Source organism: Solea senegalensis, linkage group LG13 (genome assembly GCF_019176455.1).
Source record: "Solea senegalensis isolate Sse05_10M linkage group LG13, IFAPA_SoseM_1, whole genome shotgun sequence".
Classification (NCBI taxonomy): domain Eukaryota; kingdom Metazoa; phylum Chordata; class Actinopteri; order Pleuronectiformes; family Soleidae; genus Solea; species Solea senegalensis.
Window position 1 is genome coordinate 6,573,599 of NC_058033.1, and position 72,089 is coordinate 6,645,687.

The following is a 72,089-nucleotide window of genomic DNA, read 5'->3' on the forward strand; positions in this document are numbered from 1 at the left end:
TTTGTCAATATTTTCAAACAACACTTTTTCAGAAGCAAAAACAATATTGATTAAATCATTCAAAAATATACTATTTTATTGTTTGAAAACACATTTGTTCTTTGTGCTCCCTGAAGTTTTCTTCTTTTTTTTTGAGTTTTAAACTATCTTTTTTGCAAAAAAGGTTACAGTACAGAAGTGATCAAAGAAACAGTGCATTAGTAAACAAACAGGAGAAAAATAACTTTGTAGTTATTAAAAAGAGAAAGAAAAGCAGGACCAAACACTGACGGTCTTAATTGTCTTTTTGTTGTTAGAGCCAGAAATCAAAGAGACATAGTGCACAACTTCATGGGTAAAAGGGACAAAACATTGCGCTCCCTGAAGTGTTCTTTGCACCGTGGATTTTTGTTTGCTTGGGAAGCTGTCTTCTGATTGGCTACTGAGTTTTGGAGCAACAGCAGCTCAATTCGCCGGAAGTCGTCACGGGCTTGGAGTCGCTGTCCGTCTGGAACTCGTTCCCCAGGTTTTCTCCGTCGACATCATGGATGTAAATAATTGTAAGTATTCAACGTTTGTCAGATTATCTTTAACAAACGTTACATCATGGATGTAAATAATTGTAAGTATTCAACGTTTGTCAGATTATCTTTAACAAACGTTAGATACTTACAACTTACAATAATTGTAAGTATTTAACGTTTGTCAGATTATCTTTAACAAACGTTAGATACTTACAACTATTTACATCCATGATGTCGACGGAGAAACTTGGGGAACGAGTTCCAGACGGACAGCGTCAAGCCCGTGACTACTTCCGGGGCATTGAGCTGTCGCTCCAAAACTCAGTAGCCAATCAGCAGACAGCTTCCCAAGCAAACAAAAATCCACGGCGCAAAGAACAAGTTAGGAATCGCAAACAACAAGTTAGGGAGCTCAAACAACAAATGCATTTTCAAACAATAAAATAGTATATTTTTGAATGATTAAATCAATAATTTTTTTGCTTCTGAAAAAGTGTTGCTTGTTTCGTGAAAAGTGTTGTTTGAAAATATTGACACAAATCTAATTCCATACAAAATCACTTAAAACGTCATAGTATAGTATGTCGTCCAAAATCACTTAAAAAAGTCATTGTATCGTATGTCGTCCAAAATCACTTAAAAACGTCATAGTATATAGTGTGTTGTCCAAAATCACTTAAAAATATCTTAGTATAGTGTGTCGTCCAAATTTATGGAATTAGATTTGTCAATATTTTCAAACAACACTTTTTCAGAAGCAAAAACAATATTGATTAAATCATTCAAAAATATACTATTTTATTGTTTGAAAACACATTTGTTCTTTGTGCTCCCTGAAGTTTTCTTCTTTTTTTTTGAGTTTTAAACTATCTTTTTTGCAAAAAAGGTTACAGTACAGAAGTGATCAAAGAAACAGTGCATTAGTAAACAAACAGGAGAAAAATAACTTTGTAGTTATTAAAAAGAGAAAGAAAAGCAGGACCAAACACTGACGGTCTTAATTGTCTTTTTGTTGTTAGAGCCAGAAATCAAAGAGACATAGTGCACAACTTCATGGGTAAAAGGGACAAAACATTGCGCTCCCTGAAGTGTTCTTTGCACCGTGGATTTTTGTTTGCTTGGGAAGCTGTCTTCTGATTGGCTACTGAGTTTTGGAGCAACAGCAGCTCAATTCGCCGGAAGTCGTCACGGGCTTGGAGTCGCTGTCCGTCTGGAACTCGTTCCCCAAGTTTTCTCCGTCGACATCATGGATGTAAATAATTGTAAGTATTTAACGTTTGTCAGATTGTCTTTAACAAACGTTAGATACTTACAACTATTTACATCCATGATGTCGACGGAGAAACTTGGGGAACGAGTTCCAGACGGACAGCGTCAAGCCCGTGACTACTTCCGGGGCATTGAGCTGTCGCTCCAAAACTCAGTAGCCAATCAGCAGACAGCTTCCCAAGCAAACAAAAATCCACGGCGCAAAGAACAAGTTAGGAATCGCAAACAACAAGTTAGGGAGCTCAAAGAACAAATGCATTTTCAAACAATAAAATAGTATATTTTTGAATGATTAAATCAATAATTTTTTTTGCTTCTGAAAAAGTGTTGCTTGTTTCGTGAAAAGTGTTGTTTGAAAATATTGACACAAATCTAATTCCATACAAAATCACTTAAAACGTCATAGTATAGTATGTCGTCCAAAATCACTTAAAAACGTCATAGTATATAGTGTGTCGTCCAAAACCTTCCTGTTCCTGTTGGTGGCCATTTTGTGTCAAGGTAAACGTCCAGGTGTCGCTTAAAACTTGAAGTAGAGTCGTTACATGTTGATTTAAAAGATTAAAAATCCGGGGTTCTCTCGTGTAATAACCTTAAAAGGGTAATAAATAAAATTAGAAAAAAACAACAAAGTGCAAGGCAACACATTTTTATTTCAAAGGCCTAACTGGCTTTAGTTTAAGGTACAGCGTTATTAAATACCGTTAGTCCAGAGAGAGTCATCGCAGAGTAACATACTGTTCTTTCCTTTACGAGATACATTCAGGCCGACTTTAAATGACTTATTTTACATTAATATTTGTGTGACGCTAACATTAAAAATTTAAAATAAAACAAAAAACAGTTGATTTAGTGTGTGTGTGTGTGGTTTTTAACAGTTTTTCCTGTCGTGTTGCGATTAAGACACTTCATTTGAGTCTGATTTCACCTGTAGTTACGCGTGTGTTAGTGTGGTGGCGCTGTAGAGGAGAATAATGTCTTTTACATCCCTGCACGTTACTGTTTATATTTCAATAAATATAATAAATAAAAAGTACAAATATCTGAATATTATAGAACCAGATTAAAAGACTTGTTTTTTTTTACCTTGTCAGTTAATACATCGCGGATTTAAAAAGAAAAAAAAAGAAAAAAGAAACACGACTCAGTGGGTGGAGACTTCGTAAACGCGAGGGCAGTAAAATCTTTAGCTGTAGTCGTCTTTTTTTCCTTCTTTCTTTTTCTAACGTTGCGATCCACATACATTCTGCTGCTCCTTTACGACGAAGACGGCAAAGTTCGCAGAGGTCAAAACCTTCAAGGAGTTTCAGTCCGAAGAGTTTTAGCGCTCCAACATAAGTGTTAGTGTTTTTCAACGCGTGGAAGAGTTCGCGAGTCAGTTTTTCCAAAGAGCTTCTTCTTCCTCTTCCTTTATTCCATCAGTAATTGACTTTTCCGGGAACCTGCATGTTGACGCCGCTGTAGTCGACCATGTACATGGGCCACTGCTGCAGGCGAGCAAACACACACAGAGAGAGAGAGAGAGAGAGAGAGAGAGAGAGAGAGAGAGAGAGAGTGAAAAGTCGTAAAGGTGGAAGAAAAAAAACAACAAACTGTAAAATATCTGCAAAATTCTCTTTGACTTTCCACGATTGTAACCTCTTCACAATTTCTTTTACGATTAAAAAACATTGTAAAATTCTGCAACATTCACTGCTCTGCGATGTTGGGGGGCGTGTCCACTCGGGGAGCCAAACACACACTTCCTGGTTTTTACGCTTTTGTGAAGACTAAAGTTCACAAAACTTCACTGTTTGTCAGTGTTTGATACGAGAAAAAAAACAGAAAAAATTAAATACATAAAAAAAATATGGCAAAAGTGTTATAATATCTCCACTCAAAATATTGCAACATTTCACCAGTTAACTAAAATTTTGTTTACCACAATATTTGATGAATAACAAATTAGCTTAGTTTACACTGTGTTTTAGTGAATTTCTACAAATGTACCATGACTGGAATCTGATTGGTTGAAATCCCGAGGTCAGAAGAGGCGGGGACTCGACTGCTTTCATGGACTCTCTTGCGTTTCCGCCGGTTGATGGAGACGTCTGTTACTGCTGAAGACGAAAAAACGACAGAAACACAACGTCACTTCACTTCTGGAATCAACCGCGAGAAAAACATTGTAAATTTGTAGTGCATAAGAATAAAGTCGTAATATTATGAGAAAAAGGCATAATATCATAAGAAAAAAGTCAATATTACAAGATGAAAGTGAACACATCACTGACTCACCTGTGTTACACGCCTGACTACAGAGTTCTGCAAAAGGCCTGTGAGTCAGAGGGAGAAAACGCTGAGTCATTTCTGGTGACAAAGCACTTTTTTTTTTTGACTGAACATCAAAACAAACCACGACTAAGCAGCAGCATTTAAAGATCAAATATTCCAGTGAAAGTAATGCGGGGTTCAGCTCACGAGATGCATTCAAGGAGCCTGGGAAATGTTCTGGATATAGATTACAGACAAATATCTGAACTCTCTCACTGGACTGTAAATGTGACGTTACGGAGCAGAAACTCACTGTAGCTGACTCTTGATGGTGAACGTGACCTGATCCGCCGCCTGAAGGATCTGCTCCAAGGCCACGATGTCGTAGGTGTTCGGGTTTCTGAAGGGGACGTCGTCGGGGAGACCGTCGACGTCCACCGACTCTGGACTCCCGCGGATCAGCTTGTACGGCACCACGACGGAGTGATCCAAGCCCAGAGCTTCACCTGAACGCAGCAGCAGAGAAAGAGAGAAATAAATCATTAAAAAAGTAGATTTTTAAAGTAGGTATAAATTATCTCTGACGACTTTTCTTGGTTCTAAAGGCTGTTGCATCTGTGAAATACACATTAAATATTAAATCTGATATATTTCGATAAAAAAAATACATGGAATTTAAACATTTGTGTTTTAAATTCGAGTACTGGATTATTAATCGATTAATCGCTTTTTTAAAAGAATTTAACCAAGTTTCTCTTACTTTTCAGATTCGTAAATGTGAATTTTTGTGAATAGTCGTTTCTTTGCTCCATGTGACACTGAGAAAATCATTAAAACTGAATTGTTGCTGGTTTGTGAACAAAAACCTGTCGTCATTTCCAGGTTTTTAGAATCACTGATCAACATATTATGGACCAAACGATCACTTGAGAAAATAATCGACAGATCAATCGATGAATAAAATAAAATGACTCTTTCTAGCACACAGAAATATCCTAATAAAGCCAGTATAATCTAAAATGAATCGGTAATAAGATATTTTTTTAGACTGTGTATCGTCAGAGTCCAGAGAAACAACCGGTGTGCAGCTTTATATCCATGAAAATCGAAAGCCATATCGTGATATATGTATCAATATCGAAGGAAATAAAAATTGGGGCTGAACGATTGAGAGTAAAGATCTAATTGCAATGACTTTGACAAGAAGTGCGATTGAATTGCGATGACTCACGATATCAGAGCTCATTTTTACATGTTTATTCTCATTTTCATTAAAAAAACAGAAATAAAAACACATTTAAAATGATAACTGTGTGATATTTGTGCAGATCTGTGAGAAACAAACATCCTCCTTCATCCTCTCACCGTATTTCTTGTTAAAAAGCTCCTTCACTTGTTCTCGCAGAACCACTTTCTCTCCCATGCGGCTCATGTCGTCGTCGTCGCCGCTGATGGAGGCGTAGGCCTTCTTCAGCAAAGTGACTCTTCGTGGCGCTGGCGGACACGAACAAGAGGGTGGAGTCAACGTCACGTGACGCTAATTATCGCTCTCTCTGCGACGTGTTATTCATTAGACTCTAGTCTTACCTGGTTTTGGAATGAGTCCTTGAAAAGGTCTGAGGATGGAAAAAACAGGAAATTCATTTTCAGTCAATTTAATCTCAGCTGTTTTTTTTTTTTATAAGCGGGACGTATGAAAACACCAACTAGACACTTTTCAATTTAATCATCCAGGAAATTTGACTTTTCTAATAAGAGGAAAACGTCCTCGTCTGTAAAAGACATTTGTATCAAGTAAATTATGACAAGAGCTCATTTATGCACAGGGTGACGACTCATTTACAGCCAAAATATCATTTTCTGCACGTTATTTTAAACATATACACACAATTCTTCAGTAAATTCTGCAAATTTATTTGGGGACCCTGAAAAACTCTCCAGCGACTCATCTGTGGGTCCCGACTCAGTGTGTGGTTTGTGTTTTTATTGATTTTAAACATTTTACAGGATTTTTATGAAGCTAAATTCTATTCATTGTCACAAATCTCATTCACCGGGGGGCAAAACTGGATTTTTCTCCCACATTTTCTATATTTCGACACTGAAAAAAACACATAAACGCGTGAAAACACACAAATAATTTAACAATATAACCGGCATAAAACTTCAGTACTACAATCAGGAGTTCCCACACGTTTTTGCAATATATAATACATAATGTAACAATAGAATGATATGATATAGTTGTGGTTATTTTTTAATTTTATTATAGAAGTATCTGGTGCTTTTTTTAGTTTTTCTGAAACAGTTTTCACAAACAAATCAATAAAAAAAACAAGTTTGAGTTTTTAAGTGTCATAAATCATTAAAAACCCTGCGTTTTCATGTAAACAGTCTGAGGACTTGTTAAGTCTGAACTCCTCAGTGATTATTTACGTCATATAAAATGTGTTTTTTTCTCACCTGGTGATGGTGAAGTTGATTTTGTCGGCGACCGCCAGGATCCTCTCGAGGTTCTGGGAGCCGAACGTGCAGGGTTTCCTGAAAGGAATTCCAGGGGGCAGACCCTCGATGATGACCGAGTCCGGGTTGTTCTTGATCCTCTTGTAAGGCACTTGCACCGGGTACTTGATGCCCAGCGCCTCCCCGTACTTTCTGTTGAACAGGTCCTGGACCTGCTCCCGCAGCGTGTTGGCCAGGTCGATCCTGGACAACTTGGACTCCAGACACTCTGGAGACACAGGACACGGGACAGATGACAGGAGACGGGAGACAGGACAGAGGACATAAGACAGAAGACACAGGACATTAACGTGGATTACATTTTAACACTTTTAAAGCAAAAGTCAAATTATTTGATGAAAGGAAATTCCAAAACCTGACGAGTGTCCATAGATAAGTTCAATTTCTTGAAATTTCCCCATAAATTTAAGTTTCCCATTTTGAAAATGTGTCAGCATTAATGAAAAAAACTGCTCAAATCAGCTTTTATTAAATATTTTTAAATAGAAATCATCAATTTAAGTTGCAGTCAGTAAAATACTTGTGTAATATTCCATGTTCAGTGTCTGAGGCTCTGACAGTAAAACGCAGTAGTTACTTTTCCAGTCTCCCATTAAATCAGGATTTCAAATCATTTCTGCCTCAGCAACTAAATTAAAGTATTAAAATTAAGACTTCAGTGTTTTTCACTCTTAAAAACTCATATTCACTTTTGTCGTTACACATAAATCACATTTCTTTCACAGAAAGATTTCTACATTAGTGATAGACAAAGTGTTTCCTACACTATTTAAATCTACAGAAAAGCATGTTTTTTATTGAAGGTAATGGACCACTTCCTTCTTATTAGTCGGTATTTTAATGACATCATCATGTTTTTCATCAGGTTTGCCCTTAAAAAATCCCCTTAAATAATAAACTTTTACACACTCTGAAAGCTCCTCTGTTCTCAGGACACTGCTGCTGGTATTATTTCACAATAAAAGCCTCGTGGAAACAGGGAAGAAAAACACCAAAACTTAAGGATGGAGCAGTCACTTCATCAGCAAACGCGTAGAAACTTATGATCTCACGCTGTTTGTGTTTTGATTGGTTTAGAGAGAGAGAGAGAGAGAGGGAGAGGGAGAGGGAGAGGGAGACCCCTAGTGGCAGAAATTTCACAAAAGGTGAAAAGGACAACGTTAAATCTTCAAGAACTAACCTGAGAACCCGGGTCTTTTGGATAAAGTGTCCTCTGTTAACGCTGCTGCTGCTGCGTCCTTGTCCAGATCTTCGGGACAAAAAAAACATTTCAAGGTTAAAGTTTTGTTTTTTTTTCTGTGCGCCCATCACTTCTCAAGATTTACTCAACACAACAAGCGCCGAGAGCTCCACCAGCTTTGTCACCAATAATAATAAAATAAAAAATAAAGGCAGAGACGCTGTACCTGCAGGAGGAACCCTGCGAGGACCTTTTCTTTTTTGGGAAAAATGGTTAAAAATACACCTTGAACTGCATTTGACCTCATAAACTTTCAGCAAACAGAGGAAAGTTGGATCGTCTGCTGACGTAGGACTTTATTTTCAGAGATTCAGCAAATACACGTTTTTAAAACTGTGCGGTAATGTTATTTTTGTGGTTTGTTTACCATCAGGAGAAGCAGTTTACAGAACACAGAGCATTTGTAAACTGCTCACAGTCTCAATCTTCCATGACCCAAATTAGAAACAACGAACGTTGGCTGAATAATGAGACGGGAGAAGATGAATAAATATTTACATATTCATGACCACAACCTCATTTATTTCAGGGCAATGAAGTAAATACTCCAGTTTTACGGCGCAGGAGGAGAGAGAATAATCATTCTGATGTTTTGTTGTTTTGGTTTAATCTTCACCAGCGAAGAAAAAACTAAACCCTGAATATTAGCAACGTCTAACAAAACCCTTTGTATCTTGTTTTTGAGGCTAAATGTAATAAAATGTGCTGTTGTTGACACAAACGTACCTGAGTCACAGACGGGGATCGAAGGCATTTCTTGTTTTACTTGCTCAGTTAACAGCTCAGGCCTGAAAACGAACAAAAGAATAAAAACATTACATTACATTACATTACATTACATTACATTACATTACATTACATTACATTACATTACATTACATGTCATTTAGCAGACGCTTTTATCCAAAGCGACTTACAATGGAATTGAGTACAATCAGCGAGGGGTGGAATCGAACTTGCGACCATGATGTTTTTCGCACTTAGGGTACCGGTCTTAACCACTGAGCCACTCCACCCCATCAAAACATCAAAACTTTTTACTTGCATTGTCGTTGATAAGCAAAGGATTTATCCATTAAAGTGGAGCTGAGGAATTCTGACCAGTGTGTGGAAAATGAAACAAATAAAATAACGTCTGATGAACTCTCACCTCTGGATAACAAACTGGATCTGACCGCCCGCAGCTAAGATCTTGCGCAGTTTGGCCGCTCCAAAACAGTTGGGTCTCCGGAGCGAGATTCCCTCCGGCAGCCCGTTGACGTACAGATCCTCCGGGTACATCTGGAACTTGGAGTAAGGAACCTTGGCTGGTTCGGGCAGACCCAGAGCTTCAGCTGAGAGACAGAGGCAGAGACAGAGGACACTTTACGTCACAAGTGCCCCCAGTTCAAACCTGCAGGACAGGACGCGAGACACTAAAAATAGCATGTGTCCAAAATTTTAAACCTGGGTGAAGCTCTAATGACAATTTTCCAGAAAACAGTTCCAGCACGACTCGGCACGGCTTGACTCTACTGGTTTTTGTTGCTTTTCCATCAGTGATAGAATCTGGTATCTGGTAATTTTTTTTAGTTCCTGCTCTGACGAGGTTCCAAGCGAGCTGAGACGATACTAAAAACGTCAAACAGACTGTTGGCCACTGATCGGTCAGGGAGTGTCAAAAATTCTGAGATTTTAAGTCAGAATTTTGAGATTAAAGTCGTCACTGGAAGAGTCATGAGCACGACGTCCGACACAAGAATAAAAACCAACAATGCCGAACTGTAGATCAGTTAAAAAAGACTTAAAATTCCCTGAAAACATTGAGCGTTAATCTACAACACTTAGCAAAAGACATTTCTGCAATATCAATATTTAACAGAGGAGTCTGGTGGATTTAATCTGTGCTCCGCTCATGCAGGAAGTTCTGAACGACTCTGTGAACAAATCTTTTTTTAATCCACTGATTCTAATGATTCAGTTACTCCGAAAAACAACTGCTTTACAAGTCACTAGTTAGTGTGTTTGTGTCGCGTCTGAAACCACGCAACGTCAGTTTCACGCTGCTGTTACTATAACGACTCCCACGCCCACGTTGAGGAGGTTCTATAGTAATAGAAAATGATACCAAACCGAGTCGAGTCGTGCAGGAACTGTATCGTGGAAAAGATCGTGGAAAAGACGGAGAAACCAAGATATTTACAAACGTTTCCACAGATTCTTCATCCAGTGAAGCTGTATTAGTTTCAGCTCGTGCTCTAACACTCGCTCTCGCACATGAGCGGCAATAAATCTCCAGCGGCGCCAGGCGTTCACTCACCGTACTTGATGCTGAACAGACTCTCCACCTGTCGCCGCAGCTGCAGAATCATTTCACTGATGTCCTCCACCAGACTCCCAGCTGGAATAAAGACAAGAAAACCAGGAAACAGAGGCATTATTATTATTATTATTATTATTATTGTTGTTAGCGGCTCAGTTAGCGAGTGTCTTCTCACCTGGAAACACTTCTACCTTTCCCTCCCTTTTCTTTATTTTATATTGAGATAAATACTCCCTGTCCTCTCTGACCTGGCAAAGACAAAGTGGCTGCACGCTGTATTAATCACCCAAGACCAGAGAGAAGAAACGGGACCAAACAAAAGCACAAACAACAGTAGTGAAAAATAAAGAATGAGGCGGAAAAACAGTGGGAGACGCAGCTTAAAGCCACAAATCATCTTTACGGCACCTGGGGTAAAATAAAAACACCAAATTTTTATCTCGCCGACGAGTTGTAAAATTATCATAAATTCAAGGTGATCTTGTGGTGAATTATCTGCGGGTTTCTGTTGCCGAGTACGTGGCAGATAATGGGAGACGATAAATAAATAATCTCTTTTTGTTTTTATACGTCGCACATAAAATAAAATAAAAAGGTTGTGTTCACGGAGCCGAGGCCATGGCTGAGAGCGTCTTTCGGCATCAGACCTTTTACAGACACTTTATTTTTTTTACTCCAAACGCATGTGTTATTTTAGTCCATATAAATATGATTAACTATTCATTTACCTTCAGAGGATCTTCTGATGTTCTGCGAGGACGCGCTCGGTGAAACCGCTTCAGCTGCAGAACAAGAGAAGAGAAATCATGAGAGCAAAATAAAAGTTAGATCTGATCAATCCATACAACACATATGCACCACTTCCTGCGTCTTCTGCACAAACCTCGTGAGACTACTGTGTGTTCCATTTGTAGTCGGAACTCTGAATTTCTTATTCTTATTCTTATTCCAAACTCGGATTTCCAAGTCAGAAACTAATGGCACATCTGTCATATTTGTTTCATAGTAAATCAGTCGAACTAAACATCTTTTTATGCCATTTAAGTGTGTAACTGGCACTGCTAACAATGGCTAGAATGAGAACCATTTGTATTTCCGCCTCCTGAACTGGAACGTGGTGAACTCGGGAGCGCCGAGTCCCACGTTGTGATGTAAATGAAGCACAGCATTGTCAGTGCTCTGTTCTGCGCATGTGTGTGCGCGCGTACGATCGAAACACAATCGGAGCGCGTTTCACGACACTGCACCATCTGTATCGCACATGTGCGAGACTTACGTCACACACAGCGAGACTGGGAAAAGTGTGGCTTAATAAACACGGACATTTCCGTCAAATGACGGCTGTCAAACCTAAAAATCATTAATATAGATTCACTAATTCACTGCGTCGTTTGATGAATAATTTACTTGATTTTATGATATTTCATCTATTAGCTTTCATTAAAAATAGAAAAGTGAGTAAAACTTTAGATTAATGTACTCAACTTGGCCCATTTGTACGTTTTTCTATTGTTTTTTCCCCTGAAGAAACTAGATTGTATTGTTGAATTTCTGGGTCATTTAGCCGTCAAGTGTTGGGTTCACGCATAACGCGTAGTCATGTGGTGGCTGACAGATTTCATGACCTAGAGCGGGTTTTCAATATTGAAAAATATCAACAAACTTATATATAAACAGAGTTGCAATTAAGAATTTTATTTTCTGATTGTCCAAAGTCAGATCTGTGCAATTCCCAACATTATTGTGATGATTGTAAAACTATGGTTTGAGCTCTTAAAATGGATATAAAACATTATGGTAAGAATCTACTCATCTAATATGATGATAAATATATTTAATGATTAATTTAAAGTAAAAATACAACAACAATGAGATAAAAATCAGAATATATAACTGGAAAGATGCAGGCTCCCCCTTGTGGCACTTTCAAATAAATCAACAGGACTGTATGTAGAGCATTTTCAGAGTAAAAAAATGTGACATTTGCTGCACTCACCTTTAACATCTTTCCTTTAGTGGTGATTTGTGAAAGAAAAGAAAACTTGAACAAGGAACAATTAAAATAAAAAAGAAAAAATGAATCTAACCTCTTTAAGCTAAAGCCGAGACCACATTGAGTAGACTCGTCATTCTCTGCAGCTTTGTCACAGAAAAATAGGGTGAAATATAAGTTTGAAATGAAATAAATGAAGCTTTTATGGCTGAATTTAAATGAAGCAGGTGACGTGTTGTGACGTGAGAGAGCTCAGTCTACTCAAAGGTTCTCGGTGACCTCGGTTTAAACGTATATGTGAGTCGTGTGTGTGAGATGAAGGAGGGAATAAACAGGAGCATTTTCCTTTTTCTATCTCAATATCTATCTAAATTAGAGTGGGGTCAAGAAATAGGGGAAAATAAATAACTCACAGTCTGTAAACGTGCACCGTGTGTCAGGGACGGGGAGCTGAAAACACCACACATGGCTCATGATAGCGAGGATTCTGATAAAACCAGACTTTTCTGCTTCTTAAATGTGAATATTTTGCCTCATATGAGAAATAAATGATTAAAACTGAATCACTTTGGTTTGTGGACAAAATAGGACATTTAAAAACACCATTATTACACTGTATATATCACATTTAAAAACCTAAAAATCTATGGAAATAAAAACACTGAAACTGATAGCTGGGGATTTATTAAACCATAGATTAATAATCGATCAATTATAGATTATTCATCAACTTCTTCGTCAGCCGTTTGACTTCCCAACATAACTGTGATTAGCGCCACCACGTGGCGGTAGTAACGCTGATGAGTGACATTGTGTTGCTTTCAACTTAAAATACTGAGATTTGGTGCAAGATAAAGTAGATAATCACATCAGTTTACATCAATTTATATTTTTTGAATACCTTTGATTGATGAGGATCGCAACAGTTAATTTTTTTGACAATTAGAAATCAAAAATAGAAAAGAAACCAACTATTTTTTACCCCTTTGAGGGTTTTAAATTCTTTGATTTCAGTTTTATGTGTTCCTCAATCACAGTCATTTGAAAATATTTGGTTTTTGGACAAAACTGGATGCTTGAGAACGTTGGTATTTTACATTTTTATCAACATCTTTTGGTCTAAACAACTATGATTAATTATTATTGATAATAAACATAATCTTTAGCTGCAGCTTTTGTTTAAAACCCAGTTTTCCTTCAATTTAAATTGCAGTGCCAAACATATACAAATATCAAATATCTCACCAGTCGAGGAAGACTATATACTAGGGTGGCAACTAACTATTTTTTTTTAGAATTGACTCATTTGTTGGTTGTTTTCTTAGATTAATCAGGTTTCTGGACAATAAATTGTCAGAAAATGTCAAATTACAGACTCTGAGTCTTCGTTTTAATGATTTCTTTCTTAAATGGAGCAAAGAAACCAGAAAATACACACATTTACGAAGCTAAAAAAGCCTTAAAGACTTGTTTTATTTGTTTAAAAATAATACTTTTGTCAAAATAGTACTAATACTAAGGTTAAACTAATGTCAGATGGATAAATGACACACGTTGCTTTTCACAGATCAGAGTTTTAAAGAACTGCGCAGGATAGAAAAGGAGGAGGAGCTACAGTGGGGTCAGAGTTGGAGAGGTGGGATTTTAACGGTTGTGAGGGTGGGACTATTTTTAAAGGCCGAGGGGAGGTGTGGTCGCGTGGAGAGTGGGATTATGGGGGATAAAAGTATCTGAGAAAAGTGTTTTCATACGTGCTGCTGCTTATTTAGCATCCTAGCTGTCAGTCCGGGAGCTGCGGGACAAACGGACGGCGGCTGACAACGTTACCTGTGTGATTCTCCAGCGGGTGGTGAGGAGTGGCGGGGGCGGGGGCCGCGGTGGAAGCAGCGGGCGACGGCGTGGCTGGACACGCCCCGGGCTCAACGACACAATCGCCAGCCTCCTCCGCACTCTGACCTCCAGGCTCTGGGGGAGAGACAAGTTTTATTTTCACAAGTTCTGCTGAATTGTAACGTAAACAACGAGAGAGCGACAGGAAACGTCTGGCTGCACATATTTCCTGTTTGGGTTGTGATGTTTTCGAGTGATAGCTTGGAAACATGTCGAGACCACAGGAGGAAACAAAGAGAAGAGAATAATCCTGAAAACAAGTGAAACACTCAGATTTATTCCCTTGAAAAATTTACAGAATAATCCAGAATAATCAGTAAATCCCAGACAAAGAAAAATAGCGCTGAAGCAGAAAAGACAACACTGCTCCATGTCTCTGAAATAATCTCTGACTTCTCTTTGTTTTTTGTGTGATTTCAGACAACAGAGAATTTTCACCACTGTTTCAAACTCCCTGTGTGAGACGGAAACATTTGTGCAAAAAAAAAACAAAGACAAGAAATTAGTAACGGATTAAAAGACACAGGTTGTGAACTTTGAAGAACTAAGAGTCTGTGAAATCACCAGACTCTCTTGACTAAGGTAAGAATAACGTTTTAAGTGAGGTTACAACTTAATATAAAAATAAAATATATTTGTTTTTCTGTCTAAATGCTAAGAAACACAGTGGCAGCAGGTGATTTGCCTCCCATTGGCTACAGGGGCAATATAACATTAAGTCATATCACTCAGCCTAATATTGATTTGATTTATAATGTGATGCAAACGTTGCAAGCTGTGGCTGTGTATGGGCTGTGGCCTTTTTTCCTTTTCTGTTATTTTAACAAATGTGAAAGATGAAAATAAAACGTGATTTTGTTTAAAATGTCATGCCTTTTGGAAAAAAAAAAAGGCACTACCACTCGCGTAATTGTTCACATGATTCTTCCGTCCATTTGTCGCGTTTACAACAGTTACAGTGTGTTTCAGTGCAAGAAACACTGCGACTCCAGCTGTCCAGCCATGCGGAAGCGAGCAGACGCGAGACGCAAGCGCAACCGGCGGAGCTGTACAGCGTATTTTGGGGGTCAGTCATCTACACAGAAACAACTAAATGTTCACAAAGGTTCTATGTGGATAAAAAAAAAGTAAGACACCGCCAGAAAGTCTTTTCAGCAGCAACAGCCTCTATCGTGTGAACGATGGTGATATTACAGTGCAAAGTATTCACTTAGTGAAGTCTGCGAAATTCAATTACACAAATTTAGACGGCGTATTAGTGTAAAAGCCACACGATAACGCGCAGAAGTCACACATTCACAGACACTGTGTCCATGAAACCTTTGATATGCGAGTGAAAAGTCATCTCTGGAGTCTGTGTTTAAGAGGAAGGAGGGAATAATTTGACAGCTGAGGGGGCTGCCGAGCGTGCGCTCACTTACCTGGCACTGTAACTTGAACGACTTCCCCATCTGGAGGCTCCGTTTTAATCCTTTTCACAGGAATGCAATCTCCTGAAGGGCCTGAGGAGATAGAGCAGTTCATTTTTACCACGAGTTCCTGCTGTCAGTCGGTGGCATTGTGTTTTATGGCGGCGTTAAATAGATTGAAGTCGGTGACAGAGTGCGTTTGAAGTGACTGGGGAAAAACATGGTGCTGGTGGTGGGGAGGGGGATATCGATTTTCTCTTTACAGTAAAACTTTTTTTTTGTTTCAAGTGTTTGTCTAAAAGGAAAAAAAGCACATACCTGCTTCACATTCAGCCAGCGGACTCACACACGCACTCGTTGATCTGGAAAATAAATCAAACCACGGTCAAAGGAGGGTTACACAACTTTTAAAGCACGGCATGGGTCAGCTGACCTGCTGCAGGCCTGTGTGGAAGGACAACAAACAACAGTAATGAAATCATGGACTTTAAATTAATTAACTAATTTTGCTGACATATTTATCAGTTCTTAGGTGTTTTCGTCTGTGATTGCTGAGCTTCTATTTTGAAATGCGGTTTTACAAGGTACATAGTTAAAAATATGATTGCAGCTTCATCTCAACATTAAATATCCTTTACTAATGAGAAACTGAAGTTTGAGTCACTTTCTAAACCGCTGACTGCCACTGCACCAAAATCCATGTCACAGGACACAGGCGTTGTTGATCCACTGCTGCCTCCATCCTTGAGCTCAAATGTGCTATTCTTGTGACTTTGGTGTTTTAAACCTTTAGTTTCTGTTTATTTAAGTGACATAAAATCAAGAAATGAGGCAGCAGTCGACCAGCAGCATCTGTGTCGCCTTGAGCTAAAAATGCCACTTTTCTCATTGGACTTTTGTGCAGGAGAATCAGCACTTTACAACGCTTAAAAACGTGCAGTTTTCCAGTCAGAAAAGGCTGTAAATTAGCAAAAATAAAGAGGAGAATGCTTGTAGTTTGCAAATGAGATGTTGTACAAGCATGTGTGTGTTCTAGTTTCTTCTTTAAGACGATAAACTGAGTATCTTTGGTTGGGAGGTTTGAGTAAAGACATTTTTCACAATTTTCTGACATTTTATGGACCACATAGCACACATCAAGTTACCTCACCCGTCAAAGAATTAAACCAAGTAAATGGGGACTTTGAAAACACAGCGCCGGAACCAGGGGCTTATTTTGCTTCCTTTTTTCTTTATTATTTTTTCAGCGTTTTACGTCTCGTTGTACTTAAAATGATGGAGTACAGCAGATTATTGGCTAAGACACTTGCGACCACTCTTCTTCTGCTGCCAGTACCGCAGAGGAAACCCGGTCAGACACATGGAAAAATTGCATTAACTGCACTAACTGCTGAATTCAGCGGAAAATCATTCATAAATTATTTACCACATAATATTTACTTGTGCGTTTAGGTTCTTTTTTTTGTGAGTTGTACTGCTGCTCAGTTAAAATCCAGTATTCTTTTTATAACATTGACTACTCAGTACTTACTCCTATTTTTGTGTATGGATGAACGATAAAGAATCTAATCTAATTCCGTGTGTAAATCGATACATTTTATTTCAGGAATAACTAATATACTAACATGACACATCATACATTTCTAATTTGAATGTTATTTGACCTCGATTGGGACAGTTTTTTCATTTCAAACCCCTCTCCAACTGAGTTTGACGTCCCCTGTGAAATAATCATCTGTTGCAGCCCTGATATAGTTTTTAGACATTAAAAATAAGTTGAAATGTGAGGTTTTTTCTTATATTCTGCTTCATCTACACAGCAAGAGCCAACACAACAACTTTATTTTTCTATTATTCAAATGTTTCCCTCAACTATGAAGCTGTAACAAATGAAAATACAGAAAATAAAGAAGAAATGAGGCCAAATTAAAAAAACAACTTCTGTGATAGCTTCTGTAAAGCAGCATACTTGAGTAGGCGAGTGATGCTGCTGCTGCTGCTGTTTATGAATGCATTATAATATGGCCGCATGCCACCGTCCGTCCGTCTTATATAATCCACTATAAGTCACTCTGACCTGCTGCTGAGAGGATTGCTGATCAGCTCGGCGCACGGGAGACTCAGACTGTCGAGGAAACCGTCGTCAGGTGTCGAGCCCAGGTCGTGTTTTCCCTCCTCCCTCACCATTTTGCCAGCGGCTTCAACAAAGGAAGAGACAAACAAACACGGCAGCTAAGAGCGAATCTGCGGGGTCAAATGTTCTATTTTATAATTTACTGTAAATCATGTTTAAAATATCATGGGTCAGGGCAAGGTTCCATACAAACTACACATACAATCCCCAAACACAATCTTACAACGTCAAAAATTTTGAATCAGTAATTTCCAATCACTGGGTTGGGGTTAGTTTAAGATGTACGTGTATATGTTTTAAATAATATGCATAAAATGGTTGTATTTCATTTATTTAACATCTTACCGGCTCAAAATGATACTAATAGGTGTCACAGACGTGGCAGTAAATGAGTTTCTAAACTAACAATTATTTTCATAATCGATTAATCTGTTGATCATTTTCACGATTAATAAAGTAATCGTTTGGTACATAAACCAAAATGATTCACTTTTAATGATTTCTTTGTCATATGGAGCAAAGAAATTTAGAAAATATTCACATTTAAAGAAGCTATAACAATAAGAGATTTTGTTTTAATCATGAAAAAAAGCTTCAAACCGATAAATTGATTATCAAAATAGTTGACGATTCATTAAGTTGATTAATCGAGTAATTGCTTCAGATCTAGTGATATGAAAGTTTTGTTTCTATATTGTTTTCCAAACCATAAAGTTTGGAAAACAGAGCAGTAGCTGACATGAACTTTCTTAAAGTGACACGTGTATTAAACTAAACAACTATAGATATGTGATGACAGAGTTTTATTTTTGTGCTTTATATTTCAGCGTGTATCGAATTTTACATGGAAACTTAACAACACAAACGTGACAATTCTAAAGCAATAATTCAGTGTTTGTCATTATTTATATATTTCTAAAGGCATTTCTTGTCACGCTGCAGTGATTAATCCACATTTAATCAATTATTAAATGAACTGTCAACTATTTTGATAACTCACCCATTGATTTTAATAATTAAAAACACTTAAATGTGAATATGATCTTGTTTCTCTGAATTAAACAGAATTATTTCTGGCTTTTGGACAATTCTAACATTTGAGAACATCATCGCTTTTGAAAGTCTGTGAAACCCTGATCAGTATTTTTCAAAATGTTCTGACATTTTATGGCCCTGTCAATAAATTGATTATCAAAAAATAATAATAGACAGATTAATCAATATTGAAAATAATGGCTAGTTGCCATGCTATTCAATACAAGATTTGAAAGAGGTTCTCCACAGCTCTTCTACTGTATTTTTGTAAGTATCAGACGATGGTATATCGCTTTTTTGATATTTTTACACATCTTTAATACAGGGATTAAATCCAAATCACAGCTCACACATGTGACAAAATGGCACTGAGACAAAAATCTAATCTTACCAGTGAAAATCCTTTCATCGAACATTCTGCAAAAAAGGAAAAAGACAGAAAGAAGAGAAGAGAAAGGTCATCAGTCACTGGGTTTGGAATCATAATGCAAACACATACATGTAGAGGAGACACAATGTTAACAGCTCGTTACGCACATTAATTGTCCTTTACACAATCAGCCACAGTCAAACAGCCGAGTAATCTGAATCCCTGTGACTAAAAATAACAGCGGACATGTGATTTGCTTCTGGACGGCGCCTCCATGTGCTACAGCCGTGCTGTGTGATCATAGTTCAGCTACGTCTTTAAGTCTTATTTACATCTGTGGATAAAACCTTTTTTATGATCTTCCAGCTGGTGACGAAGGTTACTGCGCGTAATTATCGCTCATTTACAATCCGACTTCAAGGCAGATGACCTCATTTTATAATCCGGGGGCTACAGCTTTGACGTAATACTCAAACTGAGTTAATGCAACGTGATGTTATAGACGCATCATTCAATTATTTATCTATATCCTTTGACGTTTGAGTCACTTTCTAAACTGCTTACTGCCCCTGCACCAAAACCCATAGTGAAATTTCTGACATTTTATGAACCAAACGACTAAATCAGTTAACTGAGAAAATCTGTCCAACTGCTCCTCCACTGACTTACAATACATGTATGTATGTATGTATATATATATATATATATATATATATATATATATATATATATATAAATAAAATGATGAGAAAACTGCTATGATAAACGCAGGGTATATATGTGACGTATCATTCTGGCACGATAAATAGCCGCAGTTTCAATTGAAAGTGACATTTCTGGTTTCAATTCAGCAGCAAACTGCTAGTCTTCATGATCAGTTTGCTCGGAGTTGTCAACAAAGAGGAGGGCTAAAAAAGAGAACATCAGGGCGTCTGCATGTGGAGCGCCTGCCATGACAACGGCAATGTGACGCAACTCCGAATTAATCACATTTCCCCAATCTTTCCTAATTGTGTTAGCATTCATGAGCTGCCTGCAGGATCCGTTAAAAGATGTGTTATCTCAAACGAGGCATGGTGGCTCGTTTAAATGAGCTTAAACAAATGGGGGGGGAATGGGGTGCGGGGGAGAGAGAGCGGCCAAGAGAAAGTCGTTTGGGACACGAACGGGACAGTTGAGCAGTCGGTGGGACACAGTGTGCCGAAGGAAGAGGACGTTTGGGAGACAGATAGACTCGGCTGGCTCAGTTGGGAAGCTTCTTTTTGAATGTAATGTTTAAGAAGTGTCGCCGAGCTGGATGACAGCGTGGTAACAAGCTATGATCTGCACTCTGCGACTAAATTAGACTTTATTAGACTTTTATGACAGCAAGCAGCGATGTGTTTCCTTGAAAATAAATGGGTAATGTCACATCCTAAAGACTGAAGCTTGCCTAAAGGGGGTACACCATACTCGCAAAATGTGAAAAATGTACAGTTTAAATGTAATAGTTGAGGTTTTTTGAAGTGTCAGCTGGGAACTGGCAGTGAAAACATGGCTGGCAGCACTGACAATAAGAAAATACTTGGCAAATAAAATTAAAATCAAAGCCTACACTATCTTAGGGGCATGTTTTTCAGCTTTATCTTGATGTTAGATTGTGTAGATTGTGTCCTAGCTGGATAAAGAGGTTTGTGTTGTGCAAACAATTTACTCCCCCACACCAAAGTCCATAGAAAAATAAGCGTTTTAAGATCACAGGGACAGAAGAGCTGCTGGTCTACTGCCCCCCAATTTGGTCCTTTTGTGTCACTGAGGTGAATTCAAATGAATGATTTCAAACACTGAAGACATAAAATAGTGCACTTGAATGAACTGATAGTGGCAGCAGTGGACGAACAACAAGAGTGTGCTGCGATGTTAAATTATCGTTTTTCTCTATGGGCTTTGGTGTGAGAGAGTGAGCTGTTTACAAAGTGACTCAAACTTGATTTTCCGGTCAAAAAAAGTCTCTCTAACAATGAAGTAAAGTGAATATACTTTTGATAAATCACAGTTAAGCTGATTTTCTTTGGGTGGGGGTGGAAGCGGCAAAAACCTGAACTGTCACTTTAAAGCCTTCCTCACCGTTTGACGATAAAGCGGATTCCGTGGCGCTCGTCCAGGATGCGTTTGAGCTTGGGAACTCCATAAGTGCAGGGCCTCTTGAAGGGGATCTGGTCTGGGATGCCTATAATCTCCACTGCCCCCGGGTCACAGGCGATTTTGCGGTAAGGAACAGGCACCATGTGATCCAGACCCAGGGCCTCGGCTGGAGGAGGAGGAGGAAAAAACAGGGAGCATTTGTAGAAGCTGCTGAAAGAACCACCCTTAATTAAACTTTAAGGGAATGACGATGGGAGCTGTGAGATTGGATAAAGTCTGGAACAAATCCCAGCACTCCTATTTTCTTTTTTTTTAAAACCCTTGTAGCTCTTAATTATACAAACTATAACATCCTTTGAATGCTTTAAGATAAGCAGCAATGTCATACAGGAGAATGTGCATACAAATATGAGTCTGAGGGAGAGATGATCAAACTAAAACAGTGACCTCAATACATCAACATCCACAGCATGTTAAAATCAGCTCAGAGATAAGTTTCTAAATTCCACTCTATACGTCCCACTGATTCTGACACTGACAAAATCGAAAATTTTAAAGAGTCTTGTTTTCCTCACCGTATCTGCTGTTGAATAAAATCTGAACGCACTCCCTCAGCGTGTTGATGTCCTCGGTTTCGCGAATGAACGAGTCCCATTTTTCTGCAAGGCAAGAGCAAGGCAAGGGTGTCAGAACACGGCGTTTGTCACAGCTTTAACACCCAAATGAGCTTTATATACGCCTCTGCGGCGCTAACGATTCGAAATTAATCGTCTCCATCTACTCCGTGTCAACTTGGGAGTGGCTGCAATCTTCTTAAGGGATTACTCTTGACACCTTAGTCGCTTAGCCCTTAATGGCTAAGGGTAAATTAAGTTTCAGTAAACAACGCTTTGCAGAAGGAAACAAAATGTAAGATATTCTAAAAGTATTTCATTAAATGTCATGAGATCTATTACCACAAGGTGGCAGCAGCGACGTTTGGTTTGTGGATTGAATGTGTTTGCAACAGTGTTGAAATTGACAGTGTTCCTTGAATGCATAATCTGAGCTGCTCCAGAACTCAACACTGTGGACTCCAAAGAGCTCATGAAATTTACATGGTTCCTTGAATGCATCTCGAAGCTGCTCCACTTATTTTCACTCACTGTTGACCCTGAATTAGCGCTCACTCGCTGGAGATGCCTTTGTTTGTTTTCATGGAGTGAAATTGCCTTCCGACAAAACTATGTCTGAAGTAAATCGCAAATCGCTTGTTTTGAAGACAGCAAACGGCTGTTGCATGTGAAAGAGCTGATGTGTGGAAAATTAGTTAACTATGTCATGGAGAAAAGTATGTATAAACACATTTTCAGCAAAAGTGGCCTTTTAATGAGCAAGGCATGCTACTAGACAGTAGCAACCATGTCTGTGGAGCCTCTGTGTGGCAGGCAGAGGCAGTGCAGCCATTGTGTACTGCCAAAAAGTGGTAAAATGTCCTATAAATCAGTTAAACTAAAGCCTGCATCTTTCTATCTGTCAAAATACATATGAATCTTTTCGGTTCACCTGATTTTTCATGCACGATGGAGAAGAGCAGCCTCTTGGAGATGTGGATGCCAGGAGGACTCTGACCTTGTTCACCAGGTAGTCTTGTTGTCTCGTCTGAAAGTTGGAGGCAAATGTTTCCAGGCATTCACTTCAGTTTACACACTTCCATTTTCTTTTTTACGAAAGGAATGCTCACTTTCTGATTCAGTGATCAGTTTTACTCGAGTTAATTAACAGTAAACGGGGCTGAACTGCCCTCACAGAGGATTTAATGTCCGCTTTTATACGTTTTCTCGATGTATGCGACACCACAATTTTAATAAACACAGGGAACTGGTGAATTAACCGAACTGCTTATTGGCTGCTCAGTGTGAAATGATTCATTCACTGATTTGAGTTTAACAAGGAAATGTGCTGTTAAAGTGCGGCTCTGTGAATGAATTAATGAGCGCCATAATAATCTGAATTTACTGCAGATTAAGTGGAGTCTGCACACACTGCAGGCCTGGGGTGAAAGACGTTCTTTTTTCCACACCAGCATTTTAGTGTTTATTACTGTTATGATCGTTATTGAAAGTGTTCTGTCAGTCTATTCACGGGAGGATTTAACTGAGAAAGAGGCTCGCAGTCAAACTCTGACTGTCACTATAATAAAAGGCGTCACTGCTGACGTCACTGGGATCCGTGATAAACACCGGCGGAGGAGCCAATCACGCAAAGACGTGTCGGAACAGGCGCAGACTCTTCACACAAAAAATGCCATGGAAAAATATCAGTGGGAACAATTTGAGAGGAGGTGAGAGGAGTTCACAAACCAGTGATCACACTATTCTAAATATCTCTTTCTTTTTCTGATAAACAGCTGTTGCAAACATCAGCCTGGCGATCACCAACCTACCATTGCTCGTGCCGTCCTTGGCGCACATGTTCTTGTCCGTCCCCGCCGTCCAGTTGGCCAGTCTGTCTTTGCCCAGGTTGAGGAGGGACTTGGGTTTGAAATCCAGCTTGCTGTCTGGGTGAGGTTTGGAGGACATAGGCATGCCGTACAGGAAGTTTGACACAGCGGAGTTGCTGGAAGAGGCGGGACTCGACGACAAGGCAACCGCCTTCCCCGTGCTGTGGCCGCCTGGCGTCATGGTGGCGGCGGAAGCGTTGTGATTGACGTCAGTGCTGGATTTGGCTTCTCGGGGCAAATCGTCTGCTGGCCTGAGCGTGGAGATGGATGTTAAAATTTAAGACAAAAACAAGAAGAAAAGCGGCGCCTGGAGGTTCCACTGAGTGTTTGATGTTTCTTTCCGAGGGTAACATACATCACAGCTTGACATCAAAGCTCCTGGTTTGCCAACTGTTATCACTTGCCAAAGATCTCCTGGCTTGCGCCGCACACTTGCCGCAGCACAAGGAACTTTCCTTTTGAGGAGAACGGATGCATTTGCTCTTTTGTGCTAACGTTTTAGACGTGGCAACTGAAAAATGAACGTGATGAAATGAGGCCGTGGCTACGTGACATTAATCCCCAAGAGTACGAGGAACAAAAACTCACTTAATGATGTAGAAGATGCCAAAGCTTTGGTGTTTTTTTTCCCTGGTTGACGTTATTTCAACTCTGGATGGGACAATAGTACAGAAAATAATCACGCTTTGCCAAAAAAAGCACTCACAATAAAGTGATTATGGGGATTGTCCATTAGCAGGATTAATCGTGAGCTGAGAAAACCATTAACATTTCATGTGAGTGACTGGAACATGCCAATTATTCTGACATACCACAAGGGGGAGACAGTATCTTCCCAGTCATTCAAGTACCTCAAAAATTACAATCCACCTTTTTTAAAATTTGAGAGCCTACAGACAATGTATAAATGTAAAAAAACTACTTTAACGCATAATTATACAAGTATACAACTAATAAAAGGTACAGTTTAGGTGTGGACACATTTACTTAACTCTCTGACAGCCTTTTGCAAAAGGAAGCTCTCCAGCACAAAAGCACATGGAAAAAATGTACGTTTTTAGCTTGCATGAAAACAGGAGCTGACGGTTTTTAAAGGGCTAATTCTGTGATCTCGTGTCACTGAGGTAAATCTAGGATTTCAAACACCAAAGTCATGAAATAGTACATTTGAATTCACTGATTTAAGCAGCAGTAGATCAACAACTCCTGTGCGATGTAAAATTGATGATTTTCTAAAAGGACTTTGGTGCAGGAGAGAAAAAAATTCCGTTTCCTGTCAAAAAATGCTTAATAACAGCGAGATGAAGCAGATTATATATTATATAAAATATCATTGACTTAAGCTTGTGTAAGCCTTGTGTTAATTCATCTGTTTTTCCCTTGTGTGCCTACTGGGAGCCATGTTTTCATTTGAAACAATCCTCCACGGCTGAGGTTGGTTCTCAGAGCAGGTGGCATGAAATACATACAACCACACTTCAAAAAAAAAAAGTGAAAAAGTCTGCCTTGATCCAACAGGAGAACCAGATTCTGGCAAAGACAAATCAGATATAAGTCTCTGTGGAGTGACGAGCCTCATTAATATTGGCCAGACTTTACCATTTCCCTTCATACACATTAATTTTTATTACATGGGGGGAAAAAAGAAAAGAAAAATACAAGTCACTGGACCTTGTCCACCTCTGCAGATAATCCTGTTGTACATTGCCAGTATTGTTATGAAGAAAACATGTTCTGGAAACAGTGACTGGAAACTGGGAAACATGTTTCTTCTCCCCAGCTAAATTAAAACCCTGTTTATCCTCGACTAATACACAACAGTCTGTCTGCTACCATCAAACTACAGGAGATGACAAAGCACAAGGGAAATGCGCTCCCAGCCAAACACAAGTATGTATCTCTGGAAAACATTAGAGGCTAAAGTGAAATGCCAAACATCTATTTGGAGCGATCAGATGTGAAACATCTGGTTTTATAATCTGACACCGGGAGTCTGTGAGCGTGAACAGCAGCATATTGTTCGGGAAACACAACACAACAGCGGACACGAGACTTACCGTTTCACCGTGAACTGGATGCGGTGGCTCTGCTCCAGGATCTTCATCAGGGTCTTGGTGTCATACTCGGAGGGCTTCTTCAGGGCCACTCCTTCGGGCAAGCCATGCGCCACCACACAGCTGGGGTCCTTCTGGATCCACTCATAAGGCACAGGGACCAGGCTGCTCTTTCCCACCGCTTCACCTGCGCGTCACAAGAGGAAGTATTAATAATCCTTGCTTTGTTTGGATTTGTTCTTTATTAATAAGATAAGATTTGCACAGAAAAATTGCCTCGCACTGATTATTCTGACAATCGTAGACAGGTGTAAGACAATTGTCATGGCACGAATCAACTCGGTACGGTGTGAATTGGCACCGTTTTGCTTTTCCATCAGTGATAGTAGCTGATACCTCGTGGTTTTATTTAGTTCCTGCTCGGGCGAGGCTCCGAGCCAATACTAAAATGTGACTTCAACAGATTGCCGGCCACTGATTGGTAGGGTCAGGTACCGAAACGCAGTGCCAATACTGCACCGGTTCCGGCGTAAACGGTCGTAACAAGATCGAATAAGAACGAAAATTACTTTTTTACCACCCGCTATTGTTCCGGTGTCAACTTGCTCGCCACTTCCCAGGGCCGTGGACATGTGTACTCCCTTCATCGGGGGCTTGTTGGTGGGATGCGGCGAGGTAGTGCGCCCGGCCCCTCGGGGAGGTGGAGCGTGAGCATGCGTGATAGGACCCGAAAGATGGTGAACTACGATTGGGCAGGGCAAAGCCAGATAAAACTTTTTAAAAGTGCTGGGGACCTGCATATCTGACACCTATGGGCCCTGGAAATAAAAGTATTGTTTTTTTGACAAAGTGTGTGCAGTTTTGTTTTTGTAATTACCGGTTCGAGAACCGCTTAAGGACCGGAGCCGTTTAAAAAATACAGAGTAGTCACCCGTAAGTCTATAACATGCATTAAAATTCAAAGTCCCGAAGAAATGTTTTACCTTCATTGCTATAATACATATTTCTGGGTAGAAAATTATGAGCTAGTAAGGGTCTTTTGACGTGAAAGGTCATCAAATATAAATAAATAAATAAATACGTTTTAAAGTAACAGTGTTATATGTAGGATATATTCAATAAATACTTAATAAGGTACTTAAACAATGTATTATTTTTCTGTTATCTGGCCTAACAATGAAAACTGGTTACATTTGGTTCAGCGCTGGAACAATTACTCGAATAATTGATTATTAATCGATTACTAAAATCGACAAAGAATCATCAACTATTTTGATCATCGATTTATCAGTTTGAGGGTTTTTTTCATGATTAAAACAAGATTTGTGATCGTTTTAGTTTCTTAAATGTACACATTTTTATTGTTTCTTTGCTCCATGTAACAAAGAAATTATTCAAACTGAATCATTTTTGGTTTGTGGACAAAACAAGACATTCAAGGACATCGTCATTTCCAGGTTTGACAAACACTGATCGGCATTTTTCTACATTTTCTGGACCCAAAATACTCTACAGATTCATCAATTACGAATATAATTGTTAGCTGCAGCTCTAATTTTGGAGCCTGTCTGTAAAAACCAAGTGCGTGTGGTGAAAGATATTAATCTGCACTACCATTTTTTATCCTCATATTTACAAGAAAACAATAATATATTATGGGAATTATTGATCCTAGTCCCATGGTTTACTTTTCGACGTCAGGGGGTTTTCAGATTTCCAAATGGGAAATGGCTGCTTCCAGGTCTATTCAAGAAACAAAAACTAGTTGCCTTCAATAACCACCACAAAGGAAGTGTCCCCTGAATTGCGACGCATCTTATAAATCATGTCCATTCCACACCACGTCCTTACTGTAAAGCACAGTGAAGACTTCCTCCACCATCTTCCTCAGGACAAAGATGTTGGACTGAGCATCTGACGGAGCCCTCGGTTTCCCGTGGTCGCCGTCCTTGCTCGGTTTGTTGGCGTCACCTTCCTGGTCTTTGGTATGGGTGTTGGCTGTGGTCAGAGTTTGCAAACACGGCGCCCCTGAAACACCAAAAATGACAGAAACACACACACAAAAAAAACAGCACAGGAGAATATTAAAAGACGAGTGTGGAGTTCATTTTCGAGCTTTTTACGTCCAAAACAACAAATCCCAGGATGATTGAGAGACTCACTCCTGAGAGTAATGAACATGTCACCTTTGAGAAAAACAGTGCCGCACAAAATTAACGACTTGTTTGTCTTTAATTTGTCTTTAATAAAATGAATGGCTTGTTTGGACGAGTGTAAGCATCCGCAACAATTGATGATTAAGTAGAAAACACGAAAGCCACTTTAGTTTGCACCGTCCTCATTTGTTACGCTTGAAGGCTGACTCGACTTCCTGGCGCCACAAACAACGCCGTTTTCCACCTTAATTTGATGCACGAAACGAAGCAATAGTGGAGTTAACTGGATGAAGTAATTTCACCTTTCATACCCGAGCTGATGAAATAAAAGCGGATAGCGGGAGGCCACAGGTTCTTTTCATTCGGTGAAATTACAGGGAAACGCAGTGGAATCTGGGAAGTGTTGGACTTCAGCGCTGAGAGGCAACAGGTGGAGTTAAATGTCCCAACGCTGATTTCTCAAATATGACTCAACTCACAATCCCGCACGCTACTCTGCTCATTAGAAATGACGGAAAAAGGAAGGAATTTAGTTTGGGGCAGGGAGTATTTTCTGAAAAAATATCTGACTAAGCTTCTTCTGAGAGTTGAGCGCTGAACTTTAAATGTTCAATAAGTCAGGACAACTATTTCAAAGATGCAGGAATGCATTTGCAGAAGTGACCAAGATTGTAAAGCGACACATTTTTAATTTTTAGTTTAATTTTGAATCTCTAAAATGAAATAAAATGTCACAGTGTTGCAGAGGTCAAATTCACTATCACTAATTCAAAATCACAAATTCAAATACTCAAAACTACGTAGGCCTATTGCGGAGCTGTTTGTGTGTGTGAAAATACCACGTAGAGCGTTGTTACTGACTGGTTTTTGCCAGATTTGCACATTTCCCACTTCTCATTGACGTCAGCATTATGAATGTTATTTAAAACGCATACACGTAAATCTGAACTGACAGGTTGGTAAAATCCAGCAAATTTGCTCCCACGACCCATCTGTGGGTCCAGACCCAGGGTTTGGGAATCAATGCTCTTAACTGTCCTGTGATTGGTCTTTGGAAGGCTGTGGAAATGGAGCCTAGAAGAGCAGTGCAGAAATCTAGTGTTCGCCCAGATCACTTGATTTAATGCGTTCTGAAAGGTTGCTATGACTTTAATGATCAATAACGCAAAAAATATGTCGTCTCCTCCAGCTTTCAGGGATGGACTTGATCTAAAAAACTTGGCTTTAGCCTCTGAACCTTTACAAAGAAGTTCTAAAAGCCATTAGGGGGTAATTTAAGACATGAAAAAAGAAGATGTGACATAGCATGTGCCGTCTTTGTTGATGTTGAAGTGACGTGAACTTTGAAAACCCCTACAGGGGAAAAATCCTTGAAGATGAACGAGTGACTGACGCTCTGTGAAGAATGAATGGCATGAAAACAACATGCACTCACGGCAAAACTTGTAGAAGTCTGTTTGGATTTCCCTCCTGGAGTTGAGGAACACTCGGCCCCTTTCCGTGCCCACGGCGATCACGCTGTCCTCGTGCACAGTGACGCACGCCACCTCGGCGTTGAGCTTCGACATCGCCATGCACTGCAAAACACGGAAGGAGCAGACACGGACGCTGGTGTCGGTTATCGCGGCGAGACGATGCCGGCAGACCTCATGGTAAACAAGTCAAACTAAAAGAGTTCATTAAGAAAACGAGATACGATCTGCATTCTGGCTTTCTTGGCAGAGATAAACAACACTTAATTCCAACCCCTCAGATTCTATCGCTAACCAATCCCCCCTGACGTTCACTTGAGTTATTTTTAAAAAACAAGAAGCATTCACAGGTTTTAAAAATGCAAAGTGGCTGCTTACTAACATGTTTTTTCAGGGTTGATTTTCACTCGTTTGCTCAGAGCAGTTAATCATCTTGACACCACAGCTTGAAAAGACCCAAATAAAAACATCAGTGTGTGTGTGTTTGTGTGTATACCACTGAGTCCAGGGCCGACACCAGGCTGGTGAGGATCTCCTGTCTGGCTGACAGCAGCGGTACTTGCGGCTCGCCCCGGGCACTCGCCCTGACGCCGTCACACGCCAGCTTCCTCATCTGAGCCATGCCTCTGCAGGGAGGGAGCACAACCAGACACACAGTGATGGGGGGGGAGCAACAGCGTGATATCCACAGAGCCCGCATGTGTCTGAGCATGCACTCTCGCGTTGACAGGCATTCAAAATCAACTTCTCCTGACATCACAGAGTTTGGCATCTGTAAGCCCACTCGATTAATATGTAGATTGTTTTCTACGTTAATCACAAGCTGTTTCATATATAACGGGTGTTTACAAAACTAATACTACAATGCAGTACAGACTGTGAAAGTTCAAATAAAAATCATGTTATGTCACGTGTGGGTTGAAATGGCACAAACGTGTTGCCAGAGTAGGGCTGGAAAAATTTTAATTTTATTAAAATTGCAATACAGCCTACTGCAATTTTCAAATCGCAGGAAGGGCAATATATCTTAAAGCCAAAATGTGTGTAAATTGACCATCCTAGATCAAATATTGTCCTGATTTATACACATCATGTTCCACAGACCGAGGAACGCATATTTGTTTCTCACACACCCACAGAGACAACACAGTTATTCAAATGAAAATGAGAGCAATTATGTAAAAATTACCATCCACTCTGATATCTATATAATAACGATTATTTTCTTGATTAATCGAGTAATCGTTTGGTTCATAAAATGTCAAAAAACATCAATGAGTGTTTGTCAATCCTGGAAATGTTTGAAATGATGATGTCTTGTTGTGTACACAAACCAAAATGATTCACTTTTAATGATTTTTTTGATCTATGGAGCATCTAGAACATATTCACATTCAAGAAGCTGAAAAATCAAAGAAACTGGTCTAAAAAAAAAAATCACTTTACACAAAGTAATCAAGTAATTGTTTCAGCTCTAATTGCAATTCACATAACAATTGTAATTTCAAAAAAATCGCAATTAGATATTAAACCCTACTTTATAGCTTTAAAGCTCCAAAAAAGTAGTATTGTGTCATCCCTAGTTTTGTCCAGAAACTAAATAAATTCAATTTACTTTGATAGACGAAGAAAGAAACCAGAACATATTCACATTTAAGGTGAATCATTTAGTTATAGTTATCAGTGAAGCCCTAAATCTGTCGGATATTTAAGAAATAAATATCTAAATACATTGCAAATCCATCGCAATTTTAGCAGATTGTGTCTGTTTTTATCGTACATTTGCATTTCTACACCAAGTCCAGCTGAGGCTGATGGGAATTATCATTTTCAAGAAGAACCGGACAAATAAATGTAAGCTAAAAATAATTCATCCTAAAGGGGAGCAATAAAATGAAACGCCAAAACGTTGAGACCTTTAGCTGTGAACCACTAACGTGGGTGGAGGACACACAAGGCCAGGAAATATCAAAACTCTGAGGCAATCCGTGTGATGCATGTTGAAATATTCCTGTGAATAACTTCATACTCAAAATTTAAAAAAAATCCATGGACTGCATCCTGTGGGAAAAACCATTACAACCATTACAAGATTTCATAACAATCACAGCAACAGCAGCTGCCGAGACATTTCACCACAAATGCCAGGTGCAACGTGCAGCGTTTGTTTGTGAGAAAGCGCCACTGCCTCGTTCCTCAGCTGCCTTTTAAGTCTGACTTGACCGTGTGACTGGGGTGTACCATTGTGAAGGGTCTTTCAAATGCAACCAGATTTGTGTATAATCAACAGATTAAATAAATAATTGATTAAAACCTATTGTCCAAAAGTTTTCTGTTTTCTGTTGAATATTGACAGTATTGTGAATATTTTCTTGTGTTTTTTGCTCCACATAGCAAATACATCATTAAAACTGAACCATTTTGGTTTGTGGATAAAACAAAACATTCGAGAACATCATTATTTGGAGGTTTGGGGAAAACACTGATCAACAATTTATGACATTTTCGTGACATTTTACGGGCTAAGAAAAGAATCGAATAAGACCTATTTCCAAGTAGAACTTGTTCTTTGGGGACCCAAAAAAAATCTCCTGCGACCCCTCTGTGGGTACCAACCCAGTCTTTGGGAATCACTGGATTGGGCAACAGCATAAACTGTGACCATGAACATCTATTCCTGTCATATTTGTTTTTAAAAACAACAACATTGTTCTCGCGAGCGTGGCTAAAAGATCAATCTATTTAAAATCAGCAACTTATGATTTTCCCAAAGTTGTCGACTGTGGCTAATTCCAACGCTCACATGATATCACGTGAACCCTTGTCAGGCCGTCTCCAGACACTCGACACATGGATCAGGAGGAGAGAGAGCTGCCGACTTAAGATGGCTGACATAAGTCATTTATTTCCCGTAACGACTGCAGAGGGAAAAACAACGACAGCACATCCCCAAAGCCCCAGCGATGAAAAGCTAGACAATGTAAATAAAAGTAAAAGAGGCAAATGGATCGGAATTGTTAAAGACAAAACTGCCCGACTAAAGCCGGGCACTATGTTCTCATGGCAACTGAAGCCCGTCTCCTTGGAAACTAATCTCGGGGCATTTGAACAATGCAGCTCTGGCCTTTAATCTCGCCAGACACTGGGAACCATTATACTAGCCTCTGGCGAGCCCCGAACCGCTAACTCAATAGAGAGAGGACAGAGAGTTGGAGAGACAGAGATAGACAGATGCAGACGGACAGACAGGGGAGGGAGGGTGTGGCGTGGTTCAGCTGCAACAGTCGAAAAAAACACACCAAGTCTATTGGCCGTCTAAATCTGCCTCCCCTGAGGCCGCCGCAAACATTAGCCCCCCTTGCCTAAATTATTACGGCCTCAAAATAGATGGCCTCTTTCCCTCACATATTCAAAAAGGAAGTGGCGAGAAGGAGAAAGGTTGGGATAAGCGCAGGCGTCGGGATAATGCCATGTCAACCGCTTTGAGACGAAGAGGAGGACGGCTCAAGGATAATGTCATGGTGCTGTTACGGTCCTCGGGGAGAATATTTATTAGCACTTCGTGGTGGAACAGTGTTAATAATCAATAAAGTGGTACAATGTGACAATGAGGTTATTATGGCACTTACAAAAACATGATTAATGGTCATGCTGCTTTCACAAAAACATTAGCGAGTTTACACATTATTTAAAACACGCAGGTCTTAAAAAGGGAATTTTCCATTAGGCATTGGAAAGTTTCCATTGTTTTGGTTCTTCGTGAACCAAAACCTTTTAACGCTCTTATGACTGTCATATCTTGATTTTATGGCTGTAGAATTGTCAAAAAATGTTCAATGAGTGCCTTCAATGAGTGAGTCCCTTTTTCCGACATATTGTTCACTTTCAATATCTGGTAGTTCAATTGTTGAGGAATTACGGTACTGAGAAGCACAACTGCTGGTGAATCTTGTCGTTCCGCGGAAGTCCTGAGGGCTCCCGCAATGACACGTATATGGGGGCAAAGCTCTATTTCTATGCTCTGGTGACGTGCCAATCCCAGCTGACATGGGTGAAAGGCGGGGTACACTCAGCGTAAAAGGTTACGGTCATGAGAAGTACACATGCTATCCTGTCACAGAAGTGTTAAACTCAAAAGCAAAATGGTATTACCTCACACTGATACTTTAACCAGACTGCCAAAAATCAAGTACTGAATGGCGAAATGACCACGTCATGTTTACATTACTACCGATCGGAGCCAGAACTGATAAAAAAAATCCTGTGTTTTGCTGAGTCACTTGACCCTGGACTGATTTTTATCCAATCACAGTGCAGACAAAAGCCAAATGTAAGCAGGTGTGAGTTTATTGACCCTGCAGCTGAGAGTTACAGGTGTTGTAACTTATTATTGACTTTCAGTTCTTGCTTTAAGACAAACTGGTTTGTAATATCTTAGCACAAAAAAAGGACTATTGGACTTGATGAGCAAAACAGCTATAACACCTTCTACATCTGTCGGTTGTTACTGATTACTTGTTTGGATACATGCTTCTCACAGGTGTTTTAAATAGGGATGCACAATATTATCGGCACAATATCAATATCTGCAGATATTGGCTTTAAAACGGATCATCAGATACACGACACAAACAGAAAACAATGCAGAGCTCTTTTTTTCCGGCTCAGTTTGTGACTGTTTGGAGTTAAGACAGCTCTAAGTCACATTTCTACCTGACTACACTATGCTGGTATTTACGTGATATATATATATATATATATATATATATCACTTCTATTTTGGGCGAGCTGTAAATCTCTGACTTGTTGGGCTGTCAGTTAATTTCTAAAACTGAAATTGACCACATGGACATCAGTCACTCTCCAAAATCTGTTTTAAAGACTAAAAAACATTGCTATTTTGCCTCATTTGCAGATAATATATGGTGGCAAAGCAAACCAATGCTGAGGGAATATAAAAGTCATGACCTGAAATACATGAACCTCATTCCTCAAAGTCAGTTTAAGCACTTTTCAGGCTGTGATGCACATCCTTAAAATAAAGAAAAGCTTATTTCAATTATATGGGGTATTTACAGGACTATATGTTTTAAATGAAATCACATACAAGGCCACTGTTGCAGATATATAGTAGGGATAAGAAGGATTTGATTATTAGCTTGATTATAAGAAGATTGGTTACTATGACTGTTACAAAACAAACTTTTTTTTATAATGATTACGTTCATAAAAGCAAATTTTTCTACTCTAATGACAACCTAATTTGTAGATTACCAAAAGGTGGCAGCAACAAGCATTAAGGTGAGTAGACCTGTGTGTGTTTGCAGAACTGATAAAAATGTATGGAGGTTTCTTGAATGCCTCTCGTTAGCAGCTGCTCGAAGTTCAAATTGGTTATATTTGACTATACAAGGAATAATACTGCTAGAAAAGCTGATCTCTAATATATACATGTAGTTTTCCAGGGAAATTTATTTGGACTTTTGGAAACAAAACACCCTGTTACATGAGTTATTTTATTCTAATTGAAGATCTGCTCTGTAAAACCAAGTGAGGTCACAATCTTTAAGAAAGTAAGTGGCTGTGCTCTACTTGACTTTGCAAATTCTTATTTTAACAGTTTGGAGGAACAATTTTCACACTGCTTTGACTTTTTATTTCTAGTCACTTTCTATTTTTTATATAGTTTTTGTATAGACGTTTAGCACGGGTTAACTTAACACAGTTATATATTTATTTTCTATGCAAATGTTTAATTTATCTGCAGATGTTTAATTTTGCTTCATATGTTTCGTTTCATTTCTTTGATTTATCTGTACATGTTTACATTTACATTTATCTTTATCTTATAAGATAACTCTAATGTATGTTTAATGTATGTTCCATGTATGTTACTGTTACTGGATGCTTGAATTTCCTTCGGGATCAATAAAGTATCTATCTATCTATCTATCTATCTATATGTTCTTGGAGTCATAATAACATAAACATCAATGCTATATTTCTATTAAAAAAAACAAAGCCACATAAAGTTTATGCATCTGTTATTGATGACTATATGGTACTTGTGTTACTGTGTTTGCACAACAAAGCTAACCGGAGGACAAAGGACACATCCATCCAAGTGCAGCCTCTACAATCTCATCAGTTGAATTCCAGACTTTTCTAAAAAATACTTTTTGATGCCAGAAACTCCATTTGGTGCCAGAAACTCCATTTGGTGCAGCGAAAAAGCTGGAATATCTACTCATGTTACCAATCATTTAGAGAAGTTCTCAAATTTTCAGCTTCTAACGTGAATATTTTCTGGTTTCTTTCTTCTGGCTCTGAATATTTTCAGGTTTTCTTTTATTTTCATTTTAATTTTAAGGACTTTTTTAAGAATCTGTTGGAACCCTGTCATTGGGTAGATAAGAGGAAACACCTGCATGGGTTTACAAAGCTGTGTTTTCCATTTGTAATCAGAACTCCAAGATTTCCAAGGCCCTAAACTCTGATTTCCAACTCAAGCAACTTCACCAATCCCGACATCGGATCCCTTCATACAAACACTGCTCCTCTTACAGATAATAACAATTCTGCTGCATTTGTTTCACGGTAAATCAAATGCACACATATTAAAGACGTTCCAGACGTAAATGGAACTTCACTCGAGAAGAACGAGAGCGACACAATAATAAACCAACGGTTCTTGGTGCGAAAGCAAAATTAAGCAGGACAGACATGGCGACATACCTGCTGCTGCAAAACAGGTTTTGAAACTCATCGTTAAAACAAACATCGGCTAGATCCTTATATTTACATGCAGAGCTTCAGAGCAGGGTGCCATTACTGAGTGAATGTCAAAATAACTAATAATGTATCAACTTAAAGAGTTGTGAATAAAGGTTTTAGCTCCATTTTGGTTGTTAATAGTGTTTATATTTGGCTGTGAAGTTGGAGCCAGGAGAAAGGGTGAGATAATAATGACCCCACATGACACAGTAAAGCATGAGTGTCATAAATAACCATGTGTTTTTGTTCCTCCGAAGGAAGTGATTGTACGTCATGTGTACAAATTCTCTTGTGAATGTCATGTGAATTCAATTGTGAAGACAGAGTGTGAACAGAGAAAACTGTGGACTGTTTCAATCTGACATCCAAATCCCTGCAATTCTGCACATGAATTTTAATATTCCTTCCATTCCTGTTTATTTTAACATTCTTGTTGCTTGTTCTTGTTTCCTATTTTGTGTTTACATCTTTATATTCTTACTTTTGACTCGACCCATCTGACCTTTTTGCTGCTGTGACAAAAGAATTTTGCCAGTCTGGGATCAATAAAGAGTAACCTAATCAGACCTAATCTAATCTGTGCTACTCTAATCTAATCTAATCTAAGATAATCAAATTCTATTTCTTGCATGCATAGCACATTTATATTTTACTTTTATTTTATATGGTGCAGCTGAAACACAACATTTTCCCCCAAACCACGTGTGTTTGTTTGATTAAATTTTTTGCTAAATTGTATTTTCCAGGTTTACTGCATATTAATAATGTATAACAAAACTGGGATTAATACAGTTCTTGGTGTTCAATCAGCTTGCTTTGTTGTCCTAGCATGTAGAGTAACCTAACAGCAACGTATGTGGGGATATATTATATCAAAACAAAGCAGACAGACACTGTGTACAGACCATAAATAGATGCTAACATTAAATGTACAAGGTTAAAGGAAGAAACTCGCTTTTATCTCTCTCTCCTTGAGTTAAACGTTAACTAACAAATACCTTTTCTACACGAATTCACACACACTGTACATATGAATAAAAAAAATGGTAATTAACCAGTAAAAAGGGCCAGTGAAGGGATGAAAAAGAAAACAAAAGAGAAACAGTCCGTGTAGAAAACTTAAAGAACACAAATAGTAAATAGTAAATAAAGTAAATCAATTCATTCACCTGAAAAAGCTACCCGTTTCCCAAATTATTTTTTCTCTTTCACTCTCCCTTTCTTTTACCTCTTTATTTAAATGTTTTTATTGTATTTTATCATGCATTTTATGCTGCTGTCACTGCTGTGTTTCAATCTCTTTTTATTGGAAAGCACCTTAAAATGCCTTCTTGTTAAAATGTGTTCTACAAATAAACTTTACAAAAATTAAGAAATAAAAAGGGGTTAGTACAAGACTACAACTAGCAATAGAATGATCCAATTACAGTATAGGTTTGGTGCCTATCAATAAAGACTAATAATAAAGAATTAATCAGTAGTACAATAATTGACATTTTCCTGTGTTTTAAGTTGTTTGATAACGTTTGCTATGTTGTTATACGAGTATAAATGTATGTTAAATGTTAAACTCTTGATAATCATTGACACCGAAACCATATCCACTAGGGCCGAACAATTAACCGCAATGTTATTTAATATCACAATACAGATTACTTAAATTTTCAATATTTCATATGATATGGATCATATTCTTTGTTTCTCACAGATCTGCACAAATATCACACAGTAATCATTTTAATTATGTTATTCAAATAAATATGTGATTATGTTACTGATATCGAAATCATATCGCAATTGCAATTTCAGTCAAAATAATCACAATTCGACATTTATTCAAACGTTATGTTTTTGTTTTATTTAGCTGATTAAATGTTTTTTTTTTTTTTTTAATTAGCCTATAAACCCAACGCTTAATTTCCACATCTATGGACATTAAATTATTATTATAACTTTTCTATTTTTTGCATGTATTCTTCTTATCTAGATCTTCTAAAGTATAGTGTATGTTATAAATTATGTATGCCCATGCTGTTCCTGTTTACAACTTTCAATAACGGCTATGTAAATAATATTTTTTTTAATAAATAAATAAAGGAAATGTTTAGTACAATTTTATAAATTTGCCATAGCAGCGGCCATTTAATGTCCAATTTTACAATTAATTTATTAAGCGTAACAAGGCTGTAATTAACGCACCAACACAGCAATTAATGCTATTTTTTTGTTTCGTAAAGTTTAGAAATGTGTCCCTTGTCTTTATGGTTTGACAGTTGCGAGCTAGCTTTGCTTTGTTGTCCTAGCTTGTGCCCTTATAGCAACGTATGAGAGTTAATTTAGCAAAGCTGTGTACAAACACATATAAATAGAGGCTAACGCTTCAGTCACAAGGTTAAAGGAAGGAGTTTCTTCTTCTTTCCTCGTCACCGAGTTCGCCGCAAAACTAACTAACGCCTATAATTTGTACTTAGCATGTGTTTAATTATTAATCACCGCTGGCTAATTAGCTGAACGTATCATACTAACGCCGAGCTAGCTGGCTAACTAGCCATCGTAAACTCGTTAGCTCCGCCGCGTTAGCTTAGCGAGAGCTAAACAGCACTAGCCACTTTGCTCTCCTCTCCTCCCCCACCACCACACCAGTCTGGAAATTAGCTTCTTAATCCCTAATTTTTCTACACGTACTATTGACAAACAAAAGCCATGGGCGGAATTGAAACAGCACACACGGCGGCACAGCAGCACACGTACGGGGAAGCAGACATCGAAATCTCACCTTAATTCGCGATTAAAATAGCCTTGTTGCTGTTGTCAATCCCGGAATAGGTTCTTATTCCCCCCCGGTTTTTAATCCATCACAAACGCTCACGATCCCCATCCACAAGCGTAATCCGGAACATCGCAGCGAAAGACTTTCGACGGCAGCTTTTTAAATATATGACACTTGTGCGTGTGTGTGTTTTCCCTTCAGTTTATTCCTCTTTTTGTCTCCTTTAACAGAGCAGGGTGTCCCTTTCCCCTCTCTTTGTTCTGTAATCCAGTAAAATTGAAACTCATTCGCCTCCTGCTAATCCCAGCCCAACTCAACAACAGCATCTATTGGCTGCCATTTACATACAGGATTAACGGAGGGATCCCTGGGGGGTAAAAACACACCTCAGGGCACAATATTTTACATGGAAGTGGAAAAAAAATTATACCCAGTGTGTTTAATTTGTATTATTTTTTAAATATGAATCATATTTGTGCCACTTTCACTTATGACTGGCGCCTCCCACAGACACTTGTGTTGTGAAAAAAAACCTCACAGATTGCACTGAAGTGGGATTTGATGTGACAGTTGCACAGGTTCCAAATTATTTTTAGGATTAGGAGGAGACCAGAGTGGAAATATAGCATGAATCTTCTGGCCATGACAGTTGTGCCAAGGCTCTTGTGATTGCCCAGAAATAGACTATGTCAAGTATAATGTAGGGCAAAGTTCATATTCTGGGGGGAACAGAACATTATTGACATTACAACGTATTTATTACTAATATACAATAATCTAATGAGAAATTATGTATATTCTGGTTATTTTTCCCAATTTTTGCATCATAAATACATTTATATTGTGAACTATTTGTTGTTCCATATCAAAGCAAACCCTTTTATGATAATATTTCACATAATTTCAAAATAGTTTTTATTAAGATTATTTCACACTTAGTGGCACTCCAAGTCATTGGAGTTTGAAACCCCTGCTTTAAAATCAACTTTATTCAAGAAAATTTCAATATAGTGTGTGGATTTTCCACAGTTCTAAATTATTTTTACCAAAAATTAGAAGAACCACACATGTATAGCAGATTAATAACCAACGCGTACAACGCCACAAGGGGGCATACTGTGTCAAAACCACCCCAAAGTTGTATATTCTACTCCTTATAGGTGATATATTGGAAATATTGATAAATGTTTAAATTATTAGAGATAATAAGATAAATGTGACTTTATGTCCACACTGCTACAGAAATGGAGAAATATGAGTCAAAAAACAGACATTTCTGTGTGACTCAAACTGCTGATTTATTAAATTTAGTGCAGTGTTTATCATGTATGTTCATTTGTAAGAAGTCTACACTGTTTATTTAACTTTTAAACAGTCCACTTTAAAGTTATCGAGTTTGTATTTTATGAAAAAACAAAGATATTTAATCCTGACCTTTGGGTTGACCACCAGGTGAGGTTAAAGGAACAATTTATTTATTTTTTATGTGGTAGCTACATGTGCTCATGTGCTTAAGTCCACAATAGCTTTAAAAAGTACTGTTAAATTGTCTAGCCGGAATCTGGAGTTTGCAAAGCGCTCACCCTCCCACACCAAAGTCCATAGAGAAAACCAGAGATTTTAGCACACAGGGACACAAGCACTGCATGTCTACTGCTGCCATTTGCGTCACTGACGTAAATGCGGACAAAATAATTCCAGCACAGAAATCACAAAAAAAGGCATTTGAATTTCCTGATGGAGGCAACAGAGATTGAGAACTCATATGAGCCGTGACGTAAAATCACTGATTTTCCTTATGGGATTTGGTATAGCACAACACTGACTTAATTTTTGAGGCAGGAAAGAGGTTTTGTTGGGATGGGAGAAGGTATTTTGTCACGTGTGTAAAATCTGCGAAATTACCTCTTACAATACAGCCTCAACCTCATACAGCCACACGTCAAATAACCCTTAACTATCCCTTAAATTTAAAAATGTATGCATTTGGATGGTTTTAGTGACATAAGTGCGTGGATTTAGCCTCTCGCTTCGCAAACGCACCACAATCCCTCGATTGTGGTGCGTTTCCATCGTATCCCATCACTCTCTTCTGCGAATCACTCATTCAAATGTCAGCAGCGCAGCGCCTGCCGACCTCCAGTAGATGCCTGATGGACAAAATGTGACATTTGCAGAGGCCCGAGAAGTAAAAGTGATAAATCTGGAGGGTTAGAAACACGGAGATAGTGAATACATATGCGTATGAGTCTGGATGTTTAATCTCCACCACCACCGATGAACTCGGCCTTCAGCCATTGGAATTAGGAATTACTGCCATCCCTTTGTGGTTGACAAGCAATTCATTTTAGGAGCAAATATTTCTGCCATGTGCGTGGGGAGAAACATCTACAGAAACAAAACAGAGTTTATTTTAACTCACAGTTTCTGTGTGTGTGTGTAAAGATTTGACTTATGGTACTGTTAAGGTTAGAAATAAGGCTGGGTGATATATCTGGATATTTTTAGGCTATACAAGATACAAAATACACTTATTACCTTTCATTTCAGATAATACCTGCTTTAATTTGGCTTTTTAATGTAAAAAAAGGATATTTTCTCATGCAAGAAACAATGACATTGCCTATAAATATGGTCAAATTCTGCTATACCTCGATACATTCAATGTTAATAGACTTTATAGGTGTTAGTTAGTTTCGCGGTGAACTCAGTGACAGGGGAAGAAGAGGAAACTCCTTCCTTTAACCCTGTGATTGAAAGCGTTAGCCTCTATTTATGTGTTTGTACACAGCTTTGCTAAATTTACTCCCATACGTTGCTATAAGGGCACAAGCTAGGACAACAAAACAAAGCCAGCTCTCAACTTTGGAGAGAGGAATTGATAAATGGCGATGTTTTCTGGCTGAATCTCTCAAACCACCAGCCTCTCAGTGGCGTGAAATCCGACAGCACAACCCTTTTGACTCACATCTCTGCACGAATATCCAAATCTGCTGTGCTTTGTCTCCTCAAAAAAAACCAAAAGCAACCACACAAGTATGAAGGACTGTGAAATGAAACACCACCAGTGCTTGCCCACATTGTTAATATTTAATGACTCAATCTCCGAAACCATTGCAGCAATAATCCAAAAGGGTACGAACCCTGGAGCTGAGAAGGCCATGTAGAATAACCAATGGAAAAAAATAAAATAAATAAAAACTCCGGTTTTATCTGAGCTGTCCAGCTCCTGCCCTGTGGATTTCACTGTGTAAAGTCTCCCGCGCTGCAATAACAACCTCTGACCAGCTACAAGCACCAGCTCCATGTTCAGTCAACAAATGGATAAAGCAATATTTGGAAGACTTGCAGTAAAAATTCTCTATATACGCTGATAACGTTGTGATTTTTCCAAACCCCGGGGTGGGAACAGCAGGAACGGATTGTTTGGGTTTTTAGCTCAGGTGACGGACAGCCCTTTCGTCGACTCAGTAGTTCCGGGACGTTGTCATTCAATCGAACGTAGGCATCAAATATAATACACTTATTTTAATACTAATGCATGGATGTGTTGATATACAGTACATGGTCCACAGGAAATAAAAATAGCTCATCATTATGGACAGTGTAAGAGAAGGATCGTAACAGGTTGAAGTCGTACATGTTTTTTTGTTTTTTTAGTGGATGAGAAAAGTCATAATATTCACTCTTTCACATGAATGACAATGAACGAGTGAATCCAGCAGATATTGGTGTCATCACAATCCGTCCTTTAACTGAAAACTCAAGTGTACCTATGGAATACAGTATGGTGAGCAGCTTTAAAGGTGCAGTGTGTAAGATTTTGTGACATTTAATATGTACGTCCCCTCACCTCACTCTTCCCTCCCGAGTGTTTATTTGAACCTACATAGCCTTCAGTTAGCATTAAAACTCGAAGATGTTTAGTTTTGTCCACTGTGGTCTACTGTAAAAACATGGTGGTCCAAAATGGTCTCCTGATATAAATTTACAATACAAAAAAAAAAGAAAAGTTCTTCCTAATTTCATATATATTGTTTAATAGTGATACCAATGAGTTAGCGGCTATTTGTTTACATTTGACCCAGAACATTGCACAAAGAATGCTGCAGCTGTTCAGTGTTCCTTAGTTCTTAAAGGCGATGCTAACAGTGTTTGGAGCTACACATTTACATTCCGCCGACTGTCAGTGTTCTTAGCTCTGCTAACCGTTAGCTTTGCTTTGTATTGAAATACAATAATTCACACAATCAGGTGATTTTACACTAAGACCTTTCCACCCCATTGAAAATGTGTATTTATCTATTTATTTTCATTTTATTTCATTTACAAACACCTCCAATTGTGCATCCCAGTCAACACAAACCTCTCTAACCTGATGCTAATGATACTTTAAAAGGTCCAGAGTGAAACATTTATGAGTATTAATTGACAAGAATTCACACAATCAGGTGATTTTACACTAAGACCTTTCCACCCCATTGAAAATGTGTATTTATCTATTTATTTTCATTTTATTTCATTTACAAACACCTCCAATTGTGCATCCCAGTCAACACAAACTTCTCTAACCTGATGCTGGGTTGAAACATTTATGAGTATTAATTGACAGAAATTGATAATTGCTTTAAATTAAAAATAAAATTTGATTGGTTTTCGTGGCATTAGAATTGGCGTTTCATATAAGGACCTTGCTTTATAGGGGCCACCATTTTGATGCAAACGAAGAACAGCTCCGCCTACATAATCCCGATGCATAAACTAACAAAAGGAGGCGGAGTGACATCTGACCTTTCTGGCATGTAAAGGCCAGGATAGTTCCTCGACATGCTAGGGGAGAGTGCGGCAATCTGCCGTCTTACCATTAGATGTCATTAATTCTTACACACCAGACCTTCCACATAATTATCGTAGACTGTAAGTAAACATGGTTTGTAAACACTGCAACTGTGATGATTCTGAAAAACCCTGTCTCCAGGTCAGGTGACGTCGTCATCGTCCTCGAGGAGCTGAGACAGCTCACCTACAGTACACGTTATTATTACAAAGCGGAGGGAGAGAGAAAAGAAAATGAACGTAATAAATAAATAAACAAAGCGACTGAGACTCGCTTCTTCACTTCCTTCTTTCTCCGAAGTTTCTGAATTGTCAAAATGTTCTCTGTATTTTTTTTATTATTATTTTTTTTTTAAACATTACTTCGTCAAAGTTGTCGGCATCGCACTGCGAGTTCTCAGCAGTTGTACCGATATTTCGTCTTCTCTTCTCTTCCAAGTCCATGTCCCACTTTGCGGGTGACATTTTTTTTTAATAGAACTTTGTGATTGGCTAATAGGTGCTTTTCTGCGACAACACGTAAAAATTCAGCGGAGATTTGGCTGTTTTGGTTTGAAGTGTAAACGGAAAAAATCGCTCTGGTGTCCGTCGCGGGACCGCTTCTGCTTACGTCTCATCTCGTCTTCTCATATCAGTGTTGTTCCTGACAAAAGACCAAAAAAGACGACATTTATTAACACTCACAGGTAACGTTAAAAGTTTGAAAATGAAAGAATTTGAAAGAATACCCACATCTCGAGTGTTGCCCGACTCCTGATGATGAATCCCATTTGCAGAATTTGCGCCGTGCGCCTGAAAAACAGTTGAAATTAAATATTTAATTACATATTAGAAAAGATAAGGAATACAATGACAACTGTTTTGTGTTGAGGCAGCTGTGTCAGTTTTATTTTATTTTAACTTTACTGTATTTGTGTTGTCTTCATTAACATCCTGTTAGTGGCATTTAGGGCAGAAAATAATATAATATAATACAATATAATATAATATAATAACACTACTTTCAAATTGAGTTTTAGTGTATTTATTTTGTGGACATTGTTTAGTGAAGTTATAATCAATGTTATTATTATATGTTAATTTGTGTATGAGGTTATTGCTTTAAAAACTACTTCATAAAGGTTTTATATGGTTTAATGTGTGTCTTGAACTGCTATATAAACGTATTACGTAATAACGTTTATTGTGAAAACATTGTACGTGACAGTTAATCGTGAGAACAATATACTGGAATAGTTTTTACAATTGTTGATAAATGTAAAACATGTTACAATGTACATTGTACGTATGTTGTAAAAAACTATGTTTGTATAAATTAGTGTTCATGTTGTAATGTGAAACGTGCATTGTTTTAATAATCTAAAAGAATAAACAGTGCGTATCATGTTATACGCTTTTATACGGAATACGTAACGAAAAAAATCCCACTCCATATTCCAAAACTGAACCCAGACTGGCTGAAAAACTAGTTTAAATTTGGAGTAAATGCTTTTACCGGGCTTTTCTCCGGATGCCGGCGCATGGCCTGCACCAGCTGGTCCACCTGCTGGTTGTGTTCCAGCGCGTTCCTCAGGGCCTCCTCTGTGCTGAGCAGCCGCTGGCGCAGGCGGTTTGCCTCCGAGTCCGGCGCCGACGGATCCAGCATGGAGTGACGCCGGTGGTCAGGTGACGCTCGTTCCTGACCCTGGAACACACACACACACACACACACACACACAAGATCATGAGAATTCTGCAGGTAAATAATTCATGTCATGCTACGATATACGAGATTCACATCTGGGAAAAATATTAGGATACATTATTCATATGTTCACAGATTTGACAGCAGTCAGACACGGAGGAGCACCTAAATAAGTCATGTGTTCACGTCATGGTTCATGTTAAAACCGTCTGTTCCATTATTGAGGCTTTTTGTGTGGCAACGAAAAATATTCACAAATTCATATTTGTGAATATTTCTTGTGTGAGAATATCGCAATATATGATCTCGAAATAGTATATCGCAATATCGATGTTATTGTTGGGAGTAAATTACGAATAACTACTAAAAAGGAAGACAACATAAACAAAATTGTATTTTATCTCAAAAGAATAACTATAAAACACACAAACGAATAAAAATGTGTATTTGATTTGTTTTGAATGTAAAACCATGAAAATGTAAATATATATACAAAAAATATACTTTTAAGAATAACATCTAAAATGAATGATAACTGCCGTAAATTGTTTGGACAAGAAGTAGCCTGTTACATTAATCTTGGGATTGTGAAATTGGCGAAGACTCAAAACAAGTCACGGTTAATGTCAGGGATTAAGGTTAGGCATTATGGGGGACGTTTATGCTAACTAGCTGCTAACACTAGCCTGTCGTTATTGGTGAAAATATGTGTCTACTCTGTAATTATTTAATTATTTGAATTAACATCAGTGTAATGCGGAGCCTAAACGTTTCCAAATACATATTTTTTTCTTTAGGAGAGGGTTAGCGTCACCGTTAATAGTAGCGCTGCTGAGTTTTCCGCCATATGTACAGGAAAAAAACGCGATCACTTTCAGGCCTCACTGTGACAACTAAATTGCCTTCAAATGCAACAAATGAAATGAAACACAGCCTTTAACTCCTCCAGCTTTCTTGCTTTGTTTCATGTCAGAAACTTAACTCTGTGCTGCCCTCTCGTGGATAAAATAAAACAACACCAATGTGAAGGATGTTTTGAAGTATTTGGGCAGTGCTGGTTATTATAATGTGTGAATTGTACGTAAATGTAGCTTTTCAGAGTTTTATCAGAATTGATGCGATTGAAGCTGTGTTTTCTTAGTTTGAGATGTTGTTCTTGTCTTTACCAGTAGGAGGAGTTTTTCCCGCAGCGTCTTGATGTCGTCCTGGAGTTTCTGCTCCTTCACCTTCCACTCCGCCTTGCGCACTTCCCGGTTCAGATCCTTTTCCATGTCCCGAGAATGACGATGCGACTCCAGGAGCAACACTCTCAGTTCGTTCAGGCTCCTGAGAGCACAAGAGGAAATAAATAAACATAAAAATAAAAATACAACCGGTTAGAAAGAAGATAATAAGAGAAACTATTTTCTGCTCTGAGAGAAGCAGAGAAAGTGAATCTGATCAGACTTTCCACAAAATTTCATTTATATTTAAAAAATAAAAACGTATTTTATTTTCTAAAAAATACCTACTGAAAGGGAGGATTTTATTATATTTAATTTAATTTATTAGGATAACTACAAAAACATGATATTTAATTAATTTATTTAAAATCCCAGAAACTGCCGTTAATCACTTTGACAGGAAGTAGCTGCACCTTGCGGAACAAACCAAGTTTTCCGGTTCAGATCTGTGTAGCGAAGAGGTACTGCCTATGACAAACCAAACCTGGTGACGTTAAATAAAAACCGAGGTCGTTAATCAAAGCGCGGAGTTCAAACAGTAAAGTGTCTCCACGTCTCTGTCCAGAAGATCCAGATCCTTCTCCTTTACAAAGTCCAGACACGTTCACAGTCAGACAGTACATTTATAGCGAGTGCTGTATTAACTCACACCGCTCTAATTGTATTACATTACTGCCCGTCTCGCATTACACCATTACTCCATTATTGATGGTTATGATGTTGGTAAATGCTGCGAGCAAGCGAGGCACTAAAAATAAGTGCCTGTGGCCGGAGCCGAGTATTTTTGTGTGTATCATAAAAGCGGCAGACACGTCGCACGCCAATAAAAGGATAAAACATCCATTGAAAAATTCAGCAGACGTCTCACGTTGAGTTAGTGTGATTGCGTTTAAGTATTCGCTTGCTGCTCTTTCAGGGTTTTTCAGAGCGGATTCTACGCAAAAACAAAGAGCAAAGTCCAATTAAAGATGACCAAATATTTCTAGAAATACAATTACGAGCAGGCTGTGATGTTTTAAGAAGATGCTTGCCACTTTATCATCGCATTTGACAGCATTTTGTGGCAGGAAACTGAGGTTTGTGTGGTTACCCCTCACACCAAAGTCCATAGAGAAAATCAGCGTTTTTAGCTCACAGAGACACAGGAGTTGTTGAGTTTGTGCCACTGAGATAAACCTGAATAAAGAATTTCAAACACAGAAGTCACCAAATAACACATTTGAAGTTACTTACAGAGAGGTAGTGTTAGGCAGTAGTTCACTGACAACTCCTGTGTGCTGTGATGTAAAATCGTTGATTTTCTCTATGGGCTTTGGTGTGGGAGAGCAAACAGTTAAAAAAGCAACACAAACTTGTGTTTTAGTGAAGAAAATACTGTCTAACATCAGAAAAAGATGAAAAACATATTCTCAAGAAATAGTAGACTTAAGCTGGCATGGATATTATAAGATGAGCCTTTTCTTATGTGGTTAAAATGATGTGGTTTGTCTGATGCGGCCGCTGGCAACGCGAATCGCCAACAGAGGCTTTAACGAGATGAAACATTAGAAAATTAAAGAGTGTGATTCAAACAATATTGTCCAGGTTGACAATGGAATCGATACGGCACTTGTGGTTTCCAAGAAACCATTCATTCTCGAGTTATAATAGCTTTGAGATGATGAAAAATCCATATGGCCCCGTGCCTCCGTACCTCTCTTTCTTCAGCAGGTCCTGGCTGATGCTCACCAGCTGCCCGGATGCATCATGGGACTTCCTGGTCATGGTCTCCAGCTCCGCCTCCACGCGCATCTTCTCCCTGGACAGGATGTCGGCTTTCTTCTCCCCGGCTCGAACTTTGCTCTCCAGAGCTGGCGAACGGAGAGAAAAACAACTTTTCAATCATTGTAATAATTCACTTGATGCTGCTCATGGTTTTTACTCTGGAAGACGACGTTTACCTCCCATCTGTGATTTGAGAGCTTCCACCTGCGAGGTGAGTGTCGAGACTTCTTTTTCCCTTTTCAACAACTTCTCCATCGTTTCTAAAGGAGAACGAAAAAAACAGAAACCAGCATGAGGAATTATGAACTGAAGCAGGTTTGTACATTGACCTCTGGACGCCTCCATGGGGAGGTGTTCCAGACACGTCCTCCTGGAGGACACCTCAAGGCCGACTCTGGACACGCTGGAGGGATTAGATCTCTCGGCACACCTGGGAAGACCTTGGGATCCTTCCCCAGAGGAGCTTGTAGAAGTAGCAGGGGAGAGGACAGTCTGGGCTTCCTGCTGCCCCCGCAACCCAAACCCAGATAAGTGCTACATTGAGATCATCTCCATATATAAATTATACAAACATTTGTGTGATTTTAGACCCATTTTGACCAGTGAATCAGGGGTCGTCCACAGGAAGGCCAGTTCAGGAGAATGTGAAAAATCTTGTTTGTTTGGTCTTTTTTGCTTTACGTATCTTTTATTTTCTTTCCTTAGTGGCCCTGGTTTGGTTCATTCCATCTCGGGTTATCTGACTGTATACACCGCAATGCATGATTATTTGAATAAAGCCTTAATTAAAAAGGTTTGGCACAAGTACAACAGCATTTAGAGTTGTCCTTTTTGTCAGAAGACATTTTATATGGAAAGCTTTTTAGGAAATGGAAAAAGAAAATATGATCACACGGGAAAAGTTATGTTTCCGTGATGTCCTATATGTCATAATGTGTTGAAATTTGGGAAAACACTTATAAAATCAACTTGGATCCTATAATTAAATTTGAGAAAAAAGCAATTAGAATAATAAATAAAGTTGGATACCAGTTTTTCATAGGATTTTTAATGTTAAATTCTTTAGACATTATGTATTTTCTAAATGAAATCTGACATCTTGAAATGTAAAATAATTACAGCTTACAGTGCGAAGTGAAAGTCTGGTATTATAATTTTAAGTGCATTGTTTTTCACGGTGTACTACATGAGAGGCAAAAATAAGCCACATGCTTCAGCCAAATAGACTTTAGTACCTTCGATATTTTGTTTCAGCTTCATCTTCTCCTCTGAAATTTCGTTGTCTTCTATGACCTGAAAACAGAGAAAATAAAAACACAAATCAATAATCAAAATTCATATAGTTTATTGGGGATCTAACAGCTGAAATTTAATGAATAAAAGGATGTTTTCATTCATTTATCATCACCTCCTCTTGCATATAAGGTCTTCTACACTGGATATTGTAGCTGGGAGTTGTTTGAAATACCCAACTTCACCTCTAGATGCCACTAGATTCTTAGCAATAATGTCACGACAGACCCATCACATATTTAATTAAATTTAATACAAAGTGGATTTTCCGAAGTGAATTGACGTTATATCACAAATGCAAAAGTGTTATATGACATATTTTACCCCAATCACGGCAAATTTAAAGCTTAGACTCACGTTTGCATCATGGGAAGTGTAGCGGTCGGCCTGGATGGCCTGGAGCTGGTTCGCCGTCACCCTGAGCTTCTCCTCCAGTTTCTGGATCTCCTCCCGACTCTCTGCGTGCGCGCTCTGCACAGCCTGGTAATCCGTCATCTTCTTCTCCGACAGCTCCAGTCTCTCCCTCAGCTGCTGCGCGCTGCGATCCCGCTCCACCTGCAGTCTCTCCATCTCCGCCAGCCTCTGCTCCGCCTTCTGGAGCTTCTCGGCTGCCTCCTCCAGGGCCTGCTTCCCACTCTGGTCCTCCACCTCAGTCCTCCAGGTGTGGTTGCCCTCGGCCAGTTGGTCTCTGGCCTCCTGGAGGCGGATGCAGAGGTCCTCGTGCTCTTTGGTCAGGATGGCGGCTTCGATCTTGTGCTTGGCCTTGAGATTCTCCACCTCCAGCTGGTGCTCCATCTTCAGGCTCTCCAGCGTGGCTCTCAGCTCCTGGCTGTCCTGCTCCTGGCCCTCAGTGACGCAGTCACTCGTCAACGTGGCCTTCAACTCCTCCAGGGATCGCTGGTGGTCACTCACCAAAGTGTCAAATTTAGCCTGCAGAGGAAAATGAAAATGATCAGACTTCACTGGGACTAAAACGTTAAAAGAAGAAGTTCAAGAAAAGTCAGAAGACTAACGTCGGACATGCACGTACCTTCCAGGTGTCCATCATCTCCATGTTCTCCTTGTTGGCCTGCTGGACCTTCTGCTTCAGCTCACAGATTTCCTGGTTCTGTTTCTCCACCACAGCCTTCAGAGAGTCGACCTCCAGCCCACTCGCTGCCAACGCCGTCTCGTACTTCTCCTTGAGCTCGCTGCTCTCCCTGAAGTGCTCGCGGCCCGCCGACAGCAGCTGCTCGCGCAGGAGCAGCGTCTCTGGCTCAGCGTCGGAGCCGGCGTTGTCGCCGTCGCCGGCCTTCAGCGAGCCGGCATCACCGCCTCCGAGTTGGGCCTGGAGGTTCTTGACCTCGGCTCTTCTGAGGGTCAGCTCCTCCTCCAGCTGCATGATGCGACTCTGCTCCTCCACCGTGGTTTGCTGATGACACAGAAAAGCAACATCCGTCACTGCTGTCGACGCCTTTCATCCACACACAAACAAAAGATGTCGTCCTTCTCTAAAGAACGGCGTCATTCCTGTGGCAGGTTCTGACACCTGCCACAGGAATGACGCCGTTCGGAAGAGAAGGACAAACTGAAACGGGAAAAACCCTGAAGACGGTCGAGTGCATTCCAGTGAAATATACAAACAAAAAGACATTCAGTGTGTGGACAGTTGTTTCAAAGTCTGACTTCCTGTTCAACTCTGAAGATAAAACATGACACAAAGACTCAGTGAACACAAGGGAAAATGTTCCCTATGTTTTCAAAACAAAATGTAACTTTTTTGTAACTCTGTTTTTTTAATCTCATATACTGTGTATACTGTATATATGGTTCGTTTGTAACATCAGAGCCATTAAAAGTTGCATTTTTTTTCTATTCTGTTTTATTAATGTTTTTATTCATATTGTTTACTTATTTTCTTATGTTGCTGACCTGTATTAAGTACTTCAATGTTTTTAAGTATTTGGACGGAAACATACAGAATTTCTAGTTATTTTGCTTTGGTTAAACTCAGAAACACAAGTTTAACTACTATTAAAACATTCAGAGTATTTAAATTAAATTAAGAGTTGAATCAGTGTATTCATGTACTCAGCATAATTCATTTTGATAAATTCCTCCTTTCTGTTTTAGTTTGAGTGCATTCTGCTTCTTAGTATTATTATGTTATTATTACTTAACAATGTCATAAAGTTAAAGTTAAGTTTTTTGTAACTTGTATCTGGAATCAATATTATGACTCAATAATATTAAAACAACAACATGAATGATTAATTAAGGGAATAAAGAGCAAAAATACTTTAATCTTTTTGTTGATAAGAACAGATTGATTATTGCAGCTTAACGTGAATTTTAAATTTCATCTCTGTTATTATTTTTGCACAAGCACAGACTCAAGATGTCTTTGTGTCATTTCCATCCAGAGTGAAAACACGAGGGAGCCAAAGGATCAGGAAGACGAGAGGAGAGCAGCCAAAAAAACTCTGATCATTCTAGAAGCAGCCGAGCAGATGAAACACAGCGCATAGCAAACCTACACACACACACACGACTGCAGACGTCCTGCACGCACACACTCAGATACAATCAACATTTTCTTTTATAAAAAAAACAGAGACAAAGATTAAGAATGAGGACCTGCTGCACAGATGTTATTTCCAACCATGTGGGGGAAAAAACAATCCACCAGAGTCGACGTTCACATTCCAGCACAGGAGTAAAAGAGGTAAGAGGGTCTACACAGTATTTGAGGTTAATGTCTTTAACAGCAGAAGTCGATTTGAGGTAAAGAAGTGAAATCAAAGCCAGAACAAGATCAAATCAGTTTGGGGTTTTTTCTTCACCTTGGTTCTCTTACCCAACCTCAAGGCTGCTGCGTCATGAGTGAATCTCCCCTGTTGGCAGAAGCAGACCTTACTAACAAATGTGAACGCAGCATTCTCTTATGTGATTTGATGCCTGAAACCTGAACGTGTTGATTATTGAATAGTTTTCTTTCCCTCTGAAGTTCAGGACTGTATGAAAAAGCGGTTTAAATGAAGTTCTCAATCTCCCACACCAAAGTCCATAGAGAAAATCAGCATTTTTAGATCACTTCTGCTGGTCTACTCACTGAGGTCAATCTAAATGCAAAATATCAGACACCGAAGTTACCAAATAACACATTTGGAATTACTGATGGAGGCAGCAGCGGATCAACAACCCCTGTGTGCTGTGATGTAAAATCAATGATTTTCTCTATGGAATTTGGTGTCGGAGAGCGAGTTGTGAGACAAAGCGTCTTTAAGTTTCCAGTCAAAAAAGGATGATTAACGGCAAAATAAAGCGGTGAACATTTTCTTCTGATATCGTAGCCTTAAGCAGGCTAAGAGGAGTCTTATGCCAAGTCGCTAAAATCAGTTTTTCCTTATTTTTTCTTTAAAAAAAAAGTTAAATATCACACTTTTTTTCTTTTTTCTTATATATCACACTAACTTTCTACTGCGTTTGAAATGTCATATCCTGTAAAGTGCAGCTGGCAATTGATCCAAAGGGCAACCTTTACGAATAAAAAAATCATAGTTTAAAAGGGAAAACAACTCTCCTGCAACAGAAGATGTGAAAAGCTTGAAGCAGCTGAGAGCCACGGACGACAACAACGACAGTGTTTCCTTTCAAAAAGGTGAGTGTTAAAAGCTGTGGTTCGACAGTGAGGAGCAACACAAATGTGATGTCAGCCACAATGATTATGATTAAAACATCCCTATCATGCTAAATGTTCCCCATAAATCTGTCTTAAAAATATTTTTTTCATTATATATATATAGTATGTTACCGCTGATATCTAACTTTAGAAATTTTGGATTTTGGATACAAGCATGAAGAGACAACCAAACACATTTTGTATTAAGCAGTAATTTGGCTTTACATTTTCATTAAACTGAAGGATTTTAATATTAAAACATATTTAAAATGAAATGTGGTATGAAAAAACATTTTTTATTTCATATATAATATAATAGCTGCATTGATAAACTTATACTAAGGGAGAGAGAAAGCGTACTTAACAAAATTACAATTTTGTCCAGTCTTAAATTGTATTAATTCTTATCTTAATTGTAAATCTGTAGTTTATATACTTATTGAAATATTTAATTATTTGTCATGTGTATGGGTGGTTAGCACAACTTTAACCTGTGCGCCTCAACAAAGAAGCAAACAGGTGCAGAAGCTCACAGGACAAGCTGCCACAGGCAAAAACAAAAGGGCTCGTGCTTTTTCACTTGTTTTTGTTTTGTTTTTTGTTTACCCTCCTCCTCTCTAAGTCTTTCTGAAGCACCTCTGCTCTCGACTTTTCGAGGAGCAGGTTCCGCTCAAGCTGACGAATATGGGCATGTTCCATTTTCGTCTGTGTCTACAAAGAGAAAGAGAAGGAGAGAAAGACAGAGAAGACATAAAAAGGACTCAAAGGGAAAGAGAGCCACAAGGATCGCAGGAGGGAAACGATGGAGATCAGAACAACTGTGGACAGATGATGAAAGGAGCAGATCAGTGGACAGGCAGTCCCAGCTCATCACAGGACTATAAAGATTTGAAGAGAAAGAGGCTTTAGATTTAATCCAGACCAGATTTTCAGACTCAGGCTTGAAGAGATGGTACATTTAACTATTAAAATATTTATAAAAGTACCACCTTTAGTGTTTAAAATGGAAATATGGAGCTATTCTTGCACAAACATGGCCAAAAGGGCCTGCCCAAGCCTTTACGGGGCCCTGAACAGAATTTAATCCACCATGTCAGACTAGCCTGTGTGTGACAATTATTGACACAAATATAAAGTGATAAATTGCAGCTGGGTTATTTAACCTTAGAGGGCAGTAAAATCACAAAATTGGCCCTCGGTGTGGTGATATACAACTTGAATTAAACAAGTTAACTTTAGTTCAACAAAATAAAACCAAATACATTTAGATAAACACTCTTTAGATATCTAATATCTAGTTATGTTTAATATGTTGAAATATTTTTTTTCTCCACACACTGTTGGAGACCCTCCCTTAGTTCTCAAAAATGCTTAGTTTTTATAAATCTAAATCTTATACTTTATTAATCCCCTTCGGGAAATTATTTATCTGCATTTGACCCATCCTAGAAATAAGAGCACTGGGTAGCACCCAGGGAGCTATGGGGGTTGGGTACCTTGCTCAAGGGTACACCAGCCATTTTGACCTGGTGGGGACTTGAACCAGCGACCGTCCAGGTTCAAGCCAAGTTCCCTTTCCTCTTGGCCACAGGCAGTCTTAGGTCTAAAAAATATCACAGTCATGTGAAAACCTCACAGTGCACGTTCACTGAAATCAGCAATTTATTTGCATACTTCTTTCAAATGTTTGATTTGTGTTCGCGGGTGAAAGCCGCTGCCCTCTTTTTCCACGATGTTTTTCAGATTTGCTGTGGTGAGCAGCAAAGACGCTGTCAATCAAATGTTTTTGGGTTCAGAGGAGATGGTTCTCACATCAATCAGCTGATCTGCACGTTTAAACCCCTTCATTCTCTCTTTGTCCTGATCTCCATTCATGCTGACGGAGCTGTCTGTGTCGTACTGCATGAGAAAAATCGACTTAAAATGCTAGATATTAGAGGAAACACTTAAAATGAATATAACAAAACTCATATGTTTGGTTATTGATTGTGTCCAGGTGATAGAAATGATACTGGTCAATACCTCCAGGTCTCCCTTAGTGATGCACTCCTCCTCCACTCTGAACTGCAGGTCCTCCACTTTTCTGTGAAGAAAAGTTATATCGCTAAGAGATTTTGAAAAAAACGGCACGTTTTGTTGAATTTTTCCATGATTTAACTCACATTTTTCTGAATGATAATATTCACCACGTATATAGTTGTGTTGTTTGTGTTAATTTGCAAAATTAGCCCGTTTTAGCTAATGAGTCAATGCTATGGAGACTTGCTATGTGAAAGTGACGAGTCAGGTTCAACTTCAGTAAGTTAACACGCTAACTTCAGTGGAAGAAATAGAGGCTCCACGCTGTCATTGTTTTCTACCACTAAAGATAATTTTAATGAGTAAATAAAGGAATGAATTTTGAGTCTAATGTTCCTGCTAGCTCTTAATGCTAACAATAGCAATGTCATGATAGCAAAACGTACACGACACCTCTAAATTTTGACATAGTACACTTTTTAAACTTTTAACAAGGTAACCAAGTTTGAAATCTTAAATAACACCTCATTAAATATGATTTAATATGATTTCTTTAAGTCAATGTTGTTGTCACAGGTAGCATAGGTGATGTTACCTTTTCTCTTCTTCGAGCTGATTGGCCAGTTCCAGCTTGTCTTTCTGTGTGCTGGCCAACATGGCTTTGATCTGCTGGAGTGTGCTCTCATTCTCTGTCACATACTGTGGAGAACAAAAAGGAGAAAAGTGCTTCAGAAAAACAAACTCTAGGTTTTCATGTTTTTAAACAACCTGCTACCGTTTATATCAGTTGTCTTGTTTATTTTTCACCACTAAACATGTTTGCGTGCACAAAAAAACTTATTGACTGGGATTGCTAACAATGGCGATCTCTTGCGTACCTGGACGTGCTGCGTCTTGAGGACGCTCATCTCCTTCTCCACCTCGCAGATGTGGCTGTTGGCTTTGGCCACCTCGGCGCGCTCCAGGTCCCTCTCGGCCAGCAGCTGCTCGATGTGCTGTTGCTTCTCCTTCAGCGCCTCCTGTAGGGCTGTGGTGCCGGAGATCTTCCGGGCGTAACGCGACGACGTCTCCGTCAGCTGGAAAAAACAGCAAGAAAAGGACAAATGAAGGAAAAAAATCCAAGAGGAAATCGGTTTTAAATCTAGACCTAAATAAGTTATAACTATTTGACAAAAATCTGAGGTCATACCATCAAGATCTCATATTTTTTGTAAATGATACAATTATTTTTCAAACTATTTTTATTTTACTTTTGAACAGAACCTAACTTCTGTTACCAATCTTAACATTTCTTTTTAATAGTAAATTATGATTAATCTCATGCAAAGTGCTTATTGTGTATTTTGTGAATGATTTATTACATTAATAAGACCAGCATCACATTTAAAGTTAAAGTTGAAGTATTGTATTTGACCACCAGAGGGTGCTCTTTGAAAGGCTTTCTTTCTTCAGTGTATGTCAGTAGTTTTGGTATAAACAGAAAAATACTTAACTTTTTATATATTTATTAATTTTTTTATTCCTTATTATTACAAATAATGTTTGTTTGTTATATTTTAAGTAAGTTTAAAATTTTGATTTCACAGAACATTTTGCTTTTTGAGTTTTAAGGGCATCTCATAGACATAAATAAACCATATTTACAAAAACAATAATTAAAAAAAGAAAAAATAACAAAAACACATAGAAAAGAAAAAAAAAAGATGATAAATCTGTTAAACATGCATTTAAGGATAAAATTCCACTTTTTTAATTGCCTAATTTCACTCGTTTTAAAACGAGATAAACTTTTATACTCGTATTTTCTGAAACGCAAATGTACTGAATAGACACATTAACCTTGTCTAAAAGAATTTATATGTATGTTAAATGTTTAAGATGAGAGCTGTGAACTGAGAGGTCAAAAAATATGGAAAAATACGGCTGATTTTGAAGAAACAACTCTACTTAGAGCTTAAGTGCTCGTAATACCAAATACAAAAAAGTGTGAAGTGGTGGATTCTTGCTTTTGTGTAAAAAAAAACCCCCTAAAAACAAACACATTTATGCTTATAGCTTAACAAATCAGGATGAATTTTGTCATGTTTATGTAAGATGGTGACAGCTATACGATAAAGTTCTGTACAGATCCAAAAAGTTCTTGCTGCAGGTCTGTGATCTCTGACTGCCTGTTTTTTTTCCAACAAAGACTTAAATAAAAGCAAACAAATGACGTGAAAGGATCTTCTGGGAAGAAGGATTTTCTGCCTCATAACATACGGAGCTTTATCTTCCAGCTGCGTCATTGCTGCTGCTAACAATTAAGGAAAGTAAAGGGGAGTTTCTTTTTAGATCTGCACGCCACGACAATCGATGCAAGGGGAAAATCTTGATTTGCCGCTCGTGTGAGTTTGTTGGCAGCAGATTGTGATGGCTTTTAAGTCTTAAAGACACAGTTGCAGCTGCAGAAGAATCTTTTTTTCTGCTGCAGCTTCAGAAAAGTACAAAATCACACCTGTTTTTATATCACAAGGAAGCCGTTATTTCACTTACAGAATTATAATAATCATGTCAAAATGTATATTTATACAGTAACAAAACAGTTTGGCAATTTAGTTTGGGGTCAGTGTGTCAAATTTGTAAAAAAAAAACATTTTATCTGTGTGTGAAATTGTGTTTATTTTCTTGACTATGTTTGATTTTTAGACCTTTAAATGTATGTAAGGCGCTTCAATTCACATTTAAGAAGCTGGAATATCAGAAAACTTGATTCAAACTAATCGATTTTCAAAATAGTCAATAAATAACCGACTATTGCAGCTCTAATTTCTTAGTTATCTTACTTGAGATATTGTGGAAATACAGTTTGCTTACTCACCTTCAAATGGAATCTTTTTTTGTTTTTGTTTTTTTATGTGTAATGTAAATTCACTTTCTTGCAAAGAGTCAGAGGAGAACATTAACACCACCGTCATGTCTGTGTCACAATCACAAGTCTACAATCAGGATTAAAAAATATGCCATCGTCTTTGTCCAAAATAGGAGAAAAATGGCTCTTTTACAGTCACTTTAATGCCAGAATATCTTCCAAACCAGACGTAACCACACCAGACGTGACAGTGTCGCCATATTTGTCCTCAGACTCTGCACAAAAGCGCCGGTTTGAGCTCAAACTGACGACCGAATGACAGTGTACTTTAAACGCAGCCGTCTTACCAGTCCAGCTCGGCTCGGCCGTCCGCCAACAGAGGACGCCACCGAGCTGACTGAACTGATGGAGGAGCTGCTGGGGCTGTGGGCCAGAGACGACACGCCCATGGCCACACGCTTGCTCTTCTTGGCCTTGGCTGGGCTGGTGGACGGGAAGCCGATGCGGATCACCTTGTGGATTGGAGCGAAGAGGCCGAACTTTTGAAGACACTGGAAATATCTGTGTGGGGGGAAAGAGAAGAAGAGGAACCAATGGGGAAACAGATTTTAGCCCCTTCATCAAAGTCTACAATATCTTCATCATCTGACTGGAAAACTAAAGTTTGTAAAACAACTGAACCAAATTCCATTGAGAAAACCAGCGTTTTTAGCTCATGGGGACACAGGAGCAGCTCGTCTCCTGCTGCCTCATTTGGACAATTTGTGTCACATGGGTGAATCCGAACAAAGGGATCCAAACACCGAATTGAAAACAATCATACGGTTGAACTTCCTGATTGAGCCAGAAGTGGATTAAAACTACCGTGTGCCATTATGTAAAATCATTGATTTTTTCTATGGAATTTGGTGTGGGAGAGTTAGCAGATTACAAGGTACCACAAACTTCATGTTTCCTGTCAGAACATACTAAATTATCCCTTCAAAGTTATTTATGAGGTACTTATGCTCATATTTCTAAATGTGGAACAGGAAAAAAAACACGACTATAGTCCAAAATGTTACAGTATTTCACAAAAAATGTGTTATGGGTCTCTAAAATCATCCATAAAACCTTTAAAACTGCTGCAGTTTTATAGTTTTTTATATCACCTTGAAACCTTAGTGCATTTGAAGTGGGAGACATTAAGTGTGAGCTTGCAGTGTTTTAGCCATTTTTAACGGTTTTCCTTCACTCGTGGGAAAGAAGCGTGTGTGGTAAACTGGATAAATAATGATAAGTGTGATGATCTAAAACAGGCACAACCAGCAGCAGCAGTCGTGTAAAAGCAGCTTCGGAAACTGGAGGAACAGTTAATGTAATTTCATGGACGAACAAATGAAAGACTGATTTAATTCTATGGGGGAAAAAAAAGCATAGGAATCTGGGAACTTGAAGCCGTCAAAACATAATAAAAAAGAAACCGTATAACCACTTATTAATGTGCAATTACACGTATCAACACCAATTTTTTTGACATAATTTGAATTCAAGCTATTTGTTTTTGCAAATAATAGGTGGTGATGTCAGTTATTGTCATGGAAAACTAATTAAATATAATAAAAATCTGCCACAATTACGCTGGTGGTCTGGCAACCCATGCTGCTTTGAGTGTGTGTATCTGTTTTTAACACGTTCAACTGTAGCATTTTACTAGCACTAGCATGCTAATGCATCACAGTTTATTTAGAATTAGCATTGGAACAAGGTGAAAGTGACACAAGTGTTTTCAACAGATTAAGTAACGTAAGGAGAGAAATGCAGCTTTGCTAATCTTTAATTTTAAATAACAACACAGAGTCAGAAAACATTTGAACCAGCTAGCTACAACAAAGTGCTAACGCTAAGATATTGTATTTTTAATTTATGGTTTTGACTCAGCTTTTAAAAATTAGGTAGATAGCATTAGCTTGCTAGTACCCTGCTCTAATCTCCTCACCTGTTGATTATATAACCAGCTAAACACTGTGTATGTATTTTAAATGATAAATCAGACGCGTGTACCTTGTTCCAGCCACTGCTCCGTCGTTCTTCCCCAGAGGCTCATCCAGCTCCACTCCACACCATTCGCCTTTGGCAAAGTCCGTCTCGCCCATGTAGCGGATGACGCCCATCTTTGAGCCTCCGACCTGGCGTTAAATAAGAAGAATAAATTGTTTTTTGATGTGGCTCCAAGATTAAGCATGGAATCGTCTATTCCATGCTTAGAATATCAAAATTTGAGGAGGGTGCTAATGATCCTGATGTCATGTTTTTAAAATGATGTCCTCTCACTTAAAACCAGAGTTCAGGTTTTAATTTGCAAGTGTGGTTGTTCCGCTGTACCAAATTCCACCCAGAAAATCAACGATTTTACATCACGGCACACAGGAGCTGTTGATCCACTGCTGTCTCCATCACTTAAGTTCAAATATGTTATTTTGCAACTTCTGTGTTTGAAATCCCTCTTTACGATTTACCTCGGTGACACAAATTAACCAAACGAGGCAGCAGTAGACCAGCCGCTCCTGTGTCCCCGTGACATAAAAACACCGATATTCTCTATGGAGTTTGGTGTGGGAGAGTGAGAGGTTAACAAACTCTGTTTTCCAGTCAGAAGAGACTGTCCAAGGTTGCAGTGGACACATTCTAAAAATATCATGGATTTAGGTGTAGATATTCATGTCATGTCAAAACCACACACAACCACCCTCCTGAAACCTGAGGTTCTGTATGTAAAATATACATTCAAGGGTGTGTGGGTCACTTTGTGAGCTTTCTGTCGCCTGATTAATATTCCTCTCCTGCAACTGACTTGTCCCTCACGCAGGCCACAGAGGCCAAAGAGGACGACACAGCAGGGAACGCTGTCGTGTCACCAAACTTCAAACTGCGACGGTTTAGTCTGACGGCACAAATGTGTCATGTTCTCCGTGACTCAGTGTCTAAATACCAGCAGCACTGTTATTACCCATCTCATCTAATTGATTTATCAAAACAGCTCCATGAGAGTTTCACACCGTGTCCCAAGCTTTAACCTCGGAGTTACTCTGTCTCTGTTTGAAAACGCTGCGGTGTATATTAATTCGATAAAGTATTTACTCTTATTTTGTCTTGAAATACATTTGTAACAGCATCAAGTTATTTAATTTAAAGCATCAGAGGTGCATTTATGCATGTAGACATGGTCCAGATGAATTGCTAAAGTTCAAACTGAGCATCAGAATAAGCAGGAAAAGTGATTAAAGTGACCACCACCAAATCAAATGAAATTATTTCTATCTTGGACCAAATGCCCTTAAAATCATAAAAAAACATAATCTCAAAAAAAGTCAAAACTATGTAACATTGGTTAAGGCAGACAAATCCCGATTGGTCTCAGAATACGCTAAATTTCAGGTTTTTAACCAATAACAAAGGCTGTGTCCATACAGCATACATGAAAATGTATGCATATTCTTCTAGTTTGCCAAATGAAGACAACCGCGAAGTAAGAATATGTAGAATAGCCATCGGGGGGGGACAGCAATGGTTGAATGAAAATCTGCACCTACTTCTGACTTGATTTTTAACATCTGTAAACATTTTCCTGAGGAGTTAATTGTCTCAATCACAAGTTTCAGATCGTCTTCAATAGAATATTATGATAAAATAAACAATAAGGCATGTAGACACTAGTTTGATTGACATCTGGTACTGTCCAATAGGAAACTGGTTCCAAATCGTGAATCTCGAGGCTTCTAAAAGGGAATTCAGAATCGTACGGATGACGTCACAGATGGGTGTGCCTCAAGGGTCAATTTTGGGCCCAGTCTTTTTCCTACCATCTTCATTAATAACAGTGTAGATCACCTCTATGCTGATGACACTAGTACATATTTATAGATCCTTCTACAATCACAAAATTCAATACCAAACTGTCCTTTTAACCACACAGTGTGTAATCCGAGTTCGACATTTTGTGCTCGTTTCACAAATATTTTTGAGGCAGTGTTGTGTTTCAAGAAGCAGAGGAGTGGGGGCGTGGGACAAGCGGTCAGATCCAAGCGCATCCAAAGACACCGCGGTAAGATAGATTACATGGGAGCGGCTTAGGAAATAGATGGATTCAGTGATCAATGTGTCAGCAGCGGTCTCCCCTTTCTTAAGTGCTGAAAGTAATCTGGAGTGATTTACGATATTGACCAGCAGAAAGGCTCCTCCCGGCTCCCGCTTTTCCAGCTGCATGGGGTCTGGGGTAACAATCCCATGTGCCCATCGGCAAATGGAAAGCAACGCGACCCAGGGCCAGTCATTCCATATGCAGAGAATTCTAAACACTAATGGGGAAAATAAAGATATAAATGTTGGTTCTCTTGAGGTTTACAGCTCAAGAGGTTAGTGAGAGGACAAAGGCACCCGAGAGGTTGGATGAAGGTTCAATGGTGGCAGCAGACAGAATAAGGAAAAACACAACTTCCCTTTGGGATTCAAACCAGCATCATGTTACACTGCATCAATCCACCCTCACTACTGCCTGCATGAAATTGTAATTAGGCGTCCACTGGGACCCCGAAACGTCTAATTTCTGCTCCTCGGGATGATATTAGTGTCAAATATTTACAGACAAACAAGGAGTTACACACTTTAAATTATATTAAGTTCATATATTCATACATACACTGTGAGTAGGGATTATTGTATTAAAGTAGCACTGACAGGTTACTCATGCCACATGTAATATACAGTAAGTCCATATGGTAGATATTCTGGTAACTTAAAGATAGAATATTATGTTTTTTTTCCATTTTATAGTTGTTCTATATTGTACTTTCACACATGTGGAAATGCATGTTATTATTGATTACCTTTATCTTTACTGTCTTTGCTCATGTGACAATGTAAATTGGAACATCTTGTCTCATCTTATTAATGTATTAATGAAATATTAACAGGAAAACTGTGATTGTATCGTATTGGCGCATCACTGTTAGGGTTTTTGTTGAAAAACTGAAAAACAAATTCTTTACCACAAAAAAAGAAATCTTTTAAGCAATGGTGGGCTGTCAGGGCCAGCAGGGCCTTCTCTGCTGGCCCTGCTTTTTTATTATTATTATTCTTATTTTTAATAATCAAATTAATTTGTGTCTAAACATGTCTGAATTCAATTACTTTTTCAGTATGTTATGATTATATTTCCAGAAAGAATATGGTTATTTTTTGTGAAGCTGAGCTGGATTTTCCTGGATGTCATTAAACGCATCATAGTTCCGTGGACCTGCTCTAGTAGTATTGCTGGCCTTTCGTTGAAGCTGCCATTTCCTATTTGGTTATAACTTTGACTGACGTGTGTCGTCAGCCAATCAAAATGTGATATCATAGTGACAGAACGCCCCAGGCCCAGCGATGTGTCTGGCGCTAGCCCCCGCTGTTGTCATCAATGACGTTTGAACCTTTGGCAGGTTTTGAAGTAAGCTATGATCACTGCATTAACACCACCAATCCATCATGTGTCTGATCTCCTTCATGTGCACTTTTCACGGTGATAGTTTGGAGAAAAGAAGGAAATTGTTTCAAGAGGAAGACATACACCGAAGAGGTACATCATTTACTGTAGTTGGAGTGTTAATGATAAATTTATAACATTTTTTAGAAGTGGTGAGGACAAACTGTTGATCGTAAATAGTGCCGGGGACGTGTTTTCTATTTCTACTGGTTTGATTGCTCCTTTTAGGATAGTGAACTGATTTTCCCCAATTTTCTGACAAATACTCTGATCAAATAATCCAAGTAATAACCAACTCACCAGAACTCGATCGCCAACTCGAAGATCCTTATCTCCACCTTTCTTGACAGAGCCACTGTCCGACATGTTGGACCCAGACTCGTTGCCCGTTTTCACCGCGCTGTTGAGCAGGCCCTCTCTGAGTGTCACCACCACCCTCTGGCCAGAAGGGGCGCCAGTGCCGCTCTGCTGAGTCTGATTCTGGGCCGAGAGTGAGTCCGTGGAATGGCTGTCGCTGCCCTCGCCCACCGGCTGCCGCGTGAGCTTCGAAGGCCGTGTAAAGATGCCCTGGAGGGGCTGGCACTCGAAGTAGCGCACGCCGCCCACTGAGCCGTCGTTCTTGCCAACTAGGTCATTGAGAATCACGCCTGCCCACTGCCCCGGGGCGAACTGGGTCTCCCCCAGGTAGGAGATAATTCCCAGTTTGACTCCGTTGACCCAGACTTGTTCGCCGACCGTGTAGTCCCCCAAAACGTCATCGCCCTCTTCGGAGACTTTAGGCGGCGGCGTCAGCTTCAGTGGATTGTCTGCAGCAACACAGAAGGGAGATAATGTAACAAATGCAAAATTAAAACAGAAAAAGATATTAAAATATAATAAAGGTAGAGGTAATTAAGTCTCTAATACCTATAGAATACTTATCTCACCGTTACTCACCAAAAAAATCAAGTTTGAGAAAAAAAATCAAGTTCACTTTATCATCAGCGCACTCTCCCACACCAAATCCCATAGAGAAAATCAGCGATTTTTACATCACAGAACACAGGAGTTGCTGATCCACTGTTGCTTCAATCAGCAAGTTCAAATGTCTTCTTTTGTCACTTTGGCTTGTGAAGGCCTTTGTTTGGTTTGTGGCATTTATTATTTTAGTGCCACAAACTTACCAAACGAGGCAACAGTAGACCAGCAGCTCCTGTGTCCTCTGAGTAAAGGGTTTACAAACCTAATTTTCTGGTTGACCATGTCATTAAACATCAGGATAAAGCTGAAAAACACATTTTTTAAATACTGTAGACTTCAGCTGGTGTGGATTTTATGAGTCAAGTCTTTTGTGACGTGGCTAAAATGGCCTCCGCAGGTTCTCATTGCAGGGGACATGCACCACACACAAAACCCAAAGCTATGACTTCAATGTTGTGAAATGCAGCATGCAGAAATGACATTCTCGGTTGCAAACACTGTGCGCTATTGTGAGCTCATCGTCATTCACGTCAGTCCGAGCGAATGGCCTTGACGCTCTTCATCCTGTCTGACCCCGTGTCACGCCAGAGAAGAAGAAATAAGCGCTCAGTGGAACAGAGCGGAGAGAGACGAGGCGTCATTACTCTGATGTCTCCTGAAAAGTGGGTCAGAGACAGAGATGTGTGAGATCTCTGATGTGATCCTGACACATTTCTTTTTCATTTTTCCACACAGCAGCAGCAGCAGCAGCAGCAGCAGCCTGTAAACTGAGCAGGGCAATACTAAGACGTGGTCTGCTGCCACACATCCCTTCCAGTAAAAGTCTGCATTTATCTGCGTGTGTGTGTGTGGGAGTTGTTGGTTGGTGCCAGGGATTTTTTCATCCCGACACCCTGACACTGGGCCTGGGGCTGTGTCAGTGTTTGCGCCCCATTTTCTCCCATATGTTCCGGTGCTGAGACGCCTTCTGCACCAAATTCTGCAAATGAATTCAACTTTAAAGTGGTTTTCACTTCATTCTACTGGGGTGTTTTTTTCCGCGCTAAGAGCTTTTTAGTGGAGTGGTTAGTTTATTAAGTGATAAAAAAAGCACAGAAGTCAAAAATACAACAATGTCTTCATTTGCTATTGTGTGAATGAGGAAAAAAAGTTCATTTCTGACAGAATCTTTGTGTCGATTTAGTTTTGACATAAGAGCACTGTCATCGATTAGTCATGTCTGACATGAAGCTCATGTTCCAGCTTTGTACAAAACCTTGAAGTCCCAGAAAGTGATATTTGCCCAAATAATCTTGTGTGCACAAGATATTGAACATATCGGCATAATAAAGGCATCATAACCCTGTAAGTTTATAAACCGGCCTGCTCTGAGTGAGGAACTCTGAAGAACCGTGGTCCAGTATCATGACTGATCGTGATTCATCTGGACTTTTAGTGTCCAAACTAAATAATTTAACTATTTCTGTGCAGAAAAATGCTGTCATGCAACAAAATATTGAGGTTCTGTACGCAGCTGTAACAACTAATCAATTACTAAGTCAACCGCCAACTGTTTTCATCATCGGTTGCTCATTTTTCTCAGTATTTTCAGCTGCTTAAATGTCAGTCAGTCAGTCATCATCTAACCGCTTTATCCTCCACCAGAGGGTCGCGGGGGGTGCTGTGCCAATCTCAGCTCGGGCGATAGGCGGAGTACACCCTGGACAGTTTGCCAGTCCATCGCAGGGCCACACACAGCTAGAGACAAACAACCATTCACTCTCACCCTCACTCCTATGGTCAATTTAGAGTGTCCAATTTACCTAAGCCCGCTGCTTAAATGTGAATATTTAAATTTTTTTGGCTACATATAATAAACAAATGATTAAAAGTGAATATTTACATTTGTGGGGGGAGAAGAAGACATTTTAGAACATCGTGATTTTGTTTGTCTGCATTTTGCCCGAGCAAAGTCACAGGAGGCAGATTTATTCTCTCGTCATCCTCCTCTTCCTCACATATACTTCACACACTGGTGTAGAGACATTAGATTAAGATGGAGCGACAGATAAGGCGACTCTAATTATTATTACTATTATTATTATTATTATTATTATTATTATTAATATTATTATTACCTACACGCTCTGATAAACAGTAGAACAGTATTTCTCATTTTCCTCCAAGTACCACCAGAGGAAGCTGGCGTACCACCGGTGGTACACGCGCCACAGTTTGAGAGCCATGGCTCGAGTGAACAATATAAATGCAGTATCACATACTGTATGTGGCTCCGACTGACGCGACATGTGAAGCAAAACAATAACAACAAACAACAAACAAACTCAGTGTAGCAGCGTTTCAAACCTGAGCGTCACAACCCCAGGATCTGCATTGCCAGGGCAACGGGAGAGCGAGGGTAAAAGGATCTTGGGGCATAAGGACGACTGGAAACACAGCTCTTACTTTCACTATTGTGTTTGGCCTCCTCCTCCCACCACCATCTGAATCCCACTATTCATCAGCGCCGCACAATGAAACCTCCACAGCTTCCTCCTCCTCCTCCTCCCAATTATCCCCTCATCTCTGCCTACTTTGGTCACACACACTCAGTCTCACACACAACTCGTTTGTGATGATTTTTTTTTGTCTCGCTCACGTGTTTGTGTCTTTGTTGTCAAACAGGCTTTAATATGAGTGAAGAGCGTTGTGTTGGTCAGCAGGTTCAGCAGCGGCTGGAACAGCTGTGAGCGACTCTCAGACGCACAGACAGTGACAGATGGAGGAGGCCGAGACCCCCGCCGTCCCGTCCCCCGTCCCCTCGCGTTTATGGCCGCACGCATGGACGCATTTATCACCCTCACCCTTAGAGAGATGAGAGTTAGCGGCCAAAAAAAGTCACCAAGTGTTTAGAAATTAGGTTTGAAATCACATAAAACTTCCTCTGAGACGCCGATTTGCACACTTTAATGGGGACCAAAGCGTGTTTGTTTGTTAAGTCCTCAATTCCACCTTTGTTTACGAAGGTCGAGATCGTGACGTCGGTTCGATATTCGATGTGAGAATCATCTTAAAAGTGTATTTTCCTAACAATCCACTTAAATTAACGCCCGTGATTATCGCAGGTTTAGAATCATTTTGTTTTGTTTTGAAAATCTTGTTGTTGTTAAAGAAAAGGTAAATTAGTGGATTTACACAATTTTGCACATTGAGGCTGAAGTGAATGTCCTGAAACTTTAAGTCTCCAGCAAAGTACAGCAGAGTTATTTTTGTTCCTCGCAGGTTCGCGGGAGACAAGAACGCAGGATCACGAGAGCAGTGACACGGCTCTGTAAAAAAAAAAAGTTTCTCCTCCAAAAGCAGCTGCAGAAACACTCGGATACTTTCCCTCCATTCACTCACTCACTCATTCACTCTCACTGGGCTACGACTTCCTGTTCCTGCAGGAGAAAACAGTGGTTTAAATTTAGCAAAAGTAAACTTTGCCAACTTCCGTCACAGCGGCCCCCTTCTCACGAGGCCTCGTCGACGCTACGGCGACAGGATCTGGAGCAGGAAACTAATCCCTCTGTCTCCTCACTGAGGCCTCACTGTCCCACAGACATGTCGAAGCCAAAATGGAGCCACAAATTACCCCAAAATAATCACGGGTACAAAGAAGCTTCCAATTAAAGACAGGTGGATTGACTGAGGAGCCAATTTTGACCTAATTGTCCTAAAAAAATTATAAATTTTGACTGTGTAAATGTCGGTTTAGTACGGTTTCCATGACTTCACTAGAGACTATTAGGTGTTGCTAAAGTCGCTAAATCTCAGAATAAAGTCAAAATGGAAACCCTGGGTAGCAGGACATATGGAGCCCACCTCCAGGACAACTGAAGCGTTTCCAGGAGATGTCACTTTTTTTCCCCTCATTTTCCATATGTTTTCTATGAAATGAATCGTTTTCCAGGTTTTCAAGGACGCGTGGGAACCCGGACATTGTTTGAATCACGCATGCCGTAAAGAAGCACGTTGTAGTTGAAATCCAACATTGTGTTGTGTCTTTTAACATTTGAACTGAAATTGCCCCTGAAAAACCATCCAGAACAAACTCCAAATGCTTAAAAAACAGCCCATAATGTTGCAGGCGGCAGAGCAGCCTGTTCTGTTGCCCTCGAGCCGGTCAGCTGTTACTGTAGGTGCAGCTCATCTACATTCTTGCCTTGTGGTTTTAAACAGTTTGTCTTTTATTTGGACTCATTAGTCTGCTCACATCCTGTTTATCCAAAAACACACACACACACACACACACACACACACACAAATACACTCTCTGTTCTCACTGCCGTTCACCACCGAGCCTTTTTTTATCCTTTTACGACCACGGTTCTCAAACTGTGGCGCGTGTACCACCAGTGGTACGCGAGCTCGGATTTCTGTCAGTATTATCAAACAACACAAAAATCTAAATCCCAAAAGAATCATTCAAAATGACTGTATTTTATTTGTTTGAAAATAAACGTCTCGTTTCGCTTACTCTTTTTGCGTTCCAAGCTTTTTCTTTGCGCTCCCTGGGTTTTTGTTTGAGATACTGACCATGGGGCGGGGCTTAGGAAGCTGCCTGCTGATCGCAAATAAAAACCCAGGGAGCGTAAGAAACAAGTTTGGAAAAGAGTGAACGAAAATTCTGATCATTGCAAACAAAAAGTGTATTTTTGTTTGCAAAATACAGTCATTTTGAATGATTTGAATCAATGTATTTTGATTTTGTGGCTCATTTTTGTTTGCTCAGTGTTGTTTGATAATATTGACACAAATCTAATTCCATGGTATTTAGGATTAAAAAGTCTAGACTAGGGTCAGCAAAAGTGAATAGTCCATAATTCCATATTGCAATAACAACGTTTGTGACAATATTTGACAGAATTTCAAAATAAAAATGGCTTGTTTTTGACATGGAATGATGTATAGTTGACAATAAAAGTGTATTTAGGAGGTCAAATCAATATAAAAATTAAGTCTTGATATCGATTAATGCTGCAAGTTTGAGAAGTCTGGTCTCATATATTTTTATAAATGTAATAGTCAATATCTTCTATATTGTACAATGGTACATTATTTCATTAACCTTTACTGTCTTTGCTGCTGCTATCTGGATTATTTTATATTATAGCTCAGCGTCAGTAAGAAAGTTTAGTAAAGTATATGTAAAGACAGACTGATGATTCTTCCTTGTTTTTTTTTGGTCCTTTTAGTGGATTTGTTAACAATAACAAAAAAAAGGGGGTTTGTCATTACTCAGACGTACGATGTTATTAACGTGAATTTGAGCGGCGTCGCGGCTACTGGAAAACACTCCGGATCGAAATTATAACCCCCGTCTGCAAGACATAATCACAGCTGTTCTCACTCTGACACACACACACGTTAGCTCTCTCTCTCTGCTAAATTACAGCTTCTCTTTCAGCTGACGTGGACTGTGACTGAAGAAACAGCCTTCTTTTAGCTGATCGCTCGCTTGTTTCACATTATCATCAGTGCGTGTGTGTGTGTGTGTGGGTGTGTGTCATGGTTCATGTTGAATGTGGAATTCCATGCGAGCAAACGAAGAAGAAGAAACAAACAAATCCACAGTTAAAACCACACAAGTTGTTCAAAGGATCTTAAAGTGTTTCTAAGGACTTTGATAAACTGTGTTGTTTAATATTGATATATTGGATATTAGGGCTGTGTATCACTGCTATCTACTCTTTTTGTTTTGCTTTTCCATTAGTGATAGTACCTGGTACCTGGTGCCTTTTTTGGTACCAGGTCTGGCGAGGTTTCTACTAAACACACTAGAATGTGACGTCAACAGACTGCCGCCCACTGATTGGTCAGAGAGTCATGAGTGCGACGTCCAACGCAAGAATCAAAGCGAACAATGCCGAACTGCAGATTAAGATAGTGTAAAAAGACTTCAAATCCCTGAAAACATGCATTAATCTCCAACATTTAGCAAAGGAAATGTCTCAAATGTTAATATTTAACAGGAGGAGTCTGGTGGATTTAGCGACAGGCGATTGTGAGCCGAATCACGACCCGTTCAGTCGTATTTCAGTTCAGGTCTTTTTAATCGACGGATTCTGATGATTCAGTTTCACTCAAAACAACTGCTTTACAAGTCACTAGTTTGTAGCCGTGCGATGACGACTCCGCCCACGTTGAGAAGGTACTATAAAGTAAAGGAAACCATACTAAACCAAGTGGAGTCGTGCTGGAACTGTATCATGGAAAAGCGCCATAAGCTTGTTAAACAATCCCCATAGCTCCGCCACTGATTGAGTTAATTGGACACTCTGCCCTTAAATCCTGATATTTTTGCTCACAACGATCCCAAAAACAGCCTGGGAAAACCTGGAAGGACTGAAATCCAGATAATAAAGCTAAAGAAAACACTTAGCGTCCACATAATCTGAAGCAGATGAGCTCCGGTGAGTCATGAAAAACAAAAGCTCAAAGCCACTTCCTGTGATGAGAAGAAGTGCAGAGTCACGGGGTCAGGAGGAGAAGGAAGTTACTTACTCTCTTTAGGGACGACGGGGCTGGACGTTCCGCCCGCTGAGCCCCTTCCCATTGGGCTGGAATGTTTGGGCCCGCGGCCAGGGATTTTCAGTCCACTGGACTTGAGCATGTTCATTCTACGGCGGCAGGGAGTCGCACCTGGACCTGAGAGATGACGCCTCGCGGATCAGGCACTAGACGAGGGAGAGGAGGCCGGCACTGTCCATGTTTGGCTGCAGGGACGAGACAGAGGGAGGCAGGAAGTCACACATATGGAAACAATCGACAGGATGTACACAAGCAGAAAGCTCTGAGTGGACGCGTGGGTGACCAACGTCCAAACTAGATGAATGGATGAATGTTTTCTTCAAGGAATAGCATCATGGAAAAATCTAAATCCACTCATTTCTTCATACAGTTTATCCTTCAAGGGCTTAAGATTTAGATAAAGACGAAGACACAGACACCAGGAGAGACAGAGACAGACAGGTGGATGAATTAATAGAGAGATGAGAAGAGGATGAGAAGAACTGAGACTGAGAACTCTGAGCTGTGGAGGGCAGCGCTCCACCTCTCTGTGTACAGCCTGCCAGAAGTGATTATTATTATAGAAGAAGACGAAGAAGAACAAGAAGATGAAGACGCACAAAAAGACGAAGAATTAGAACAATAAGACAAAGCACAAGAAGATCAAAAAGAAAAGAAAAAGATGAAGGGGAAGAACAACATGACAAAGAACAACAACAAAATGAGGAAGAGGAACAACCGAACAAAAAGACGAGGAAGAAGAACAAGAAGAAGATGATGAACACAAGACGAAGAAGAACAAGAAGGCGAAGAAAAAGAAGACAAAAACAAGCAGATAAAGAAGAAGACAGGTGATCAGTGACAGTTCCAGACATGGTCACTTTCATGAATGCAGTTCAAATGTTTAAACTTTATGAGACACTTGCTGACGTTGCAGTAACTTTAAATCACCATTAGGGCAAATATAAAGTATTTTTGAATGAAATTAAATAGAATTAATGAGTCTCGATGCTC

At 39.3% G+C, this 72,089-nt stretch overlaps 2 protein-coding genes across 5 annotated transcripts in view; both read right to left on the minus strand.

Moving 5' to 3' along the window:
- Nucleotides 1-2,611: 2,611 nt before the first annotated feature.
- On the minus strand, nt 2,612-39,089 carry gtf2ird1 (GTF2I repeat domain containing 1). Its single transcript, XM_044042246.1, has 26 exons — nt 38,760-39,089; nt 29,706-29,835; nt 29,173-29,314; nt 27,433-27,609; nt 25,585-25,768; nt 23,471-23,778; nt 22,591-22,686; nt 21,621-21,704; nt 21,028-21,211; nt 18,943-18,968; nt 17,460-17,580; nt 15,701-15,744; nt 15,395-15,475; nt 13,911-14,048; nt 10,819-10,872; nt 10,088-10,168; nt 8,939-9,122; nt 8,515-8,576; nt 7,729-7,797; nt 6,489-6,756; nt 5,613-5,641; nt 5,391-5,519; nt 4,339-4,531; nt 4,050-4,087; nt 3,762-3,871; nt 2,612-3,259 (listed from the first exon to the last, which is right to left on the minus strand). Exons 2-26 carry the CDS (start codon nt 29,829-29,831, stop codon nt 3,191-3,193), a joined length of 2,997 nt encoding a protein of 998 aa, XP_043898181.1. The 5' UTR covers nt 29,832-29,835; nt 38,760-39,089; the 3' UTR covers nt 2,612-3,190.
- Nucleotides 39,090-43,345: 4,256 nt separating this feature from the next.
- clip2 (CAP-GLY domain containing linker protein 2) overlaps nt 43,346-72,089 on the minus strand; it is a 30,258-nt gene continuing 1,514 nt past the window's right edge. Inside the window, exons 2-19 of one of the 4 annotated variants that reach the window (XM_044042085.1) lie at nt 71,070-71,281; nt 63,885-64,390; nt 60,125-60,249; nt 58,429-58,642; nt 56,112-56,309; nt 55,829-55,932; nt 55,237-55,297; nt 53,821-53,925; nt 52,376-52,426; nt 50,584-50,964; nt 49,911-50,483; nt 49,496-49,553; nt 48,437-48,520; nt 48,190-48,346; nt 46,440-46,599; nt 45,085-45,273; nt 44,322-44,381; nt 43,346-44,232 (exon numbers count right to left, since the gene is read on the minus strand). In XM_044042085.1, the coding sequence (XP_043898020.1) occupies nt 44,221-44,232; nt 44,322-44,381; nt 45,085-45,273; nt 46,440-46,599; nt 48,190-48,346; nt 48,437-48,520; nt 49,496-49,553; nt 49,911-50,483; nt 50,584-50,964; nt 52,376-52,426; nt 53,821-53,925; nt 55,237-55,297; nt 55,829-55,932; nt 56,112-56,309; nt 58,429-58,642; nt 60,125-60,249; nt 63,885-64,390; nt 71,070-71,184 (3,153 nt within the window). In that variant the 5' untranslated portion in view covers nt 71,185-71,281 and the 3' untranslated portion in view covers nt 43,346-44,220. The remainder of the gene's footprint in view (nt 44,233-44,321; nt 44,382-45,084; nt 45,274-46,439; nt 46,600-48,189; nt 48,347-48,436; nt 48,521-49,495; nt 49,554-49,910; nt 50,484-50,583; nt 50,965-52,375; nt 52,427-53,820; nt 53,926-55,236; nt 55,298-55,828; nt 55,933-56,111; nt 56,310-58,428; nt 58,643-60,124; nt 60,250-63,884; nt 64,391-71,069; nt 71,282-72,089) is intronic. The other 3 variants (XM_044042086.1, XM_044042087.1, XM_044042088.1) reach the window with 3 other exon arrangements.

Coding starts and splice junctions, on each gene's coding strand:
- gtf2ird1 (XM_044042246.1), bottom strand. CDS start 29,831: ATGGCTCAGATGAGGAAGCTGGCGTGTGACGGCGTCAGGGCGAGTGCC. Junction 8,577..8,938: donor ATCCAGTTTGTTATCCAGAG/GTGAGAGTTCAT, acceptor GTTCGTTTTCAG/GCCTGAGCTGTTAACTGAGC. Junction 5,642..6,488: donor ATCAACTTCACCATCACCAG/GTGAGAAAAAAA, acceptor TTCCATCCTCAG/ACCTTTTCAAGGACTCATTC.